At 42.3% G+C, this 71,733-nt stretch overlaps 2 protein-coding genes and 1 long non-coding RNA gene across 10 annotated transcripts in view; 2 read left to right on the top strand and 1 right to left on the bottom strand.

The window, feature by feature from the left end:
- Nucleotides 1–4,584: 4,584 nt before the first annotated feature.
- Nucleotides 4,585–9,290, bottom strand: LOC102905977 (uncharacterized). Its single transcript, XM_076558937.1, has 4 exons — nt 9,249–9,290; nt 8,344–8,470; nt 5,689–7,040; nt 4,585–4,614 (listed from the first exon to the last, which is right to left on the bottom strand). Exons 1-4 carry the CDS (start codon nt 9,288–9,290, stop codon nt 4,585–4,587), a joined length of 1,551 nt encoding a protein of 516 aa, XP_076415052.1.
- Nucleotides 9,291–18,289: 8,999 nt separating this feature from the next.
- On the top strand, nt 18,290–25,524 carry LOC143270322 (uncharacterized). The gene is made up of 3 exons (XR_013047467.1): nt 18,290–18,413; nt 21,167–21,349; nt 24,165–25,524. It is a non-coding gene; the product is annotated as an uncharacterized LOC143270322 (long non-coding RNA).
- A 22,216-nt stretch (nt 25,525–47,740) lies between these two features.
- The window catches only part of LOC102904100 (uncharacterized), a 28,037-nt gene continuing 4,044 nt past the window's right edge, over nt 47,741–71,733 (top strand). For 2 of the 8 annotated variants that reach the window (XM_076559916.1, XM_076559919.1), the window contains exons 1-2: nt 61,495–61,642; nt 71,394–71,488. In XM_076559916.1, the coding sequence (XP_076416031.1) occupies nt 71,480–71,488 (9 nt within the window). In that variant the 5' untranslated portion in view covers nt 61,495–61,642; nt 71,394–71,479. Of the gene's footprint in view, nt 48,005–50,424; nt 50,509–51,843; nt 51,971–53,256; nt 53,350–57,066; nt 57,160–61,494; nt 61,643–62,191; nt 62,234–62,294; nt 63,613–71,393; nt 71,489–71,733 lie in introns of those variants that run through there. The other 6 variants (XM_076559915.1, XM_006996557.4, XM_076559917.1 and 3 more) reach the window with 6 other exon arrangements.

Consider the following 71,733-nt stretch of genomic DNA (forward strand, 5'->3'; position numbering starts at 1 on the left):
CTCGTCGAAGTTCCACCATTCCTGACTATCATTCACAGTGATTGAAGTTAATATGCATGCAACAGATGAGGAAAGTAATCATCAGTATCACCCAGCTACAAACCTTTTGAACTCCACTAGCTTTGTACCTGCAATATATACTGGTGCAATTGTGTCACAGATGTTTGGGAGTAATCAACCACGTTTTTATTTGATTTCAGGCCCATTTCATGAGATGGAACCCCCAACTGATCCTGCTGGTGTGGCCAAGAACCTGAGACTAGGTAAGTAATGGGCCCAAGGGGAAAACCTCCAATTATTCTGTTAAAGGAACATAATAATAACTCCTAATGACATACTGTTATACCCAAAGATCAGTGCATCACTGAAACCTAGTCAAAAAATCTTCTGGCAGTGAATGGTAATTAACATAGGAACCCATTGTGTAAAGAATTGTGCAAAGAATCTGGAGCAATTTACTCTAAATAGGACATCATTATTAAATGCCCCACCCTTGCTCAGGAATCTATGAGAAATAGAGGCTATGAAAGTATACAAGGAGATTTTTATGACTATAACAAAAGTGCATCTTCTACACTACTTCTACAATAGTTGTTACATTTATGAAATCATGGTGACTGTCACAGCATGCATAAGGGCTGCATGTATTGAATCCAGAAAAAAAAATCCATCAGTGAGGAGGAAAGAGACATAGTCCCATTTTTGACCAATAAGCTATGTGCAATTGATACCTGGTAGGAAAGGGAAAATCAGTTTTCTCTAACACAGTCACACTGAGCTTATCAACCACACTACAGGCAGGGCCTATGCCAGGAATAGTTGATCAACACTAAGTAGGCTTTTTGCTTTGTTTTGCTATGTTGCTGTTGTTTTGTAGGTTTTTTGGTTGGTTGGCTGGTTTGATTTTTTTCCAAGAGGAAAAAAATGAAGTTCAAAGATAAGAATGTAGGAGGAAGAAATTTGGACATGAGGGAGCCAAAAGAATATGAATGCATATATTGCATGGAAAAAAAAGAGAGGGAGGGGAGCTACGGACTATTCCTTGAACAGCAGCTATCAATACTCTGCTAGGGGTGGATTTCACCCAAAACTCTTATTCTTCACAGTGGGATTTGGCCTGGCTTGGCTAGCTCGGGTCTCATGCAGGCTATTAGAACTGCTGTGCATTTAGATATAAAGATGAGCTAACAGACTTTATACATCAAATGGACTAACAAATATTTACAAAACATTTCAACCAAACACAAAAGAACATACATTCTTTTCTACACCTTGTGAAACTTTCTCCAAGATTGACCACATACTCACACAGCAAGTCTTAATACATACAAGAAAATTGAAGTAACTCCCTACATCCTATCAGACTGGATTTAAGTTTAATATCAACAACAGAAAAAGAAAGAAACAAAGAGAGAGGGGGGAGGGAAGGAGAGAGAGAACAAACTCATGGAAAGTGAACAAGTCTCTACTGAATGAAAAATGGGTTAAGACAGAAAAAAGGAAACTAAAGACTTTTTAGAATTCAATAAGAAATAAATACACACCACATTCAAACTTATAGTACACAATGAAAGCAGTATTAACAGACATGTTCATAATACTAAATGCCTACATGAAAGAACTGGAGAAACTTCACACTAGCAATTTAACAGCACACTTGAAAACTCTAGAACAAAAAGAATAACACCCAAGAGGAGTAAGTGGCAAGAAATAATCAAACAGAAGGCTGAAATCAATAAAATAGGAACAAAGAGAACAATACATATACTCAATGAAACAAAGTTGATTTTAAAAAAAAATCAACAATATAGACAAACCCTTATCACAACTGATTAAAAGATTAGAGAAAATATCCAAATTAACAAAATCAAAAGTGAAAAGAAGGACATAAAACACATACACTGAAAAATCCAGAGAATCATAAGGACATACTTTTAAAATTCCACCAAATTGGAAAATCTAAAAGAGATAGAATTTTCTATAAGTACCACTTAACAAAGATAAATCAGAATGAGGTAAGCTATTTGAAGAGAACTATAATCCCTAGTTAAATAGAAGTAGTCATTAAAAGTCTCCCAACAAAAGAAGAAAAAAGAAAAAAAAAGCCCAGGGCCAGATGATTTTACAGCAGAATTCTCTAGACTTCCAAAAAGTTAAGACCAGTACTCCTCAAATTATTCCATAAACTAGAAACATAAGGAGCATTGCTCACTTCATTTTTTGAACTACAGTTACCTGGATAACCCAAGCACATAAAGGTGCAGCAAAAAAAAGAGAATTACAGACCAATTTTACTAATGAACATAGATGCAAAAATACTCAATAAAATACTTGCAAGCCAAATCCAATAACACTTCAAAAGTATCATCCACCATGATCAAATAGGCTTCATTCCAGAGATGTGAGGATGGTTCGATATTTGAAAATCAATAAATGTAATCTACCATATAAACAAACTGAAAGAAAGCACACAATCATCTCATTAGATGCAGAAATGGCCTTTGACATACTCCAAAGCCCCTTCTTGATAATTATAGGGAGATTAAGGATACAAGTGACATAACTCAATGTAATAAAGGCAGTTTACAGCAAGCCTATAGACAACATCAACTTCAATGGGAGAAACTCAAAGCTATTCCACTAGCATCAGGAACAAGACAAGGTTGGCCTCTCCCCATACCTATTCACTAGTACTTGAAGTCTTAGCTAGAAGAATAACACAACTGAAAGAGATCATGGGGATACAGATTGTGAATGAAGTCAAAGTATTATTTGCAGATGATATGATAATATACATAAATGACCCTAAATTTTTCACCAGGAAACCCTACATCTGATAAACACTTTCAGCAAAGTGACTGGATACAAGATTAACTCAAAATAATCAGTAGCCCTCCTATCCATAAATGACAAATGGACTGAGAAAGAAATCAGAGAAACACCTGTCACAATTATATAAAACAGTATAATATATTTAGAGTGTAACTTTAACCAAGCAAGTGAAAGACTTGTATAATAAACACTTAAATGTCTTTCAAGAAAGAAATTGAAGACACTAGAAGATGTAAATCTTTCCTATGCTCATGGGTCAGTAGAACTAACATAGTAAAAATGACCATCCTACCAAAAGCAATCTACACATTCAGTGCAATCCCTACAAAAATTATCACATAATTGTTCATAGACATTGAAATGAAAATTCTCATCTCATATGGAAACACACACATACAACACAGAAAAAGAATAGCTAAACCATCCTGAACAATAAAATAACTGCTGAAGGTCTCACCATTCCTACATTCAAGTTGTACTACAGAGCTATAGTAATAAAAACTTCAAGGTATTGGCATAAAAGGGATATATTGAACAACAAAATCAAATTCAAGAGCCAGACATAAATCCACACACCTATGGACACTTAATTTTTCTAACAAAGACAGAAATACACAATAGAAAAGAAATATCACATTCAATAAATGGTGGTGGTCAAACAATGTCTGCACATAGAAGAATACAAATAGATTCCTACTTAGCATCTTGTAAAGAACTCAAGTATAAGTAGATCAAAGTCATCAACATAAAACCAGGTACACTAAATCTGATGGAAGAAAAAGTGGGGAATAGCACTGAATGCATTGGCATAGATGACTTTATGAACAGAACACTGATAGTGCAGGCACTAAGATTAACAAATGGCATTCCATGAAACTGAAAAGCTTCTGTAAAGCAAAGGATACCATCAATTGAACAAAATAACAGCTTATAGAGTAGGAAAAGATTTCCCCATCTCCAATCTGAGAGAGGTCTAATAGACCAAGCTACTTGGAAATCACTGTGTAGTGTAAATGGGCCTCAAACTCACTATTCTCTTTCCTTAGATACTGCCTGAGAAACATAGTAAAATAACAACTTAATAGTAAATGACACTTTAATGGTTGCCTCACAACAATGTCAACAGTAATAACATCTTTGTATCTCTAAACACTAAGACTAAAACTAAAACACAGTCTTGTGGCTATAACTGTTATGAGCAAATCAACTTTATCCATAAAATAAAACTAAGAAGCAAAATGTATAAGTATATTTCACTATGGTTGGAAATTGCACCAAGGTAACAACAACAACAACATCAATAACAACAAAAAACCCAAAAACAAAACTATAGTCACCTGAAATACTTTAAAAATCATTTTTATTATATTGCATGTATGTGGACATACACATGCCACAATAAATATATGGAAGTCAGAAGACAACTTTGTGAAGTCAGTTTTCTCTTTTCATGTTTAAGTGAGTTCTGGGGATCAAACTCAGGTCATCAGGATTGTTTGGTGTTAAAAATCAGTGGTGCTAGAGATGGTTCATCAATAAAGAACACTCTTTATTCATCAAGAGGACCTGATTTTGTTTGTCAGCACCGCATCACATGGATCTTAACAGCTTGCTACTGGGGTTTGAACAATACTCCTCTGACCTCTGTGGTCACCAGTAAGTGTTTGCAAACTACACACTTTAGGTTTACTTTTTATTTCCTCAACTTTCAATTTTCAGATAAGCCTACACTGGTAGCTCTGTGTAAATGTTTCACAGCTTCAATGCATTTCTTCGGGTTCTCTAAAGTGGAATTTTTAAGGTGTAATGAAGCACAAATCTGACACTTAAAAAGCTTCCTCTCTACTTTCAATTTTCTGGTGTAAAACAAGTTTGGAGGAACAATTAATGGGGTCAGCACATGTATGATAAAACTTTCCTGGGAAGATGCAACATAGAGATGCATCTACTTACACAAAAATGGGAACCAACAACAGACATAACTATGATGCCACTGAAGTCAATCTTCTTGAGCCAAGAAATTTTACTGGAGTCACTACCAGGAATGTGGGGAAAGAGTTGCTTACAAAAGTCATGAAACTCAAACCCAGCATGGGAGACAGCTTATGAACCCTGGACTTCCAGAGCATACGTGCAGGCATATTTACAGGCTGAAGAGTGTCTTTTCTTGGTGGTTCATTTCATTAGAACCTCTTTTAAAAAGCATTCCTGGTCTGAGTTTCTTCATGGGAGTTATGTATGGCTAATCCTATCAGTTTCAGGGACTTCCTGAAGTTATACAGAGGTGCTACCTTCTGTTTAATCAGCTTCTCTTCAGCACAAAATGTTTCAGTCTCCAAGGAACCACTGCACTATAGCACATTTTTCAGGTTTCTCCATTTTTGACTTGTATGTAGTATTTGAGGTTGGAAAGAAAAAAAATGTTTTAATGAAAAATTTTCTAATTGTCACATTTTCAGAATTTTTTCCCAGCATAATCTCTTGATGTTTTCTATGAGTTGGACATTACTTAAAGACTTTCTCAAGTTTCTCGTGTTCATAATGATACTCTAGTGTAGAGAATGCAAAGGTCTCTAGTGACAGCTTTGAAAAGGCATATGCCACATTATTTACTATGGAAACTTTTCTCCCCAGTACACATTTTCTGACATTTTCTTAGACCTGAGAAGGGAGTGAAGACTTTGCAATGTTCACTACATTTGAAAGGGTGCTCTCCTATATGACTTCTCTGATGTTTCTTAAAAGTTGAGAGACACGAAAAAGATTTCTCACATTCACTACATTTGTAAGGTTTCTCTCCTGTATGAATTCTCTGATGTTTTCTAAGATCTGAGGATAATATAAATGATTTCTCACATGTACTACATTGGTAAGGTTTGTGTCCTGTATTCTATTATGTATTCTAAGATATGAGCCACATGTAAAGGATTTCTCACATTCAGTACATTTGTAACATTTCTCTCCTGTATGAATTCTTTTATGCATTCTAAGATTTGAGCTGCATGTAAAGGATTTCTCACATTCACTGCATTTATAAGGTTTCTCTCCTGTATGAATTCTTTGATGTCTTCTAAGATTTGAGCCACATGTAAAGGATTTCTCACATTCACTGCATTTGTAAGGTTTTTCTCCTGTATGAATTCTCTGATGTATTCTAAGTTCTGAGCCACAAGTAAAGGATTTCTCACATGCACTACATTTGTAAGGTTTCTCTCTTCTATGAATACTCTGATGTTGTCTAAGACCCGAGCCACATGTGAAGGTTTTCTCACAAGCACTGCATTTGTATGGTTTCTCTCCTGTATGAATTCTCTGATGTATTCTATGATCTGAGCCATGTGTAAAGGATTTCTCACATTCGCTACATTTGTAAGGTTTCTCTCCTGTATGAATTCTCTGATGCTTTCTAAGTCCTGACCCACATGTAAAGAATTTCTCACATATGCTACATTTATAAGGTTTCTCTCCTGTATGAATTCTCTGATGGGTTCTTAGGTATGTCAGCTGGTTAAAGCATTTGTGACATTCACTGCATGTATATGGTTTCTCTCCTGTGTGAATATTCTGATGTTTTCTAAGATATGAGCCACTAGTAAAGGACTTCTCACAATCACTGCATTTGAAAGGTCGGTCCTCAGTATGGGTTTTATAATGGTCTTTAACCTGATATAACTGATAAAAGCCCTTGCCACATTTTTTACATTTGTAGAGTTTCTCTCTGGAATGGCTTTTTTGATGTCTACTGAGGCTTGAGTAGTCCCAGAAACATTTTCCACATTCCATGCATTGTTGTGCTTTCTCTCCACTAAGGATTTGTTTCCGCATGAGTTTATGTTTAGAGTCAAATGATTTATCATACTCTGCAGTTCTGTGTTCTTTCTTCCCAATATGCATTCTTTGATTTTGACTAATGATGGAACACAAATTTAAACATTTCCCACAGCCTTTATGTTTGCAGGGGTCTTCTCCAATGTTCCCAATTCTATGTCTGTTTAGGGTTGATGAGTCAATAGAGGCTTCCATGCTGTTTACACATCTGTACTCACTGCAGTTTTCTGTGATATCACTTATGCTGTAAGATGTACACTTGGAGGATTCATGAATCATTTTTCCAAGTTCACTACATTCATGAGACTTCTCTTGAATATTCATAAACTCGTAGACAAAGTGCTTTGAGCCTTGATCCATGACCTTCTCAAGATGTTTCCCTGGAAAATAAGCATAAATTGGACTAATAGGCATTGATTCAATAACTAATGTATCCTTAATTTCTCAAAAACAAGAAAACTAGCAATTCATAGGAACAGAGCTCTCAATAGAGGTCTTTTATGTTTCTCTATCATTAAGTGAATGCTCAAAAGAACTACCACCTTAATTTCCATCAAACTTCAAGGATCAATAGTAGTCTTTTCATTGTTATCTAAACTGCATACCTTGCAGAACGTAGTACATGATTGAGCAATAATGTACTTTGAGATAGAAATTATTTGAATAACAATATGTAGAGTGTTCCTTTGTTTTCTTGTTTATATTTATGAGAGAAAACCACACCGTAGAGCCTTGGCCAGCTAGGAACTCACTACACAGGGAACTCACCAGAGCTTCTTGCTTCAGCTTCCATAAAGGTAGGATTAAAATCATGCTGTGCTAGGAATAAATGTAGGAACCACATTTCAAAATAAATAGAAAGATTAAACAAAAACAACATGCTTACCACAACCACCTCTTTATTGTAAAACCTCTCTATTTTTTAAAAATCAGAAATAGGCAAATAGTTTAATGTAACAGTAAAATCAAAACATTTCAATTACTAAATGTACTTCAATGAATTTACTTTTTCTGAATATTCAATTTTCCCTTTGAAGGTTTCATTATAAATGAGACAAAAGGGCTGGAGAAACTGTGAAGTATACAGCATTGGTTGCTCTTGCAGAGAACAGAGAAGAAGGAAACACCATGAAAAACCTGCATTTATTACTAGAATCTCTCTTATTTCTGGTAGTCTCTAAACATTCCAGAGAGTTACATATGCACAAAGTAGGTAAATAGAAAAGATTAGTCAAGAATCCTACAATGAGCCAGGTGGCAGTGGCACACCTTTAATCCCAGCACTTGGGAGGCAGAGCCAGGCAGGTCTCTGTGAGTTCAAGGCCAGCCTGAGCTACAGAGTGAGATCCAGGAAAGGCACAAAGCTACACAGAGAAACCCTGTCTCAAAAAACAAAAAACAAACAAACAAAAAGAAAAACAAAAACAAAAAACAAAAAAAGAATCCTACAAGGAAAGTATTCTTTAAAAAAAAAAAAAGGAGCTGGGCAGTGTGTGCAGTGATGGTGCATGCCTTTAATCCCAGCACTCAGGAGGTAAAGCTAGGCAGATCTCTTTGAGTTTGAGGCTAGCCTGATGTACGGAGCAAGATCCAGGACAGGCACCAGAACTACACAAAGAAACTGTCTCAAAAGTTAAAGAGAGAGAGAGAGAGAGAGAGAGAGAGAGAGAGAGAAGTACTTACCTACAAAGACTAAATTGCTGTAATTCTCCAACATCACATCAATGTACAAATCCCTCCAAGCAGACTCCACACATTCCCACTCCTCCTGGGAGAAGTCCACAGCCACATCCCTGAATGTCAGCAGACCCTGTAAGAAAAATTACCCATTCAGCATGTGCTGCTGGACAAAATGATTTCTTTTTATGTCAATTTTAAACAAACTAAAGCCATCTGGGAGGAGAGAACCTCAATTAACTAATAGTATCCATAAAATCAGGCTGTAGGTAAGCCTGAAAGGCATTTTCTTAATGGGTGATTGATGGGGCATTGCCCAGCCCATTGTGGTTGGTGTCATCCCTGGGGCTGGTGCTCCTGGGTTCTATAGGAAAGCAGCTTGAGCAAGCCAAAGGAGCAAGCCATCAACCACCCTTCACTCCATAGCCTCTACATGAGCTCCTGTCTTCACTTTCCTGTCATTTGAATTCCTATCTTGATTCCCTTAGATGATCAAAAATGGCATGGAAGTGTGAGCAAATAAACTCTTTCCTCCACAAGTTGCTTTGGACATCATGGTTAATCACAGCAATAGTAACCCTAACTGACACTTGGCTTAGTCTGGGAGGAAGGGACTGGACCTCCCTGGACTGAGTCTACCAAGTTGATCACAGTCCTCGGGGGAGGACTTGTCCTGGAGGAGGTGGGAATGGAGGGTGGGCTGGGGGTAAGGGGAGGGCGTGGGAGGGGGGAGAATAGGGGAACCCATGGCTGATATGTAGAACTGAATGGTATTGTAAAATAAAAAATATATATCACAAAAAAAACAAAAAAAAAAACAAAAAAAAACAAAAATAAATAAATAAATAAATAAATAAATAAATAAATAAATAAATAAATAAAGTCAAAAAAAAAATAGTAACCCTAACTACATCAAGCTGGTACCAGGAGTGGGGTATTGCTGTGACCACCATGATCACGCTGCGTTTTTTTTTTTTTTTTGGTTTTTTTTTTTTTTTTTTTTTTTTTTTGGTTTTTCAAGACAGGGTGTCTCTGTGTAGCTTTGCGCCTTTCCTGGGACTCACTTGGTAGCCCAGGCTGGCCTCGAACTCACAGAGATCCGCCTGGCTCTGCCTCCTGAGTGCTGAGATTAAAGGCATGCGCCCACCACCACCCGGCTGATCATGTTGCTTTTGAAAGGATTGTAAAAGGACTTTGGAATATTAATCTAGAAAAGTCATTGAGTATTCAGAGCTCAGTGAGCTGTTTTGTAGTTACTTGAAAGATGTAAATTTTGAAAACAATATAGATGATTGAGGCCTGGCTTGTGACATTTACAAGAGAAGCAAAGATTGTTCTGGCCTTTTCTGTGAATGATCTGTTATCTTGTTAGTTGTAGTTAAAGAATCAGCTATGATTAAGAAGAGACTAGAACCACCAAAGTAAAACCTTTGCTTTGTTGGGACAATGGATGCTGGTTAGCTATGGGTAAAGAATCAGCTGTGATTAAGAGATAAGCATCACTGAGGTAGGGTCTTCTGGGAAGTGATTCCTCAGGGTCAGCACACAGAAGCTGTGTTCTAGAAGCTGCCAAGGTTATCATGCTCTTAGTTGAGTATGGTGAGGTAAAGAATCCCCTAGGTGGTACTAGTTATGAAGGCATGAGGGGTCATGGAGAGTGGCTAAGGCTTGGCACTGTGTGGCAGGTCTGGACTTCCTGAAGAGGGACCAGGGAGGCTACTGGTTAAGGTACAGCCCAGTTTCAGCAAAGGACACCAGGATTTTGGGAGGTTCTAGTATTAAGGGATGACCACCAAGAACAGCAACAGTCTTGGAGTAAAACATGCCAGAGTTTAGAAGACAAGCTGTGTGTGGTGCAGGTAGAGCCAGAAGGAGCCACACTTCTTGGAGGAACCTAGAAGATCATGAGTGAATCCCAGATTTTAGACATTAAGTTATTTATGTTGTTGGAATTTTGTTTTCCTGTGATCAAATGGCAACTCTGCACTGATTCTTCCTTCTTGAAGGAAGTATTTCACTTATTTTTGATTTTACAAGAGCCCATAGTTGAAAGACTGAATTTGTAAGAAAATTTTAGGTTTTAAAACAGATTTAGAATTGTTAAAGAGATTGAATTTTAAAGTATTTGAATTTATAGAGATCATGTGCCTTTTTAAGTTTCTAAAATGTTTTATATTTTGGTGTTGATATTAATATGTGATCTTGGGAAATATCTAACTTGGAATGCTGAATAGTTAATATTTTATCATGAAAGCCTTGAACAGCAAGAGTTGATAAAGGCACACAAAGGTTTCCTAGTGCAATTTGAGTTTGCTTTACCCAACAGAGCTGCATTGGTGGATTGTTTGACCATGTGCATGGTTTCTAGGTGATTGGAAGGGTCTACACTTGGCTGAGCCAGGGGGAGGTCTTTTGCTCCATCCCTTGGCATTCCTATACAGATCAAGCTCTGTAATAATGCAGAATTGCCGAAGTCCAGCTCCGGATGAGAGCAGGTCTAAAGATGGGTGGATGCAAAAGCAGCAACTGAGGAAGCAGACACAAGACACTTCTTAGTTTCATTCTAGGAGAGATGGACAGAGAGGAATCACATTTCATATGGCTTGTCCTTTCCTTGGCTTCCATCAGTAGATTGTGATTCAAGATACCAGTCAAATAAGGCTTTCCACTTCAAGTAGCTTTCCCTAACACAATAGTAGCCCTGAAGGAAGCCAAGGAAAGAGCTCAAACTTAGCAGAAAACACAATTGAGAAGATGAGTCCATAAGATTGGGCTGTTAGCAGGCTAGCCTGTTTTCTTAATTAGTAAAAGTAGGTGGAGGGTCCAACCCATTGTGACTGTCATCACCCCCTCCCCTGAGCTAGTGGTCTGGGTTCTACAAGAAAGTAGGTTGAGGAAGCCATGAGGGGCATGCCTGCCATGAGGAACATGCCAGTAAGCAGCACCCCTCCATGATTTCTGCATCAGCTCCTGCCTCCAGGATCTTGCCCTGCTTGAGCTCCTGACCTGAGTTCTATTGATTATGAACTGTGATATGGACATATAAGCAAAATAAACCCTTCTCCCCACCAAGGTAGTTTTGATCATGGTGTTTGATCACAGTAATAATAACCCTCCTAAGGAAAAAAAAAATGGGAGCCCGGTTTGTATGGAGTGTTGAGACAGACCTGAAAACATTCTCTGGTGGAGGATCAGAGAAAGACTTTGCAACTTTGAGCTAGAAAAGCCATTGAGTGTTGATAGCTCAGTGGCCTGTTGTATCAGAGCTTGGAAGATAATGCTCAATGTAGTGCAGCTGATGGAGGCCCAACCTGTGAAGTTTAGAGGGAAGTTTAAGGGCTCTATCAGGGCCATTTGATACCTTGAATAAAGAATCTATGGGTCTGTTCAGGTAGGGCTGAAGAATTAGCCATGACTAATGAGACGTGCACCACTGAAGTAAAATCTTTGATTTACTGGGACAATTGATGCTGGCAAGCTGGAGCTGAGAAATTAGGGGTGATTAAGGAGACACCAGCAATGCTGAGCTGAAATCCTTTAGTAAGTGTGTCCTCACACAGAAGCTGAGTTGCAGAGGTGGCTCAGTTATACCTTGTGCTGACAGCTGAACTTCATCATGTAGATTGTTCTCTCATATGCTTTAAAAAACAAAAAGGTGTCTTGACATCAGCTGAGGTTTGGGTTACTCATGCAAAATTATTTTTTCTAGCTCCATCAGTTTAACTGCAAAATTCATTTATTTTGAACAGCAGAATACTAGTCCATTGTGTAAATGTATCACATGTTCTTTATCCATTCATCTGTTGATGGATATCTAGGCTGTTTCCAATTTTTGGCTATTATGAGTAGATGAGCAATGAACATGAATGAGCAAGTGTTCCCATTGTATACAGTCCTTTTGGTATATGCTGAAGAGTGGTGTAGATGATTCTTGAGACAGGAACACCACAGTGATTTCCACAGTGGCTGTACAAGTTTTTGTACACCCACCCATGGACAAGTGTTTCCCTTACAACATATCCTTGCCATCATGGGCTGCCATTTGTTTTATTGATCTTGGCCATTCCTACTGGTGTAAGATGAAATCGCAAAGTAGTTTTGATCTGCATTTCACTGAATTTTAAGGATGTGGAACATATCTGTAAGTGTTGCTCCGCTGTTTGTGTTTCATCCTTTGAGAATTCTGTGTTTTGTTGAGTACCCCATTGTTCAGTTGGAATATTTTCTTGATGTCCATTTTTTTTAGTCCTTTATATATTTTAGACATAAGCCATCGTTAGCCACATTCAATAGAATGTGTAATTTATGAAGATCTGCTCCATTGTGTAGACAGCCACTTTGTCCAGTGATGGTGTTCATGCAGAAGCATGAACTTTTCAGTCTCATGAGGTCCAGTTTATTAACCTTCATGCCTATACTATTGTTTTCCTGTTCAATAAGTCTCTTCTTGTGCCAATGAGTTCAAGACTAGTCTTCACTTTACCTTCTGTCAGATTTAGCAGATCTAGCCTTATGTTGAGGTCCTTGATCCATTTGGAGTTACGTGTTTTTCAGGGTGATAAATAAGAATCTAATTGTATATTTATACATACAGCAATCCAGTTTGACCAGAACTATTTGTTGAAGATATTGTCTTTTTTCAGTGTGTATTTCTGGTTTCTTTATAAAAAATCAGGTGTCCACAGGTATGTCGACTTATGTCTGGAACTTCAATTCAGTTCCATTGATCTGCATGTCTGATTTTTAACCAGTGCCATACAGTTTTTATTACTACAGCTCTATAGTACAATTTGAGGCTAGAAGTGGTAATATTGCCAGCAATTCTTTTATTATTCAGGATTGTTTTAGTATCCTGGGTTTTTGTGTTACCATATAAAGCTGAAAAGTAGCCTTTCAATTTCTGTGAAAAAAAAATGTGTTGGAATTTTGATGGGGATAGTATTGAATTATAGACTGCTTTTGGTAGTGTGCTGGCTAATTTTATGTCAACTTGACACAAACTTGAGTTATGGGAGTAGAGGGAGTCTCAGTTGTAGGCAATCTTACAGAGCATTTCTTAATACGTGATTGGTGTGGGATGGCCTAGCCCATTGTGAGTGGGGCCATCACTGAACTAGCAGTCTTGGGATCTATAAGAAAGCAGGCTAAGTAAGCCAGTAAGCAGCACCCTTTCTTGGCCTCTGCATCAGCTACTGCTTCCATATTCCAACCCTGCTTAAGTTCCTGTCCTGACATCTGTCAGTGATCTACTATGTGGAAATGTAAGCCAAGTAAAACCTTATGTCCCCTACTTGCTTTTGGCCATGGCATTTCATCATAGCAATAGTAACTCTAACTAATACAGGTAGGAGGGCCAATTTTTAGCATATTAACTTGTAGATGTAACAGTCTTATTAAATAAGAAACACAGAGCCAAATGCAGAGTTAAAAGCCCAAGAGGTCAGAGCAGTAGATAAGCTGATACTAAAAAAACCTTTCTTACCCTTTGCTGCCACTGTCATCCTTCCTCTTCCCCAGAAAGAGACCTACTTCCTGTGTATCTGTCTTTTTATTGACTTTCTATTCTGCCTTCTCATTGGTTATAAACCCAACCACATGACCTCCTTGTCACTGCCCGTCTATACAGACCTCTAGGTCTTCTATGGTTGGTATTGAGATTAAAGGTGTGTCTCCATGCTGGCTGTATCCTTGATCACACAGAGATCTGCCTGTCATGTGATTGGGATTAACGGTGTCCACCATCGCCACCTGGCTTCTGCTATGGCTTGCTATCAGCTCTGACCTCCAGGCAAATAAAATCACATTTCTATGGTGATATTTTATTTGTACTAAAATGTGATTTTATTTGTATGTTAATAAATAAAGTTGCCTGGGGGTCAGAGCTGATAGCAAGCAATAGCAGAAGTCTGGCAGTGGTAGCACACACCCTTAATCCCGATCACATGACAGGCAGATCTCTGTGTGTTCAAGGACACCACCAGCAGGGAGACACACGCCTTTAATCTCAATACCAACCATAGAAGACCTGGAGGTCTGCATAGATGGGCAGTGACGAGGAGGTCATGTGGTTGGGTTTACAACCAATGAGAAGGCAGAACAGAAAGTCAATAAAAAGACAGAAAATACACAGGAAGTAGCACTCTTGCTGAGAGGAAGGATGGCAGTGGCAGCGAAGGGTAAGCTCAGCTCTCAGCTACTGCTCTGACCTCTTGGGCTTTTAACTCTGCAATTGGCTCTGTGTTTCTTATTTAATAAGACTGTTCATCTACACATTTCAGTACAAATAAAATATCACCATATTAACTCTACCAATCCATGAACATAGGAGATCTTTCCATCTTCTTATATCTCCTTCAATGTCTTAAAAGTTTTTATTTTACTAGTCTTTCACTTGTTTGATTTGTATATAGGAACAGTGTGGTGATATATCATTTATAATCCAAGAAATAAAACTTACCTGAAGATCAGAGGACAGAGTCAGCCACAGAATTTGCCACAGGGGTCAGGCAGTGGTGGTACACACCTTCAATTCTAGCACTCAGTAGGCAGAGGCAGAGATCTGTGTGATTTCTTTGAGTTCACAGCCACACTGGGTTACACAAGATTAATCCAGTCTAAAAGAGAAACAGATCTAGGCAATGGTGGCACACACCTTTAATTCCAGCATTTGGAATCACATGCCTTTAATCCCAGCAGTAGGAAGGATGAGATGGGGAAGTGATATGGCTGGATAGAGAAAGGCATATAAAGTGGGAGGAAACAGGAACTCACCCTTTTTCAGGCTGAAGAGTTGGTGAGGTAAGAGGTGGAGGCTGTGGCTTGCTCTGCTTTACCCTCATATCTGGCTCTGGGTTTTTATTAAGACCATTTAGAATTCGTGCAACATCTGGCACCCAACATGGGGCACAAATTCATGAAAAAGCCACTTGCCTATGGCTTTGCAGCCACCGGCTCAGGCTGGAGCTACATGCAGCCAGAATCTCCACCCTACCTGGGCTGGGGATTCTACCTTGCCACCTAAGTTTCTCTTGCAGCCTATCTGCAGCAAACTCCATAGGCTCTTGGGCTCCAAGAGTCACAGGAGTTAGCTGCTTTCATACGTTCCCCCGTGCAGACAGCTGGCTCTTTTGCTTCTTTCCTCTCCTGGTGGGTTGTGGCTTTCCTTGGGGCCCCTCCTTGGGCTACTGCCACACTGCCATCTGAATCATCACTGTCAATAAATAGATTTAGCATGTCAATTGGGATTTTTTAAAGGAGGAATTAAAAAGAGTTTTTTCCTACACTAAAAAACGGGAAACACGATTACAATGGAAGGAGTTTGGTCTCTGTTTGATAATATGCTAGATGGTTTAAAAGTGGAAAAATTAAATGTGAGGATAATTAACTTAGATGGGATTTATGTAATATCAATTATAAACATTATCAGTTTGATCATTCTTGTTTTATCCCTAAAAAAGTTGGTTTATATGAGTGCCAAGATACAAGTCTTAGCAAAACTTGTTAAAACAGACCATAGAGATATTCAGACCCAGACAGAGGAATCTAAAGGGGCACCAAATTCAATTTTGCATTATAAGGTAACATAGAAAAAGCCTAAGGCTTTCTGACAGCCAACCTTAATTTATCCAGTAACCTTACAGGAACTACCAAATAATAGATATCCCCTAAGACTGTGTAAGAGCTGAATGGACTCCTGTGCAAACAACCCTGAGAATTGGGTCTGGGACCAGCAGGGAGAGTAGAGAAGGCCCACCAGGCTGCCTACCTGGTGGTCTTCTGGAAGGCATGGCCTGTGGTTGAGCAGTGAGTGTCTGCCTGTGTTGGAGGCTGGGGCACAGGAGGCAGGAAGAGGAGATTAAGGACAGATAGTCTGTGGGATCCACAGGAGGCATGTCATGGCAGGGTAGAGGGGAGCTGCAGCTGATGTTCTGCCGCAGCACTAGGGGTGACCCTGAGAACTGGGTCTGGGGGAACAGAGACAGTGGAGAATATCCACAGGCAGCCTACTTGGTAATCTGGTTGCTGTGGCCTGTGGTTGAGCAGGGGTATCTGCCGGAGTTGGAGACTGAAGCACACCAACAAGGGGAAGGGAAGGCCAGAGGCCATAGTCTGTGGGATCTCCAGCAGGCATGGACACAGGGGAGGGGAAGCTGCAGCTTTGCTCTGTTGCAGCTCTGGGGATTGTTGGTTAAATGTTAGGGTGAGAAACATTACTGTGCAGCCTGCTGGGAGAGAAAAAAATCATCCGTGGTCTTAGATATAAAATTACTGAGTTATAACTATAATGTGTGAAGCTGGATTTGAGGCCTCACCACAGGAGATCATTCAGGCCTGATTGGGTAAACAGGATCAAAAGCCCCTACTGGGTAGGTCACAGGCCCTGGTTAGGAGTCTACTACTATTTTTCTGGCTAACTAAAAATTGTACTCATTTCTCTCCGAGTATTGGTGGTGTTCTCTGCATTAATAAGAGAAGCTTCTTTCTACAGGGGCTGATGAGAAATTCAGAGTCTAATAACTGGACAAATCATTGAGAATAGGTTACTGTTGGGTGCTCAGACATAAATAGGAAATCTGTGTGAATCTTTCCAATATTAAGGAAGCACTGTAAAAGAGGGGAAAAAAAGAATGTAAAAGCTTAGTTTTATGAAGGAGTGTTGAGAAATACTTTCTTCTGGACACAATGTAACTTCCAACCACATGGACTCTAAGAAGCCACAGTTAACTGCACAAGAGTATGCCATCAACATTCCTTTATGGGTTTAAAAGATCCCATACATAGGCAATTAGTGGGTTTTGGAGGAAGACAAAGTCTGTTCCTCTGTAGTGAAGCCTGTGGTTAGTTGCTCTTGCTGAAGTAAATATATTCCTCCAAAACTCTGCAAGCAACCCTAATTAAATACAAGAAAGTTGGGGGTGTTTTTGGAGAAAAAAATGGCTGATCAATATGAGGTAAGACAACAGGGTATATAAATGGTTAGCAGTCTGGATAAAATTTGAAAATATCTTCCTATGGTGGTTTGAAAAAAATGAGAGTTCCATGCAATGAGGCTAACATGAAATGATGATTGAACTTGGATTTATCCTATTGTGAGTTTGTGTTCCAGATTTTTTATGTGAACAACTTTTGCCTTACATTTAGCATTAAACTTGGTAAGGAATTGGTGTCACCAGAAATGGCAATCACATTTTCTGTTTATTCCAGGATCTTCACATTAGTTTTCTAGAATTTTGTGAAAAATGAACTCTCACTGACTGGGATCATTTCCACAGAAGTTAAGCAGACTGCATTTTTGTCCATCTCTCTCCTCAAGTCTGCTAGAATCTAAGTTCTCTTGTAGGCATCTCATGAGCAGTCCCAGCCGTATCCAGTGGAGACGAAACACCTAACAGGCAATGACAAATGATAGAGTTGTGTCTTTGGAGCCACCTGGTACAGGGAAGAAAAGTTGTCATATTGTTTCCATTCCTAAGTAATCTGTGCATTCATATATAACATAAGCTAATACTGGTTCGTGCACAAAGTTAAGTGTCTAATGTGCAACAGGGCGCTAGGCTCTCCTTCAGAAAGCCCGGACTTAAAAATATCCACAGCAAACCCCTTCTAGCTTCATTCATCCAACGTGAATGGGTGTCATGTCAATCAGTGGCCACAAGAGGGTGAGATTTCACAGTGCTGTGGGATCCTCTGTCCATGACCGGGTAGTGGCAAGCCAGGGGTGTAGGCATACATTCCTGTGTTTCTGAGATCTGGACGCCAGGGAGGCTGTGTCATCAAGTTGCCCAGGGCTGCTGCGGGGAGACCCATGGTGAGTCCAGCCGCGGAGCTGGTGAAGGAGGGAAGGTTGGCAGAATCCCGCCTCGCCTCCGTTTCCGCCTCCGCCTCCGCGGGGGGTCAGGGTAGGGCTCTTTCAAGGGAGGTTCATAGACCTTGCTGGTCTGCAGTCCTTCATCTGTCATCTTGTCAGGGAGTCTCAGCCCAGCCTCAGTAGGCAAAGGAGAGCCCCCTTTGGGGACCCCTTCCCAGATGCAGAAGGTCCTTGACCAGTGAAATTCCGGAGCTATCAGAAAGAAGAGGTCAGTGACTTTTAAAGGGTATGACTTTTAAAAATTAAGCTTTCATAACAGAGAAAGTGTTTTTTAAAAAAGTAATTCCTCATTTTAGCAATAGCCAGATTCCTAAGGAGTGATGAAGCCTGAGAAACAGCAGGAAATACAAGCAATTATCCTTTAGAACATGATGTATCTTTTTTGTTGTTGTTGTTGTTTTTTGTTTTTGTTTTTGTTTTTGTTTTTTGTTTTTCGAAACAGGGTTTCTCTGCGTAGCTTTGCACTTTTTCCTGGAACTCACTTTGGTAGCCCAGGCCAGCCTCAACTCACAGAGATCCGCCTGGCTCTGCCTCCCGAGTGCTGGGATTAAAGACATGCGCCACCCCCCCCAACCCCCCACCCCCAACCCCGGCCTTTGAAGTATCTTCCTAAGCCAATTTCTTACATGTTCATAATTCAATATTTTAGTGAAAACTTAGCTGGATTTGAAATGTTAAAGACATTTTACATTTTTGTAAATTTAAAAATTATTATTCAAGCATGGGGTATTAAAAGATATTACTCGGTACGTTCTGAGTTTGTACATCACTACACTGTGTCCTAATTTTGATCGGTGCTACAATAAGGCAGTTTTCAAGCAAGGAAACTGAGGCTCCAGATCATCAAGTTTCCTAAAGGTACATTTGCCATAGAAATGAGTCTGTATATCTCCAGCTGCGTTTTCCATGTGAACACTTCATAGAAATTATGTCCGATGAGCTTGGTGCTTCTCGACTGCAATCCTAGTCTGCTAGAGGCTTAGACAGAATGATCCCAAATCTGAGATCAGACTAGGCCACATAATGAGGCCAGCGTGAGACCCTGTCTCAAAAATCAAGCAACAAATAAATGTACACAAAACAAAAACCAAAAAGGGAAGAAATCGGTCTTGGTGGCAGAGGCCTGAGTATGATCCCAGAGCTTGAGAGGTGAGGGCCGGGGGTCTGCAATTCAAGGCTATGCTTGGCTACATGGTGAGTTTGAGGCAAGCCTGGGCTACTTGAGATGTTTTCTGAAGGAAATCAAACCGAACAGAACTAAGCACACATCATCTCACCTTGTCCTGATAGACCGCACAGTGAGAAGACAGACAAGCAGACAATTCAGGACAATCAGACAATTCAGTACAGACTGTGCAGTGAGTCTGAGAAGACAGACAATTCAGATTTGAATCCAGGTTGGGTGACAGATGGCACAGTGGTCAGCTGCCCCTCGTCATCACTAAGTGCTCGGCCCGGGGCTGGGGGGGGCGGGCAAACCTTGGTTTCTCACAGACACACCACGGGTTTGGGAAATGAGCTGAGAGGCTGTCATGTCAGTTAAGTGTGCTGCTGGCTCAAAACAGTGAAAATGACTAGAATGGAAACAACCAAGATCCCATTCAGGAAGGAGGATCCATGTTTCTTTTTGTGCAGTTTTCCTTTCCAGGCCGTGAGTGTGTGAATGTTCACACTCACATTCTGTGCAGTTGTGCAGGGCTTTCCATAAAACAACAGGTGTGATATCAATTAACACTCAGTTTTTATGTTTGTGTGCGTGTGTGTACATGTGTGTGCGCGTGTGTGTGCACGTGTGTGCGTGCGTGTGTGTGTGTGTGTGTGTGTGTGTGTGTGTGTGTGTGGTACATTTCATGTAATGCAAAGTGACCTCAAACATGCTATGTAGACAAGGCTGGCCTTGAACTCCGCAGAAATTACAGGTGTGCACCCAAACACCTGGCTTATTTTGTTATTTGATACAGAGTCTGATAGTCTAGGCTGCCCAGGAACTTGCCAACCTCCGCCTTCAGCCTCTCCTGTGCTGGATTTAACAGATGTCACCACCACCGCCAGTACTGGTCAACCCTGAGTAGATGTGTACATAGTACATGGGCCCAGTACTAGGAGCAGAATGTGTCAAACACATTTAAAAAAAAGAGCAGTCATTTGAAATACTTTTCTCATTTTTCCATGGTGATACAGTTTTTGACAAACTGGTGGTATAACTCAGCATTAGACCATAGCCTTAGCATTCTTAACGTCCTGGTTCAATCTCTGGGTTTGAAAACTGCAATTGAAAATCGTGGCTCCACCCAGTGCCTATGGTGAGACACCTTCCACAGCCTTGGTGCAGGGAGGAGGGCCGTGGACCTGCCTCAACTGAATGTACCAGGCTCTGCTGACTCCCCATGGGAGTCCTTGCCTTGCAGGAGGTGGGAATAGGGGGTGGATTGGGGAGGAAGGCTGGGGGGCGGGAGGAGGGAGGAGAGGGGCACCTGTGGTTGGTATGTAAAATGAACAGAAATTTTTTTAATAACAAAAAAAAGAAAGAAAGAAAGAGAAAAAAGGAAATCATGGCTCCAGCCACTCACAGTGGTTCACATCTGCAGTCCCAGAGCTTGTGAGGTGGAGGCGGGAGGACCAGAACTTCAAGGCTGTATGTAGAGGGGATTCAAGTCTAGATTAAGCTACAAGAAACCAGGTCTCAGGAAAAGATAAAAAAAAACTGAAATGGAAAATAAATTCATCACTCCAAAAGCAGGCCTGGCAAACAGCGAAGCACTCTCAGACTCCGATTTCCAGCTGGAGTGAGGCCCAAAGAGGGGAAGAGTGTTGTACGGGCCACACAGCCAACACTGGAGACAGAAATGACTTGAATCTTTCAGAATCCCAGGGTTCTATGTTGTGGAAATCTGAGCTCTCCCTCCTCCTGTCTCATGTGTAAGGGACTGTCACTCACTTGTCCCATCCTCATCTGCGCAGGTAACCACGGAATTATATGCTGACAGACGTGTTCCATGGAGCACGTCATGGAACACCAGAGTAAGGAAGGCTCCACCGGATGAGGTACAGAGGCAAGTCAAGTGCACAGACAGAACCTGAATGAGGCCAAACCTACTGGGACCCTGCGGCTGGCCATCTGCAGAGTCCTCACCAACCTCTCAGGTCCTTATATCTATCTGTCCTCTACCTACCTGCCTGTCTGTCTGCCTTTCTTTCTATTTTACTTTGAAACAGGGACTTGATATATAGCTTCAACTGGCCTCCAACACACAGCAGTCATCAGCGCACATCCTTTCCAGGGCTGGATTTGCAGGCACATGTCCCTGTGCCCTGCTGTCCCGGGTCGGTTTCGCACCTCCTAAAGGCCCAAGACAAGCCTGTTATTGGTACCCCTCCACCTGAGTCCTGCTTCTTCTGCTCTCCACCCTCTGACTCCCCTCGTTGCCACCTATGTGTTTGATTTCTGCATACCAAAAGATCCTTTGAGGGCACTGGAGCCCTGCCATCCCCTGGCACCGAATCCCAGGCTTGTTCCCCCAGGTCTGGGTGAGGGGCAGTAAAACAACTTGGTGCTTAAACCCATTCAGATCAAGTGTTCGGAGGGAACCTGGAACACAGCAAATCTACATCTGCCTGCTGTTGAGGCCCAGAAATGACGGCCTGGGGTCTCACCCGTTTCACAGTACTTGCTGGGAGCCCAAGGCAGACTTCCTTGTTCACAGTTTGAGGCACCCTGGCTGTCCCATAGATGGGTGTGATGTTCAGAAACTGAGTGAGGAGTGAGTGGAGAAAGTGAGCGAGCGGATGTTGGCAGCTTGGAGACCCGTGGAGGATGGTGTGGTGACTATGGTAGGATGATGTCCCTTCTTAAAATGTGAATGAGGGGACGCAGGGTGACCTTCTGCTCTCCATCCACCCCTGGAACTTCCCCTGCACTCCTACATTTCCAAGTCTCCAAACCTCTCAAGCCAGCCGTTCCTTACAGAGATCCCTTAATTCCTCTAAATCATTCCATCTCAATTCTACAGTCCCACCAAATACCCTGAATTCTTAGTCTTAAAGCCCTCTTCTGATACCTGATTTTTGTGACCCAGCATAGGACACATGTAGATTGTGACTACATCTAACAAAATGCTCAAAGCACTGGATCCCCCTTTTTTTCTGAATCTTTGGCACTGGCAGTATCTGAACCCCTGGACCTCAGGTTTTCCGTTTCCGTTTCTATGAGTCCAGACAGGGGGGCACCCAAAACTAAGTTCTAATTGCCGTGTCTCTTGATAACTTGGTTCCTCAGAATTTACTTTTCCAAGATACCCTCGATCAGTCTGGTTTGAACCTGTTCCCCATTTCTGCTGCCCCTACATATCCAGTCCAGAAATCATAGTTGAAGGGACTCTGTCTCCTCGAATGTGGCGAGCACGGCTCTGGCAGGTCTCGCTCTTCTCCATTCTCTCTGCCTTGCCAAAAACCGTTAGATTACATTCCTAAAGCTAGCCACCAAGGTCTGTTCCCTTACTGGCCACTTCCTCCTTCTGAGGCTGACTACCAAGGTCCAGCTGTCAACGCATTAAAGTCCAGCACTCAAAAGCCCCCTTTAGTTCACCTAATGAACATTTAAAATTAACGCCTCATCCTAACATGAGGTTTCCCCTATTACTTTTATAAACCACCATTTGACTATGTGTCATGTCTGTCTCCTCTCTATCCAGAGGCTGTCCTTTGTCCCTCTGGGAAAAATACCCCCTCCCCACTTCCCTTGTCCCCTTCCTCTTCTCCCTGTCCCCATCTCCTTTACCCACATCCTAGCCCATCCTAACACAGACCTCCCATTTTTCTCCTCTTAAAAATCACACCTGCAAGGTCATTTGCTGCCATTTTTCTGCCCGAGTCAGAAAGCAGCCACTTTAACTTTTCTTGCCCGCTTAATGGAGGCTCTCTCCGCGAGAACAGGAGTTTGGCTGTGGTTTGTGCCTAAGCCGGGGTCCAGGAGGGCCCTGCTGTGTGTTTGTCCTCTTCACCAGTTTCCCAAGTCAAGTTGCAGACTGTTGAGTTTTTTGCACATCTGGTTCTTTTCATATTGTAATTCCATGTTCCTGGGATACCATGGTCTTCCCAGATTCCCCATCTCACCCATATCTTGACCCCTAGAAATGTTCATCTTACTCACTGTTGACTGTACCGTTTGCCCCTTGGGCTCTGTACCCCAAGGCCCCTTGACTTAGGAGCCCTCATATTTGGGTTTTGGGTTGGTATCACCTGATGTAGAGATGATGTATAGTCCTTAGGAATTTGCTGCATTTTGTCTCCCAGTTACCCAAAACCACACAATATACAGCATTCATCCTTGCTGTCATGTGAGGGATAGGATTTTCCTGCCTTAAGACACAAGGATAAGATGGGAGAAACACAGACACAGACACACACACACACACACACACACACACACACACACACACACACACACACACCTTCTGACCATCATAAGACAGCCAGGTGGGTCAGCACCAATCAAGGCTCCCAGTGGAACTCTAATCTACTTCTTCCGTGTACGATACATCCTCATCAACCTCAAGTGCAGGGAATTCTATCAAGAATAGCGGTGCTTAGCTCCTCAGCTGCTACCCCCGTCTTCATCAATGCAAAGGCCTCGCTTGATTGCAAGGCACTAGCTGGCTTAATCATGGAACGTGGGCTGCTGAGGGAGAATTGTCACCAAAACTTCATGCTACACTATCAGTATACAAGACAAGATGTACCAGCTCATGCAATAGTGGGAATGGACTATTGTGGGTACAACCAACAACTTTCAGATTGGATTTAAGTCCCTACTGCAAAAGAGAATTCACAGCTGCTAAAGTAGGCCATGTCAGAAACTTATGGTGGGGTGATCCGAGGTGCCAGCAACTGCTATAATTTTGTTGAGTAGATGTGAGCAGTTGACGAATTTCCTTCTGAACATTTATTCTTATACCCACAGAGCACTACCTCTGCCTGCCTGAGTTGTGCAGGAGGATACCTCTTGCAGTGTACTGTGGTTGCTGATGGAGAGACATGTTAACTACTGAGAACAAGTAACTATCGCATTGGCATGGTAGTCCAGAACTCAAAAAAGAATCAAGAACACATCACTTCTTCCAAGGCTCTGGAATATAAGTTTGAAAAAAGAGAACAGAAGGTCTGAGGGTAGAATCATGGCCCGAGGAAGGAATGGGACATAATAGAAAAGAAAGGGACATTGGGACACCTGGGAAAGGATAGGAGCCCCTCACTCCAGAATCCAGGTGCAAATAACAAATTTCAATGTGTAAAGGTTGCCTACAAAGAGGTGTCACGTCCGTAGAAATTTCAAGTGAGAATGCTAATGCAGGGATGAGGAATACATGGCTTTTGAGTATGTGACTCCCTTCTCAGAGGCAACTCTGACGGGAAGAGCAGTTTCTGAACACCCCTTGGGAGGCAGAAAAAGAAGTGCCTGAGGACTTAGCACAAACAAAGGATACTCCTACCTGCAGCTGTCTTAGATGGTCCAGGATGTTCAGCTGTTCAGAAAAGTCCCAGCTCTTGTGGTGGTATATTGTGTACTCCAATAAAGCTTGCCGGATGAAAGTTAGTAGTTAGTCACCACAATCAAACTTGTAGTCATGTTAGGTATGTTTTCAATGTCTAACAGAGATATATTTTAGGTGGACAGGTCATCTTCAAATACTCAAGAGATCTACAGAATATGGCATTTAAGATGTTTTAATAACATAGATTTTTTTCTTTTTTTTATGACTATGAGACACATCTGCTCCTGATAGCACCAAACTACTTCAGAGAAAATGATGGGCATTGAAGAAATTCTGTGGTGATATTGTGTTCCCCAATATATTGTGCACCCTAATAAACTTATCTGGGGTCAGAGAACAGAACAGCCACTAGATAGACATAGAGGCCAGAAAAATTGTGGCAAACATACCTTTAATCGTATCACTTGGGAGGCAGAGATCCATCTGGATCTCTGTGAGTTCAAGACCACATTAGGAACAGAGCCAGATGTGGTGGCACACACCTTTAATCCCGGCACTTGAGATCTCATGTGTTTGCTTGGAAAAGACATATGCCTTTAATCCCAGAAAGTTATGGCAGGAAGCAGAAAGGTATATAAGGCATGAAGACCAGAAACTAGAGTCTTTTTAAGCATTTAGGCTTTTAGCAGCAGTACATCCGAGATCCATTTAGATGAGGACTCAGAGGCTTTCAGTCTGAGGAAACAAGATCAGCTGAGAAGTTGGCAAGATGAGGTTGGATGTGGCTGGTTCTGTTTCTCTGATCTTTCAGCTTTCACCCCAATACCTGGCTCTGGGTTTGTTTTTATTAATAAAACCTTCTAAGATTCATGCTACAAAATTCCATATGGAGTTCACTTTCTTTGTGGCCAAGAAAGTGCCCTTACATTGACTGCTGACAGTATGCTGTCCAAAATGGACAAGCAGGACACAAAAGAAGGACTGATAATCCTTGCCAAGAAAAGATAGGAAGACTCTTTAGAAAATCCTGCTTCAGAAATGAGTCTGTCAGATATGCTAGACTTGTAGGACAAAGATGGATGCCCCAACGTTGCAGAGAAACCTCAGGTGATTTTCCAGGCAGCCAGCTGTTTCTGTCATTTCTCACATTTTTTGGAAGTCACTTGTTTGTGCTTCCTCCTTTATTCAATATTATTTTTCCTTCTCTGGTCTCTGAGGGAGTTGAAGATTAGATAGTTATACTTAGTTTTCCTTGTTAACAAATTCAGAAAAGAAACCCACCAAAGAGGTGTAAAGTGTGTAACTTTGAAAGACATCAAAAGATAGTTTTCAGTTGATAACACAAATTAGGGTAGAAGGTGAATTATATACAATCCTTTGGATTCACAAAGATAGGATAGATTATGGAGTATTTTCTCTGAATGTGTAAAATGCAAATGGACTAGACATTGTTGATGTTATTTATTGCCTGTATTATATTGTATATAGTTATTTTACTTATTTACATAATTTTCTTATATTAGTTATAACCTTTTATTACTTTAGACAAAAAAGGGGAAATGTGGTGATATTTTATTTGTGCTCTAACAAATAAGGCTTTCCTGAAAATCAGAAGGAGCTAGCCCTAGTTAACCATAGAGGTCTGGAGGTCTAGACAGACAGACAGAAAGTGATAGAGCTGGGTGGAGAGAGGAAGTGATAAGGCAGGGTGGAGAGAGTAGCTTGCTCTCTTTGGGCAGATGATTTCACAGGGGTAAGAACTAGTGGCTTGCTGCTCTGCCTCTCTGATCTTTCAGCTTTTACCCCAATATCTGGCTCTGGGGTTTTATTATTAATGAGGCCACTTAGTAATTCATGTTACAAGCTCCCCCATAGCAGCCTCCTCTCTAGTACTGGGGAGGGAGGATGCAAAACATGACAGCCACCCTTGTCTTCCATCATGGCTTATCACCAGCTAGGTGGGGAGGACTCGTTGGCCCCTATCTATTCACACAGGCATCCCTTGGAAAAGCCCCAAAAACTTCACAAAGAAGGTCCACTAAACACCCACCCTCACAACAAGGTTGAAAAGGAGCCGAGAAGTTATGTACTCAGCTTCCCTGCTGGAAATGAAGTCCAGTATTAAGGCTCAGAGCCGCTAGCAGCTGTTTTTTTTTTTTTTACTCTCCAGGCCTCAGTTTTCTCTACTAGAGGAGAAAGTGGGGTAGAACGAAGCCCCCATTCTCATCCACCTTAATTCCTGAGCCTGCTTTGCTTCCTACCGAGGTCTCCATACAAGCCTCATCAACTAGTGTTCTGTCTGTGATTTCTAGGCAGCTAATTGACCCCACAGAGGCTCAACTCTCTTATCTATAAAGTGAAACAACGTAGGAAAACATACTAATTATTTTTCCAGACAGGAGCTCGTGTATAGTGCACACTGTCTTGGAACTAAATTATATAGCCCCAAGTGATCTCAAAATCACCATCATCCCCCAGGCTCAGCCCCCTGAGTGGTAACACTGTGAGTTTGAACCACTACACTCAGCTTAAGGAAGCTTTTTTCCTTCTTGTAGGGCCTGGTGGCAAGGCTGATGGATCTGGGTGGCACAAATTGGGAGGTAAAAGCATGGGCAGTACAAGTTCAAGATTGCATCATGATCAGTCTTGGCTACAGGAGACCATGACTCAAAACCAAAAACAACAAAATAGCTAGATGTAAGGTAGCTACTGTTAACACTGCAGGACTTGTAATGCATGCAAACACTTGCTGTTATTAACAGTTAGACTGTGAATTCAACAACAGGACACATTCATTGAGGAAACAGAAAAATAAAAACATGTTGTCCCTAGAGCCTTGCTTGCTACCTGTGAGGCTTTCAGAAGGTAGCTTTTCACTCTGACTTCAACACTAAGTATGGTAACAGGTGTCCTGGTCAGTTCTTATTGTCAACTTGCCACAGTCTAGAGTCATTCTGATAAGAGAGCCTCAATTGAGCAATGGCCAAGATCAGGTTGGCCTGTGAACATGTCTGGGGGGTGGGTATCACCTTGCTTATTTATTGACGTAGCTCACTGTGGGCAGCACCATTCCTAAGCAAGGAGGCCTAGGCTATTTAACAACTCTAGCTGATCATGAGTCAGAGAGTGAACCAGTAAGCAGAGTTCCTTCTTGGTTTCTGCTTCAGTTCCTGCCCTGACTTCCCTTAGTGATAGGCTGTGACCCAGAAGTGTAAGGCAATAAACTCTTTCCTCACCTAAGTTGCTGTTGGTCAGAGTGTTTTATCACAGTCATCGAAAGCACACTAGAGCAGTGGCTCTTTCCTCATAGGATTACTGAGTGATTTGAAACCAGTGTGAAGTGTGAATGAAGGAATGATGCCCATCTCTAGTGCTACAATGCTTGTAATCTATTATCATTGCTTTTTTTTTTTTCAGTACCAAGGACTAGAAGTCATGTATCACCCTCAACCCTATTTGTTTGTTTGTTTATTCTGTTTGAAACATAGTCTCAATTATACCTAAGCAGGCCCCAAACACATGGCAATCCTTCTGCCACAGCCTCCCGGCTGCTGGGGTTTCAGTCAAGCAATGCTATGGCTCTCAACACTGCTGCCTTGACCCCTGCTCTCAGGCTGGTGCTCACTGGCATCTTTACAATAAAAACTCTGAAACCTTAAATAAAGTTTCATGGTTGTGTGTGGGTGCTGGTGTTGCACATGGCACAGGCATTTGCACAGAGGTCAGAGGACAACTTCTGTGGAGTTGGGTTTCTCCTTTAGTCCACTCAGGAGGATTTAAAGGATCAAACTTGAGTCACTAGGCTTTTTAACTGGTGTCTTTATGCCCTAAGCCGCTTCACAGGTCCTCGTTTTGAGACAAGATGGGCTCATTCACCCTGGGCCAATCTCTGACCTGGAATTAGTCCACTTAATCCCCTCCACAACCTAAGAGGAAAAGTTAATTAAAATTCTCATTTGAAGTCACAACAAGAAACTGGGAGGCAGCACACTGTAACGCAGGTTTCTGTGGCTCTTGTTGGCTATTTGCGGAGCTCTTATTCTGAGAGGAAATGTCACAAAACACAACAGAATCCACTAACAAGAGTTTTATTAAGATAAGAGAGACAGAGGTGCACAGGCCTGTGGAAAAGACACATGAGTAAAGATGGAGCCGGGAATCATGGTGCCGGCTCATAAAGGCTGGGCCGCCTGAGCACACAGGCCCATGTGGCTATTCCACACATGTGCATAGATCACATGGTTGCACTGTGTGCTTTACACAACCATGCAAAGCCACGGGGTCCTGGTCATGTGAGACGTTTTGACCCAGAAATGACTAGGCAGAAGTGACTAGGTCCTGTTGGGTGCACGACCATGCCCAACCGTGGGGGTATGTTGTGAATCCATATCATCCCGGACTCATGGTGCATGAGTGTGTATGGAGTGTCGTTTCTCTCAAAGACTGCTTCCAGCTGAATGGTGGACGTTGGTTAGCTCTTGGGGAACGGGGAGGGTAGCTTCTGAAGTCCTGGGATGACGGTGGGGGTCCTGGGATGAAGTTCTGTCGTCCCTTGTTCTGCAGCTGTCCATCCTTTGTGGTGTGGCTGGGAACCTTTTGTCTGACAAGATACTGGTGACATAGAAAAAGCTTAGAGAGAAAAGAATCATTAGTATTTTATTTTTTGGAATTGACATTTATCTGAGGCAGATCTGGCCTGTCCAGATGGAGACATGTTAAAAAGTGGCTGTGAGAGAATTAATGATTATTATGGTGTTCCCTTCAGCTCTAGTATCCAATTTCCAGATAGCTAACATGAATAGGTGCCTTAGGCTGTGGCTTGTGAAAAGTTTCTGCACCCCAATAAACCTCTCTGCCGACACAGCAATCCAAATCAAACCGAGTTAGAAAGGCCCCGGTTTAATGGGTAAAGCGCTCCTGGATGATTTTCTGGCCCTCCAGAGAGGAGATTCTGTGGGAGTTGTGTTAAGCATCTCTGGGGGAGGAGCAGTGTTTGGGGACAGTGTTTGGGGAGAGAGATGGGGGAGGGGAGTTGAGGTGGAGCTTCCACCAGAACATTCCAAATTCTTTGGGTACGTGGGTGTCAAGGGCTGAGGTGGAGCTTCCATCAGAACAGATTAGATCTTTCTCAACTCCTTTTCCCTGGCAAAGAATGGTTTTAATGGAGTCACTGAGACATGCAAGAGTAAAGTCTTGGATCTGAGAATATCTGCAGGGACTCACACTCTGTCGTTCGGCTCTGCTGCCACCAGGACCATGGAGCAGGGAGCTGATGGAGAGATTTCCATTTCAACAGGCAAGAATGGGATTCAACCTCAGCCACTCACAGAAGGAGCACTGTCTCAGCAAGAACCAGAGGATTGTACTGACAGAGATGCTGATGAGGAGACCTTGCTCCAAATCAGGAAGCCTCCAGCTGGGTTGGACTGGCTCCACAACCTGCATTCTGCCCTGGTTCTGATTCCTTTGGACTGCCTTGCCCAGCAGGGGTGAATTCAGGACAGCTTTCCAGATCAAAGCCTGTACCTCCAGTTCTGCCAGCATGGGAGCCTTGGCAGCTGCCCACATTTCTGTCATCACACAGATAGCATCTGTTAGCACAAGCACATCTTGGGGAGGAGCTAGTTAATCTCTCCCCTTGCTTCTTGGGCTGGATCTGCACACTGGAGCTGAAGCCTAGCATTGGAACATCACTGATCCCTAGGCATGCTGGGAAACTGATACCTTGTGCCCCTCCCTAATTTCCTTGATCTTATAATGGGACAAAGCAGGAGTGTGAGCTATGGCATTTGCCCTCAGTAGGTGCTAGGTGGGGTCAGGAGTGAGATTCTTAGGAGACATAGGTTCTAGTGAAGAGATAACATCCAAGCCATATAATATGGGGTATTAGTTCCTTCATCAGTAAATGGAAGGCTCTCAGGTGGTTTGGCCTGACCTAGGCCTTATGGTAAATGAATAATGCAAGGACTGTGGAAGCCGAAATTCAGTGGGATCTTGAGTATGAGGCAAGCCTGTGCTACATGATGAGATCTTGACTTTGAATTGTAAATTCTGCCTGTGAGATCATTGGCAGATGGTTTGCCCTGTCTCTCTGAGCTATGGTTCCTGCACTTGTAAAATGCCTTCCGGTGGCATGGTTATGATCGTCAGAAGGAGACAGCATCTGTCAGCAGACTCAGCACAATATAAGCTCTGGGACAAAGCAGGCGTCGGTGGTACTTCCCTGTAGTCACAGTGCTGGGAACCAGAGGCAGAAGTTTGAGCAGCACAAGGAGACCCTGTCTCCGAAAGCAAAAGGAACTTGGTGTGGAGTTCACTAGTGGCATGCTTGCTTAGCAAGGGCCAGGCCCTGTGTTCAGCCCACATGCCAACAAAATATAAGGCAAACAAGCAAACAAACACAAAAACCACCCAAACAGGCCTGGGGAGGTGGTTCTGTGGATAGGAACATGTGCTATGTAAGCACAGGGACCTGAGATTGAATTGCCAGCCCTGGTGTCCATAGCCAGGGATGGCAGTTGCACATCTGTAACACCAGACTCGCAGAGTCAGAGGTGGGTGGGTTTGCAAACTTCACTGGCCCACAAGCCTAGCTGAAACTGAACTTCCGGTTAGGTGAGAGACCCTATCGCAAAGAATAAAGAACAATTACTCTGGCTTCTTCCTGTTCACACACAAGCACAATCTCAGGTTCATGCAACACACACACACACACACACACACACACACACACACACACACACACACATTAAATGACAACAAAGTTTTCTTAGGTGGAAGGTGACTTTTAATTAAAAATTTTAATTTTAAAAAATATTTTGTGTTTGTTGGTGGGTGCTCGTGTGGAGGTCAGATAAGAGATAGTAGCAGCTGTTAATATTCTGATCTGCCCACCCCTTGGCACTGCCTTGCATCCTGACGCAAAAGCCTCATCTTAAGAAAAAAACTCTCTCTTCTGCTTTCCTCTTGAGGTGCGCACCCCCAAACCCCACCTCCCCGCTGCTGTCCTTTCCTACCTTTCTTTTTATCCCTCATTATAATAAACCATTTCCATGCAGATGCAGCCTCTGGGTTGTGAATGTCCACCAACCACCACCGCTCCGCTCCTGAAGCATGCCAGCGTGATCCCTTGCATGAATGGGATACCACTGGGATTTTCCCATGGGTGTACAATTCCTAACATTGGTGCTAATGACTCGGCAGGGGTCCTACAGGCACATTTCTCCTGCCTGCGGGCATTCTGAGACACACTAGGAGCCTTGGAACCTTCAACTCACTTTATCCAACACCGGCATAATCAATAAGCCCCCTTCCCCTTAGGTAAGCCTAGCTTTTGGCCATATTCCCACAACTGAGGATTTGTTCGTGTGTGTGTGTGTGTGTGTGTGTGTGTGTGTGTGTGTGTGTGTCCCTCCCTCCCTCTCTCTCTCTTTCTCTCTTATGTTTTGAGACAGGGTTTCTCTGTGTAGCTTTGCCATATTCCCACAACTGAGGATTTGTTCCTCTCTGTCCCTCCCTCCCTCCCTTTCTTCCTCCCTCCCTCCTTCCTCCCCTCCCTCCCTCCCTATTTTGTTTTGAGACAGGGTTTCTCTGTGTACCTTTGCACCTTTCCTGGAACTCACTCTCTAGCCCAGGCTGGCCTCAAACTCACAGAGACCCACCTGCCTCTGCCTCCCGAGTGCTGGGATTAAAGACGTGTGCCACCACCGTCCGGCTGCTCGTCTCTCTCTTGATTGTGGTGCCAGCACCATGTGTCTTTTGGGCTCATAGCTGCTCAGCCCCATCCCTATGCTAAGACTATGCTATGAAGTCGGCTTGTGCCCTCCATGGCCCATAGCCTTTGTGATGGCCATCCATTGGCTATCTTCTGCCATTCATTCTCGCTAACTATCTGGGACACTGGAGGTCAGTCTCATTTCACTCGCTGGCACCAAGTGTCTCTTGCACCATTATATGTCATTGTGGAAAAATGTGCCTACATCCTCCCAGGTCCCTCCTTGGCGTCCCTCCCCCCATGCTCCTCCAGCCTCTGCTGAGCAATGACATCATCACCTGTTGCCAGGTTCCTTTCCATGACATGTAAAATTGCCTGCTGGACAAAGCTCGCTCTCCTTGCCTGTCCTTTGCTCCTAATTCCTCTCCTTGTCTGTAATTCTATCTCTTAAATCTTTTCTGCAACTTTGACTTTGTTGCCAGGACCTCCTGCTCCAACGGCGGGACCTTGGCACCCAGCCCCTCTCCCCTCTCATAACAGCAGCTACTTTCTATCATGTGGGTCCTAGGGATAGAACTCAGGTCATGAGGCTTGCTCTCAGATGCCATCTTGCCACTCTGGGAACATGTTACTTAAATGAATATTTGTTAGAACAGAGCAGCGGAGTGGTTTTACATAACACATTGCTCAACTCTACCTTCAGGAAAGGTATTGTGGCCTGGTTGGGAGCCATGTGGATCGATGACAGCCTCTAGGAGTAGCTAGATACACAGAATGCGCAGCTTGGAGGGGAGGCCTGGGCTGCTCTCTTCCCCATCAGTCTTCTCTGGGGAATGTGATTCTTTCAGCCATTGGTCTTCCGCCCAGTGCTGTCCCCTGTTTTTTTCCTCAGATGCTGTGCTGAGTCAGATTTTTGTCCCTGTAACAGCAAGCGTGTAATTTCCAGAGAGACGACCTTCTAACCTGGCTTGGAAGTCTCAGCTGCACCTTTTAAGTATCAATCTCATTCCTCTAAGTTTCGTCCACCGAGTCATCATCATGTAATGGCTGAGAATGGAAGTGTAAAGGCAGGGACGATGCAGTGAGCTGGCAATCGAGTTTTTGGCACAGTTTCTTGGCAGAGCAGAGCTGCCATGCAGCATCTTTATCCTCTTCTGTAAAGATCCAGGCTCTGGTGTCAGATGGAGGTGGGATTGGCCTCCATAGTTGCCTGTGCTATGAGATTCTCTGGAAGCAACTCCTCCTTTCTGAGTAGTTAGGTCAGACCCGGGGAGGGCCTGAGAAACCTGTCATGCTCCTTCCTCAGGTCACTCAGTAAGCAGCTGGTATCATGGTACCCTTGGAGTAATAGGTGAGCAAGGGTCTTCCTGGAAGAGCATGTCTGACCCCCAGGGAGTTCAGGTTGTGCTGAGGTTGGATGTTCCAAGCTAAGGACTGTGGTGAGCTTCCAAAGAAGGTTTGCTGCAGGTAGGAAGGGAAAGCTTGATCATCTAGTCAGCCAGAAAGGAGGGAAAAGGAACAAGGGAGAAGATTCTGGCCAGGCAAGATAGTGCACGGCTTTCATCCCTACAACAGGAAGCCAAGGCAAGATGATTGCCGTGAGTTTCAGACTATGTAAACTCAGTTTTATCAATTCTATTGACCTCAAATTTAATATGCAGCTTAGTCAAAGCTTAAATGTGCTGCAATTCTCCTTCTATTTGTTTGTTTGTCTGGTTTTAATTTGTTTTTAATTTTTAGATTACATGGAGATCAAACTGAGGCCATCAGGCTTGGCACCAAGCACTTCTGCCTACTGGGCCACCATCTCAGTGGCCCATGCTTCTGTTGCTTTGGTGCTGGAAATAAAGGCGCGAACCATCATGTCTGATTATTTTTGCATTTTTTATGCAAGTTATAGCCACATGTGTGGGCTTTTATGTGTCAAGTTTATTTTTTTCTGCAGGGAGATAGTTTTGACTTGCTTGTTCCCTTAAACTCACTTCTCAAAGAGGTCTGGTTTCCTGAAGTTTTGCAGATACACAGAGCATTTCTATGCACTCTTTCATGTCTCCGTTTTCCAAATTGTCCTTAGCATCCTGTGTGTATGTTTGTTACATATGACAATGGTAAAAATTAATTTTAAAAATGCACTGTTTGCCAGCCTCCATTCTGTATGTTACAGTTCATTCACTTGTCCCTTACTTTATGTACGTCTCAAGAGTTTGTTTCTAAACACATGCCACATGTCCGCCATCGCATACCTTAGACTAGTATGAAGTCTTCATGGAAGATGGGACACACCCCACTTGCTTCCTGCTCACTGCAGGGCCCAGTGTGTACCATCTGAGACACATTGCCCTGTGCCAATCATGTTCCCAATGAGACAGTTTACTGTGTTGTCTCCTTTCGTCTCCATCTGAACCTCAAACAAGTTCCCTGGTAGCCGCTGATCCTTTTCAGTGTCTCTGTGGATTTCATTTCTCACCATCTTAAACATTTGGAGGCATGTCTGCAAGTCTGATGGCTAAGGCTCATTTTCTTTCTCTGGAGAGTTCGGCTTCAGTGATAAGTAGGCATTTCTTGTTTGTTTTGTGATACGGTTAGGAAGCCTGTCAAGGTACAGGGGGAACCTCCACGCTCCCCGCAGGTCTTAGGCCGCGCGTCACTTCACACTACTCTTGTTAGGACACTTCCGTTGACTGTGCAATTCTGTGATTTACGTTACTGTCAACATCACTTATCAAGTTTCCATAGTGTAAATCATGCACAAACCTATCTGGTTGCTGAGGGAGGGCAATCAGACACATGCAGCACACATTCTCCTGGAAAAATGCGTGGAGCTCAGTGGCCAAATGGTACGAGCTTAGCATTAGTCTTAGCACTGTGAAAGACCTCCAGTCTGAAACCCAATCTACTCACTTTAAGAAAAACAGAGAAGGGGCTGGAAAATCTCTCATCAACTAAGAGCACTGATTGCTCTTGCAGAAGATGAAGGGTCAAGTCCCAGGATTCACATGGCAGCTTACAACTGTCTGTATGTCTAGTACCAGAGGGAATCTCATGCCCTTTTCTGGCCTTTAAGGGCACCAGGCATGCATTCAGTGCACAGATATACATGTAGGGATAATAGCCATATACATAAGAACAAATTACAAACAAACAAACAAAACCCCAGCTTTTTGGAAAAGCAGAGCAAAATCACACCAAATCAGCACTGTCCTATATGTGTGGGAATGACGCTTGCAGATAATTTACATTTCACTTCTCACACTTAAAGCACAGGTATCTCTGTATTTCATACAGCGAAGATGCATTTAGTGTCATTTACATGATACCTCATTCAATATGTGAATGACGTTTGAATGCTTCTAGATATTGGCACATTCTGGATGATCTGAATGAGTTTCTCTCCCTGGGTACAGCAAACAGAATAGCAAGCTATTACAAATTCTCAATCCTGGATTCAGAAGGAAATAGAGATTTTGTGACTGGACTAAGGTTGAGTAGGGGCTGGACGGAGGGGGAGAATACCAAACAAGACTACGGGGACGGGGGAGGGGGGCATTTCAAGGTCAGGTAAAAACCTGGTGCAAGAGAATCTCCCAGGAATCTGCAAGGATGACCCCAACTAAGATTCCTAGCAATAAGGAATACATAGCCTGAACTGGCCGTGTCCTGTGAGCAGATCGATGCCTAGCCCAGTTGTCATCAGAAAGACTTCATCTAGCAACTGATGGAAACAGATGGAGACCCACAGCCAAACATTAGGCTGAGTTCAGGAATCCTGCCTAAGTGGGGGAGAGAGGCTTGCAGGAGCCAGAGGAGTCAAGGACACCACAAGAAAAACTCACAGAATCAACTAGCCTGGGCTCATAGGGGCTCACAGAGACTGAACTGACAGCCAGGAAGCCTGCATGGGACTGACCTAAGCCTCCTGCATACATATCACCAAGACTCCTTGAGCCTCAGCTTGACCTCTGGAAGGCCCTTGGCTTCTTTCAGGTATTAACTTTGTCATAATCAGCTGAAATCCTACTTTGTATATTTTTGTGGCTTGCAGCAATAGTGGTTTGCTCTGCCTAGCCTTAATACATACAACTTGATATGCCATATATTGTCGATACTCATGGGAGACATGCCCTTTCCTGAACAGAAATGGGGGAGCGGGGAGTGACAATAGGGGTGGGGAGGAGGGATTGGGAAGAGAGGAGGGAGGGGAAGCTGTAGCTGGGATGTAAAATTAATTAATTAATTAAAAGAAATAAAATGAAATATAAACAAATTCTCAAGCCTACCCTCAATCCTATTTTATGGAATCTATTGCTCACTTTAACTACAGTTCTTTAGTGGAAATATAAGGATTGTTCTGCACTCATGTAGGATTTTCCCACTTCTTTACAGTATTAAAAAAGACAAGACCTAAACATGTATGCAAACATACATGAAAAATCTACCTGAGAAACTAGCTGCCAGTACTCCAGGGACAAAAAGGGGCTACATGATTTTTAAGGAATTGAATATTAAGTGCAGAGATCTTTACCTAATCTCTCTGTCTCTCTCCTTCCCATACACACTTAGACACACACACACACACACACACACACACACACACACACACACACCTCTTTTGTCATTCTAGAAATACAATGCCTATTTTATAGTCAGTGAAAACAAACATGAAGCTGAAGTAAGTTTTTTAAAAAAGAGAAGAAAATTAGTGGCAACAAAAGTAATAATTTCAATGTGTGAAACCCAAGGTTGGCAGTGTGGGCTTGCAACACAGATGTATCTTAGACTAATGTGGAATATTTGTACAAGAGGGGACATACCCCACCTGCTTCCTACTCACTGCAGAGCCCAGTGTGCACCAGCTGAGAACACGTTGGATTGTGCCAATTGTGCTCCCAAAGTGAGTTTTGCATTTTGAATTCTTGCAACATGTGGCAGCTAATCTTGACTGTCAGATTGATGGTGTTTAGAATCACCATGAAAACAAACTTCTGGTGGGATGATCCACCCTAATTGTGCGAAGTACCTGTGTCCCAAGGAGTTAAATATTTCCATTAGAATCAATCAAGAGATGACTGACTCCAGTGCCTTTGATTCCTCAGCTGGGAGGCCCCGTTGGCTGGCTTCACATGGTCCTCTGGTTTCAGGAGGTAAAACCACTAGTTCCTGTGTTGTAACAACTGAGGCTTTTGGACCTGAGCTGAGCACAATCCAGTGGGTTTGGGTTCCAAGCAATCAATGCTCACTAAAACCAACCCAGGCCAGTGACTGGGTCCTTTGTCTTGTGAACTCAGAGAACAAATTTCATGGCCAATAGGAGGGTTAATTTTAGAAAGCAGTTTTGTTATAGGATGATAGAGGAGAGCTTCCAAAACAGGAAGCAGGCAGAATTCCTCTACAGCAAGAGCAAGTCTCAGAAAGAGTTGCCACCAAGAGTCATTGCCTAGGGCCCCATAATGTTTATCAGGCTAATACAAGCTGGCCGGGTCTGGTTGTTACACAGATTACTTTCACACACCTCTTCATCCTCATAACTTGACTGCAGTTTGGGGCACTCCTCACATGTAACTTCCAAGGAGTGTGCTCACTGTTGTGTAAACAGACACGATAGTATCAAGAAACCAGACCACAGATCAGTGTTGTTACTTACATTTTTGTTGCTGGGATAAAACACTATTATCAAAACCATATATAGAAGGAAGTTTTTTTTGGCTTTTGGTTCCAGACGGATAAGAGTCTGTCATGGCAGGGAAGCATGGAAATAAGCAAACACTGTGGTTAGAGCTGGAGACTGAGAGTGAACTGGGAATAGAGCATGAATTTTAGACCTCAAAGTCTGCCACCAGTGACACACCTCCTCCAACAAAGACGTACCTCCTAAACTTACCGAAACATCACCACCAACTGGGAGCCAAGTATTCAAACATCTTAGCCTGTGAAGGATATTCTCATGCAAACCACTACTAGTGCCCCTAAGTTTTGTGTGTTTTTTTGTTTTTTGTTTTTGTTTTTTTTGGTGTTTTGTATTTTTGTTTGTTTTTGTGGCATTTGTGACTATGGCCAGGACAGAACTGTGAAGAGAACTAAGACAGAACTGGTAGTTAATGATCAGAAACAGAATTTTAGGTTTTGGACCCTAAAATGCTTGATTAACTTCCTTCTCCTGTTCTCATCACTGGGAGGAGTGTGCAAGGGACTGACACTCACTAGGTATTCCAAGAGGCATGGGTGTGGTGATGGGTCAGACCCAAAGTGGCTGTCTTGAAACACAGGACACAGAAAGGTGTGTCGAGTTGGTTGAGACACACCATCCCATCAAGTACAGAGAGAATCTCAACCCAAAGGCTCTCTGTTAGTGTTCCTTACAGTGGAAAAGAAAACTCAAAGGATTTGTTAATTCAAGTATCATGTCAGTGCATTGTTCTCTCTGCATTAATTTCTTGGGGAGAGTGATATAAATAAGGCTGGAGCATAACTCGGTGGAAAACTTGCCTCCCATGCTCTAACTTAGTCACTAGTTTGGATTCCCACTGTGAAGGCAATACAGACCCCATGTTAGGGAAGGGCCATCATCTTAGACCACCTGCTGTACTCAGTTCCAGGAAGGACATTAGGAATGTGCCATGTCAACGTGAACAGATAAAGGGCAGTATGCTCCTGCAGACATTCTGTCTGTGGTTTATGGCCCTTGAAGATATCTAGATAATCCTGCTGAGCAGTCCAGATAATCCTGTTCAGAGGGTTGTGGTTCTCCACCAAAAGTCTAACCCAATGGTTTCAAATGTGGTTTCTCACCCAAAGTTTAGACCAATAGTTTAAAAAATCACCTTGCCCCATGTCCCTTCTACCCAATCCCAAGTTACCAATTCCTGGCTTGTGGTTTTTCCCTATGAAATCTCTGTATACTTGGGCTTGTGGCCACCGCCACATTTCCCTCCATCTGCCGTGTGGTGGCCCAGGTTAAACCTGATAATAAAAGGACCCTTATGTGCTTGCATCAGAAACCGGCTCCTTGGTGGTCTCTGGGGGTTTTGCAAAATGGGTACAAGACCAGTATGATAGAAGACAAAGCAAGGCGTTATAATCTGTGTTCTACAAGCACATTTGTACCTCATTTGTCAGAAGTAATCAGCATGTACATATAGCTAATCCATAGTTCAGCACTGAACTTTAAAGGTAGATGTCACCCAACCAGAGAGCCTGCATGGAACTGACCTAGGCCTGCTGCATACATGTTACATCTGGGTAAACTCGCTCTTCATGTGAGACTCCTAACAGTGAGAGCAGGGGCTGTCTCTGACTCTCTTGCCTGCTTTGGGGACCCATTCCTCCTACCTTGCCTCATTCAGCCTTAATAGAAGAGGAGGTGCCTAGTCTCACTGCAACTTGATATAGCATGGATGGCTGATATCTGTGGGAGGCCTGCCTGTATCTGAAGAGAAACAGTGGAGGAGTAGATGGGGGTGGGTGGGAGAAGAGGGAAGAACTGGAAAGAGGGCATGAGGGGAAACTTTGATTGGGATGCAAAAACAAAAACAAACAAAAAACAGGAAAACTCAGAAAGTATTATAATTAAAAAATTAAAAGTTAAGGGAAGAAAGAAAGAGAGAGAGAGAGAGAGAGAGAGAGAGAAGAAAGAAAGAAAGAAAGAGAGAGAGAGAGAGAGAGAGAAAGAAAGAAAGAAAGAAAGAAAGAAAGAAAGAAAGAAAGAAAGAAAGAAAGAAAGAAAGAAAGAGTAGATGTGATCTGAAACCAGGAAGGAAGGATCCAGGACTGAGATTATGCAAACCCTTTCTGGCTACACAAGCAAAGACAACGATGAGGCAAAGTTTGGAGTCTCAAAGACAAGGCCTCCCACTTTGTCAGAGGGACAAGACTAACTTTCAATTGATTTCTTGCCTTTGTTTGGTCTTTTATAAAATATGGGAGAGAGAGATTTTCCTACATCTTCCCAGATTCCCTGCTCTCTGAATGAAGTGCTAAAGCTTAAAGATTTGATTCCTGGTTCTTTGTCAGTTATGATAGATACCAACACACACACACACACAAAACCCCCCAACCCCCCAACCCCCCAACCCCCCCCCACCCCCCCCACCCCCCACCCCCCCCACCCCCCGCCATAAGTCTTAAATCCCTGGATGCTGGATATCCACTGCTGATGTAATAAGCCAATCAAACCAAATTAATAAATTCAGGTTTAATGACAGAGCAAAGTAATCCTGGGTGACCCTTGGAAAGGCAGGGGAAGAGTCACATGGCAAATATGGCTACCAGGCCTTAAGTAACCTGTAGGAATGGTCTTGAACAGCCCCAGGGAGGGGTGGCTTTTGGTGGCTTTGAGGGGGAAGCTCTAGGGGGGATCTGCTGTTTGTTGGGCTTTGAGGGGGCGGGTTTGGGGAGAGATGGGCGAGGGAAGCTGAGGTGGAGCTTCCATCCAAACACCCCCTACAAAACCAGAACAGGATTTACTCCTAGAAAATAACACAAAATGGCAGTGGTGAAGGAGAGACATAGATCTATGCTGTCGCCCTCAGCAGCACTGTTTCCCTAACATTTTAGGGACCTCAACGAAAACAGGGCATCTATGACTTGGGCACATAAAAGAACTTCAGCTGTAGTCTCTGTATAGAGCAGAGTTGTAGAGTTTAATAAAGTTACTTTAACATAGGTCTGAGCACAATGTTTAAGAAGACAGATATGGGGGTGTGGGAATGCACATATCGAAGAAGAGTCATGGAGAGTAAGACATATCCATATGTAGATACAGGCTCCATAAAGGAGAGTCACATTTAATCGTCTTAATATTAGCCATATATAGCATTTTGGTGACTCTCAAGTTACATCTGAAAAGTTGCTAAGAAGCCTTTCTTTTCTTATTCATCTTTCTTCTTTCTTTCTTTTTTCTTTTTAGATTTATTTATGTATTTTATGTATATGAGCAACCTATCTGCATGTATATCTTCATGACAGAAGAGGGCATACAATCCCATTATAGATGGTTGTGAGCCACCATGTGGGTGCCAGGAATTGAAAGCAGGACCTCTGGAAGAGCAGCCAATGCTCTTAACTGTGGTGATAATGTTTTCCCCAGTATATCATGCACCCTAATAAACTTATCTGGGGTCAGAGAACAGAACAGCCACTAGATATAGAGGCAAGAAAATGGTGGCACACACGCCTTTAATCCTATCACTTGGGAGGCAGAGATCCCTCTCTGTGAGTTTAAAGCCACACTGGAAACAGCCAGGCATGGTGACTCACGCCTTTAATTCCAGGAAGTGAGCCTTTAATCCCAGGAAGTGATGGCAGAAAGCAGAAAGGTATATAAGGCATGAGGACCAGGAACTAGAGCTGGTTAAGCTTTCAGGCTTTCGAGAAGCAGTACAGCTGAGATCCATTTGGATAAGGACTCAGAGGCTTCCAAACTGAGGAAACAGGGTCAGATGAGGAACTGGCAAGGTGAGGTGGCTGTGGCTTGTTCTGTTTCTCTGATCCTCCAGCATTCACCCCAATACCTGGCTTCAGGTTTGTTTTATTAATAAGACCCGTTAAGATTCGTGCTACACTTAACCGATGAGCCATCTCTCCAGCCAGTCTTTTTTCCCCTTAACATGTGATTTTATAGAGTAGTTCTCAAAATGCCATATGAAGAACCATAATAGGTTAAGGTACATCCTTGCTGTGGCCATGGCATAGACCCTAGTGCCGAGCCAGGTTGGGAACTCCCTTCTAAGAGCCTCAGGGAAAAGTGTGCATTTCATACACAGTATAGTTAATAATAATAATGTGGATAAGAGAAGCAAAGTGGAGGTTTGCAAACATCAGGAAAGGCCACCACTCAGGGATTTGTTGTCTTCCTGAGAAGAGAGGGTGGACAAAGGCAGAAGGCACTTCTGGTATTGTTCTACCTGTTTCTTGAAACCCCCAGAGACCACCAAGGAGCCAGCTTCTGATGCAAGCACATAAGGGTCCTTTTATTATCAGGTTCAACCTGGGCCACCACCATGCAGATGGAGGGAAATGTGGCAGTGGCCTAGAGCCCAGGTGTACAGAAGATTTATAGGGAAAAATTGTAAGCTGGGAATTACATGCTTTGGCAACTTAGGATTGGGTAGAAGAGATATGAGGCAAGGTGATTTTTTGAAACTATTGGTTTAGACTTTGGGTGAGAAACCACATTTGAAACCATTGGGTTAGACTTTTTGACTGGGAACCACAACTTGCAGAGCAGGACTATCTGGGCTGCTCAGCAGGATTATCTAGATATCTTCAAGGGCCATAAACCACAGACAGAATGTCTGCAGGAACATACTGCCCTGTATCTGTTCACGTTGTCATGGCACATTCCTAATGTCCTTCTTGGAACTGAGTACAACAGGTGGTCTAAGATGATGGCCTTTCCCTAACATGGGGTCTGTATTGCCTTCACAATATAACTTCCTGTAAAACTGTACTCCACTGAAGAGAAGGGAGACAGTGGGGGTACCAGGGACCCCAGCTTCTTTCACGTGCTAGCCTCATAAGGACTCTGGAGCTCCAATGACTGTCCCCTTTCAGCATAGTTTGGGGAGACAGGCTGGTCTGGACTCCTGGGCAGAAAAGGAACTGAACTGAAGGCATCAGAACCACATTGCAGGGCGGAGAGGAGTTTCTGACTCGGGCGGCTCTGAGAGACCCAAGAGACTACAGCATTCCACAGCCCTAGCCTGTGCCTCCGCCTCTGTCCCAGGCACCATTCCAAGCTGTGGGCTGTCACGGTAAGTGAATGTTACAGCTCTGGAGGGAAACTATCCTGACTTACTGGGAAGCTGGGGGATACCTAGAGCCGCAATCGCACAGCTCAGCCCCGAAGGGAAAGGTATCCTGACTTGTTGGGAAGCTGGGATGCGGTAGGGGATAGTCTTCCTGAGAGATATAGCAATCCTGCTCCTCTCCTAGGAGAAAGCCATTACAGCAGAACTTTGTTTGGCTTCCCCGACAAGAGGGCTTTCCCCCAGAGCTAGGCTTCTCTACCAAGATGTTGTTCACTCTGCTACACTGGAAACCCTCTGCTGAAATGTAGCAATCTCCTCCAGCTCCTGAGAAAAGTTGTTACTTTTTTCCACTCCGCCTTGCTCAGCCCCACAAACAGAAGCTTTCGGCAAGGTTTTTTTTCTCCCAGTCTCCTAATGGATGTCTCAGCAAGTTTCTTCTGTTCTCCTGGTGTTTTCTGCTCTCTTTTGCAAAGACCCCTTAAGGGAACGTCTCTGCAATTTTTTTTTTTCTGCTCAGTCCCCTAAGGGATATCTCAGCAAGGTTCTTCTGTTCTGCACCAGCGAATGAAGATTTTTCACCCAAGACTCTTTTGAGAAACAGATTTATTTGAGAAGGAGGAGTCCAGGAGAGCAGTCCGAGCTGCCTCTGCCACGGTGGGAAAGGAGAGCCAACTACTGAACAGGCAGAGGGCCTTATATAGGGCTTCTTAGGGATGGAGTTTCTCCAGGGAGAAGATTTTCTGCTCAGGGATTGGTTAATTTTGTTGGTCAGGACCAGAGTTGGCTCTGATTTTAGGCCCACGCTGTGTTTCTTTCACTGGCCCTTTTTAGCTTTTTGACTCTAATTCTACAGCCAGGCATTTATTTCTTTCACTGGCTCTGATTCTTGGGACAAAGTGTGTTTCTTTGGCACTGATTTCCAGGTCAGGGCAGGTTTCTTGGGTTCTGGGTTCAGGACTAAAATGTCTCCTCTACTGGCTGAGGTCTCGGATCTAGGGTGTGTTTCTTTCACTAGCTCTGGTTTCAGGGCCAGGGTGGGTTTCTTTGGCTGGCTCCCTTTACCCTACAGTCACATTGCCTTCCTCCACAGTCTCCTGTGTGCATCGCAATCAGACAGGTGACATAAACACTCACGAAGATCTTAGATTAGAAAGTGCTCGAAACTCACAATGCTCAATGTAGGGAAACAAATGTGTGCTGATCCTGTTCCCTCGCAGATGGCACACTACGCCAGAGGAAGGTGCCGAGCCAGGCCAGACTGGAAGAGCGGCCACTGTTGTCCTCCAATGATGACCATAAACCCTTTGCCTCCTTTGGATTTCTATGGTTTACATCACCAGCATTAAGGATGACTTCATCTTGCTAACACAGTCTGTCTTCATTTTGTCTGGAGGCAAGTTTGACCACAACAGCCTTACACTGATTACAGAGACTCCGTGTGATCCAGAAAAACCTGTGTGACCTACAAAGTCCCCAGATATGAGGTTCCTTCCCTCCTCTACCCCACTGCTTCACGTGTTTCTTCCCACCTCCCCTCCCTTCACTCCTTTCCCCCTTTTCTCTCTACTCTTCTGCCCCCACTCGTACCTCCTTCCTTACCCCCCTCTCTCTTTACCTCCGTCTCTCCATGCCCCCTCCTTGCTCCATCTTTCATACTCTCTCTTATTCTTTCACTTCTGGACCTATACTCAAGGGACTGTATAAGCCGGGCAATTGTTCTGCTACTGAAATATGCACCCAGCCAGCACTGAAAGGAACTTTATTATTGGTAATTTCTAAAATAACTTTTTAGGGAACTTTGAAATGTACTTCAGCAAATGGGTTCTTATTTCAAAGGTATAAGAAAAAAAACAAAAAACCAGTAGGGGCTGCAGACATGGCTCAGTGATTAAGCACACTTCCACCCATACAGAGCATCAGAATTCTGTTCCCAGCACCCATAACCACTTGAGATCCACAAAAGATCCAAAAATCTCTTCTGGCCTCCTCAGGCACCCTCACACATGAGCACACACACAAAAATAAAAAATTAACAAAAGGAAAAAAATTGGATGTAATTTAAAACTATTAATGTGTTGAAAAGATTCATGAAAATTGCTAAAAAAAAAAAAAAAGGTTCTGCAGGATCCTGCTTACTAGGACAGGATGCAGATACCATCTAGGGTTCTCATTTAGCCCGTGCAAGGCCACGATTTTAGTGAATTCACTTACGTTTGCAGGGATCATCTCTGAAATCAAAGCAACATAAAATCATAATTAGCTGTGGCTTCACTCACTTTCTGTGTCCTCACTCCAGACCTTAGACAAACAACAATCCAATTTTGTTATACATAGATGTTCCTCTTCTGAACTTTCTAGGAAAGAGACTCTAGACCATTTGGGGTCTCAATGACTGGTCTTACTCACAGAGCATGGTAGTCTCTGGGGATATCTATGTTGGAGCAGGGATCAATACTTCACTGTTTTTCATGATGGCATGTCACAAGTTTAGTGTCCTCCTTTGGGTATTGTGAATTAAATTCAGTCTCTGTCTTAAACAAAAAAGGAAGGGAACTCTTATTAAAAACAGACACGAGGCACTTTGATTCTATAGGAATAAAAAAAAGCTTGGAAAGGAGCACACGAGAATATTCTAGAGAGGATGAAAATATTATATACTTATGTTCCTCAGCATCTTAGAATAACAGCAGTATTCTGTCTAGTTTCACAGTGGGACATACGTGTGTGGCACTGCGCTATTTTTGGAACTCAGGGTGGTGCAGGGAATATTGTGAGTTTAAGACTAGTCTTAGTTGTGATGTGGTTTTAGGTCAGTGCCTGTCTTAAAAACAGAAAGGAAAGAATAACTAAATAAGTTGCTTTGACTTTTATCCTTACAGTTAACTTTTATCCTTATAGAATGGATTTTAATACTTTGGGTCAGTTGTTAATACTTTAACACTGCAGGTATTTTTGTCGACTTTTGCTTTAATTTAGTGAATGGCATGCTTTTCTTTCAAAGTTTGTCTGTCTTTCTTTCTTTCTTTCTTTCTTTCTTTCTTCCTTCCTTCCTTCCTTCCTTCCTTTCCTTTCTTCCTTCCTTCTTTCCTTCCTTCCTTCCTTCCTTCCTTCCTTTCCTTTCTTCCTTCCTTCTTTCCTTCCTTCCTTCCTTCCTTCCTTCCTTTCCTTTCTTCCTTCCTTCTTTCCTTCCTTCCTTCCTTCCTTCCTTCCTTCCTTCCTTCGTTTCTTTCTTTCACCAAAATGTTCACTCTTAAATGTTCATCCCATAAATATTTTTATTATGTTAGGGCGCTTGGCAGAGTTCCATGTACACATAGTAGGACACTTGTAAACTGTGTTTAATCCAGAACAAAATGAGTAACAGAGGTTGAGATGAACAAATGATAGTAATTGGTTAATGAACAAGAGTGAAAGGCCACAACTCATCAACAAACACTTTCATATTTAATTTGAGAAACCATTTGCAAGTAGCTGGACGCAGTGGATTCTTGCACACAATGGTTTGGGAATGGCCTCACACTATGTTTACCAGGAGAGTTCCAAACACTGTCCATGCCAGGATCCTACTGCCCTGATTCTGATTTCATTGTAACTGAAGTTTGGAAGGTTTAAAAAAGTCCTAGGGGGTTATAATGTGCAGCCAGCAGTCAGATCCATGAGTTCCAGGGTCTTGGATGAATTAGCTGTGCATGACACCTATGTACACTACATGGCTTTGCCCACCACCACAGAGCTCATTTCCAGGTGTAAAAAACTGCTTTGCCCAGCTAAAATAAAATTCAAGACACACTCCTTATATGACAACGTTTTTGCAAAACAAAATGCATTCTCAGTGGATGGCACATCTCTCTTAATGTCATTTGCTTTCCTCCTAGATTTTTCAAAAGTTTTGAAATTGTTTGATCATAAATAGCACACAAATACAAAGGGGATGGAAATAATTTGCATGCATGTGGAGGTCCGTTATACAATGTTTAAAACTTTTTACCTATAACAAGACATAAATTATGCCATTAATCTTTGATATTGTTGCTATTACAGTCAATTTTACCTGTTTAGATTAAAAACAAAACAAACAAACAAACAAAAAACCTGACACTTCTCAGAATACATGTGAGCTAAAGGGGAGACACGGGAGAGAATACAGAACAGGCAATCATGAGAACAAAGTATAACAACGCTCATTGGAAGACGTTACTATGTATGCATAATAACCTAAATAATTAAAGGTTTTTAAAAAGTCTGCCTGCCACGTTGCTTGTGTGGGACACTGCCGCCTTACAGGACTGTTTTCCATTTCAAAGCTCAGAGTTGGTAAAAACAAAGGTTAAAACCGTCACTATGTGATTTCCACTTGTGAATAAGATGGATGCATGTATTTCAGGCGTGAATCTGTAAATCCTTCCTCTCTAGGTCAAGTGCAATCATTCAGTACTGGGCTCTGTTCTCTTACGGGCTGGGGGAGGGGAGGAGGAGCCCTGCCTGGCAACACCTGTGAGCCAGAATTTGCTTTTTATTTATTTATTTATTTATTTATTTATTTATTTATTTCTTCTTGCTTGACTCACTCACTAATTGGTGCCGTCTACTGTCGCTCCTTGCCAAGCCCGAAGTCCTGTCCAATCGGATACAAGAGGCTGAGAACGGACCAATCACATATGGAGACTGATGGCGGCGGGCAGGCCTTCGCTGCTCCGCTGTGGCCTTTGTCTGTCCCCGGCCATCTTGGATCTGTAGCCTCGTCCTGTAAGCGATCCCGAGGTCTGGGGACGGCGCTGCGGCCTCTGTCTCCCGTGACAGCCGCTGCGGGGAGGCCCGCGGAGGACGTGGGATGTCACAGCCCGCCATGGTGAGTGCGGGCGTCCCGCGGGTGTGAAGCCGTCTGCATCCTCCGCCGCGGTCCCCACCCCCCTCGGCCCGCCCCTCCTGAGTGCGTGTGTGTGTGTGTGTGTGTGTGTGTGTGTGTGTGTGTGTGTATGTGTGTGTGTGTGTGTGCGTGCGCGTGTGCGCGTGTGTGTGCGCGTGTGTGTGTGTGTGTGTGCGTGCTGTAGTCTGCAGATTGCTTGTGTGTGCGTGTGCGTGTGTGGGTGCGTGCGCTATAGTCTGCAGATTGCTCGCGAGGGCCGTGTGTGTGTATGTGTGTGTGTGTGTGTGTGTGTGTGTGTGTGTGTGTGTGTGTGTGTGTGCGTGCGCGCGTTTGCGTGTGCGTTGTAGTCTGCAGATTGCTCATGAGGACCTGGAGGGCGATGTAGAGAACTCTTCTCTGCCTTGGGGGTTAGGTTACTTCAAGAGAGGAGCTGGGTCGTGGAGTCTGTAGTCCCTCATCCGTCAGGGGGTCGCAGCCCGGAGTGGCGGCTAGTGAGCAAAGGAGAACCCAGTTCCGGGACTTCCCACTCAGCTGAAGCTTTGAGCCCAGAAGACACAAAATTAATTTATTAAGCGAGGATAGATTGAAGTCCGTGCTTTTAGAGAGAGTAAGATGCCCTTAGGGCTTCACAGTGGTTGTCTGTGTCATCTTGTGAATTTCTCAGTTAAGGTTCCCTGTACATTGATGTCACTTACATCAAAGTAAGGTACTTAAGCAAATTTTAAGAGTTAAGTAAAATTTAAAAACTTAGGTAAATGGCTTGTTACTCATTTCTCTAGTCTGTAGAAAACACATCTCTCACCTCAACCGGATTAGGAGAGAGTTTATTCTGGGACAAATATGAGTCACCATGTTCAGAAGCATGTATTTAAGTTGCCCTAAATGACATGTTCCAACGTGGATGTGGTTACATGAGCTTTTATAGTGCAGAACAAAAGAAAGTCATAAATCAAGGGATTTACCAAAGACACTAGCGGGCACATCAGGTTAGGTAGGTTACAGCCGAACAGTGGAAACTGCTACAGATCTGAGGTATTACCTGATGACAATCTTGACTTTTGGCTTGGTGGGAGCTAGTGGTCTGCTCTATGGGTACGTTCCCAAGTTTTAAGCCGATAGTTGATGTTAGGTCACATAGAGAAGATGAATACTCAATGGCCGTTTAGGGAACTAACTATAACAAAGAATTCAGACTCTGCACTTGCAGTTTTTCAACTCTCCAGAATCATAAGTTCTAACCAGGCAAGAAGCCTTATAAAGTCTTTAAAACACATTTGGAGCTTTTTTCCAGGGGGAAGAAGAGACTTGAGTTTCCACTCTTAAGAATTTTCTGGCTGGGGAGATGGCTCTGTGGGTAAAGGCTCATGCTATCAAACCTGACAGTGTGAGTTCCAGCCCTGGGACTCACATGGTGGGTGGGAAGAACTGATTCCTACAAGTTGGCCTCTCCACTGACGTGTTGAGGAGAGATGATAGAAAAGCCGTAAAGGTCTTTGTTTTCACAGTTAAGCCACCAGGCTTCTGTAAGAGCAGAAAACTATAGTGAAAGTACTACAGTCTAACATTGTGGTCTCAAGTCAGAACCAAGGTGTCTCTGTTGGAATGGCATGATGTGATGGCATGTGTGACCAGAAGGAAGGTGACAGTGAAGGGACCAGATGTAGCACGCGTGAGTGAGGCCAGAAACACCTGGATGCATTATGTATTTGATTTTGAAGTAACTTCAAGTCATTGGGTATTGCTGTTGCCCATTATTTTCTGACACTTATATTCAGTGGCTTTATAAGGAATAGAATGCTTCTGTGGTTTCTGGGAATTGGACCCATGCTGTTGCTCCATCTAGACCTGCACCACCAGCCACACTGCCTTTTCACAGATCTGGTTATTCTTTACAGTTCATGTTACCTTTATATGGTTGAGTTTATGCATGCTTTTCTCCCACTATTGACACAAACATTGTATACATATGTATTGTTTGTGTACTGACTCATTTTTCTGAAGTATCTCTTGACTGCAAAGAGACTGGACATTTGTTGGACTGTGGTGATATATTATGTACCCTAATAAACTTATCTGGGGATCAGAGGACAGACCAGCCACTAGATTAGACGTAGACAGTGGTGGCACACACCTTTAATCCTATCTGTCACTCAGGAGGCAGGGATCTGTCTGAATCTCTGTAAGTCCAAGGCTACACTGGGAACAGAACCAGGCGTGGTGGCACATGCCTTTAATCCCAGCACTTGAGATCTCATGTCTTTGCTTGGGATTGAAGTCCGTGCTTTTAGAGAGAGTAAGATGCCCTTAGGGCTTCATAGTGGTTGTCTGTGTCAACTTGTGAATTTCTCAGTTAAGGTTCCCTGTAAATTGATGTCACTTACATCACACACCTTTAATCCCAGGAAGAAATATGGCAGGACACAGAAAGGTACACAAGGCACGAGGAAACAGGAACTCGCTCTCTTTAGGCTGGGGATTTTGTAGAGGTAAGAAGGTGGCTAGCTTGTTCTGTTTCTCTGATGCTGTGGGATGTTCTGTATGTTAAATGTGTTGCTCTGATTGGTTAATAAATAAAACACTGATTGGCCAGTAGCCAGGCAGGAAGTATAGGCAGGACAAGGAGAGAGGAGAATTCTGGGAACTGGAAGGCTGAGGGGAGAGACGCTGTTAGCCGCTTCTATGAGAAGCAGATGTTAAGATACCGGGAAGCCATGAGCCACATGGCAACTTATAGATTAATAGAAATGGGTTAATTTAAGATAGAAGGACAGTTAGCACGCAGCCTACCACAGCCATACAGTTTGTAAGCAATATAAGTCTCTGTGTATTTACTTGGTTGGGTCTGAGCAGCTGTGGGACTGGCGGGTGAGAGAGATTTGTCCTGACTGTGGGCAAGGCAGGAAAACTCTAGCTACACTCTGATCTTTCAGCTTTCACCCCAATATCTGGCTCTGAGATTTTTATTAATAAGACATTTTAAGATTCGTGATACATTCGACTTGGTAGTATTAATAATATACTTTGAGAAAATTTAAGACATGTACATCCTGCTGTATTGTCATTGAGGCTGTTTGAGTTTAATGTGCCTCTAAGAAAACAATCTTCCTAAGCCTTGGATTTCCTATTCAGTCAGCTTTTACCATCTAAACCGAGAGCATAGTTTTAATCTTAAATTATGAACTCTTCCATGCCCCTGACCTAGAGGAATATGTGTTTCTTGTGGCAGTTATTTGCTGAAGACACCCAAGAGGTTAAAAGTAACCTTATACAACAAATATTCACCCAAAATATTTGAAGTAACATGTGGCTATGGTTTGATAACATCTGTTTGTGGTTATGTTTGCTATTCTGGTCAGCCAGGAACAGTAAAGCAATGTCTTCCTCTTAAACTTTTCTATAAAGAAACCCTCTTTCCTTTCCCATACCATGTTTTCTGTGCTGGTCAGTAAATACACAGTGAAACCCTTTGTTGGGGGCAGAAGGACAACACAGGGAAAGAAATGAAGACTTAAAATTTGTGCTATCTTTTGGTCAACAACACAAGAGGGAGTCTGTTTTCCTTCCATAGTGCATTATTGATACACTGTAGATTGTTTCTATTGTAATTCCTTGGAAAACTTTTGACTCGTATTTTTGTGATTCCACATTAACTCACAAGGATGATATTTGTTTTGACTTTGCTCTCTACGGTGATAAGGAATACACATCAAGCTGCAGCTTATTTAAGACACTGTCAAGTCACTCCTACACAGAGAAAAAGGGACCCAGTCCTTGTTCCCCAGTCTGAGGGTTCGGTCTGAAAAGAAATGTTGTCATTCCAGGAGTTGGTGTCCTTTGAGGACATAGCTGTGTACTTCACCTGGCAGGAGTGGCAGGACCTGGACATTGCTCAGAAGCTGCTCTACAGGGATGTGATGCTGGAGAACTACAGCAGCCTGGTGTCCTTGGGTGAGTGTCACTCCCTGGAATCCTCATAGCATTTGTCTTCTGTGCAGGGGTAACTGATGCATGATAACGGCACACATTTCTGGAGGACAGTGTGGCTTTACAATACACTTACACAAAATGTAATGATCAGATGATGGTAAGTCACCGCTCAGGCATATACCACTTGTTTGTAATGGGAGAGATTAAATCTCTCAGATATTTTGAAATACTCAATTTGTTTTTTGCCCACCATATATTTACTTGCATATTGTAGACCATAAGTTACTCAGTCCTTCCCACATCTACCTCAGTAAATATTATACACCCTCTCCTCCAGACTCCCATGCCTTTTCCACACTTTTTATTTCCCCATCATTTCTTTGACATTACCTTTAGCCTTCATGTGTAACTAGAACACACAGCATTTTTCTTTTTCTGACATAGCTCACTTATGTATTACACTTTCCTAGGCAGATGCAGAAGATCTGTTTACTCTGGATACAGGGGAAATCAGGGACCAAAGAAATGCCCTATAACTTCCAGATTTGCAAAGAAATAAGTTTAGTGGAGTTAAAGAACATGGCTGGGGAAATGGGTTGTCCAGAAACTTCCTTTCGTGCAAGTGTGCAGACCTGAGTTTGTTCTTCAAGCTCGCGTATATTGTTATTTTATTGTTATTTTTGTTGTTGCTGTCATAAAATACCCTGGCCAAACAGCTTAAGGAAGGGAGTAATTATTTGAACTTACAGTTCCAGGGTATAGTCCATTATGGCAAGGAGGTCATGACGTCAGGAGCCTGAGGCAGCTGGTCACATTGTCTGCCTGATAAGGACGCCCCCTGGAGTGATGAATGCTCCTGCTCAGCTAATTTCTCTGCCCTGGGAGCCATAGATCTGACCCCTCTCCACCACGCCATCTTCCCAGCCCCCCCCCCCCCCCCCCCCCGTGTCCTCCTCCTAATTTTATTTCTAGCTGTTTCTTTTTTAATTGAAACTTAATTTAACTTCTTGCTCTTTTTTTCAATTTATTCTGAAGTGTCCTCCATCGGTTTTCCAGTTTTGTTGTGTTTGCTTTCTTATTCTCTTCTGTTTACTTCCGTATTCATGTTGTTTGGGGTTATGTGTCATATAGTCCAATGTCACGTAAGGGTAGTAGTCTAGTCTGCGAAGGGGGTGAGTGTAAACACTTTCTGACAAAAGTTCTGAACTGATTTACCCACTGGAGCACAATTTCTCTCATCGAAGGGTGTCTCCTCAGGGAACCTGACTACATATTGGCAGACACTGAACATTATTTCTCATTTACAGGCTGCTGCATGGTCAAGCCTGAGTTGATCCTCACGTTGGAACATGAATTTGGGCTATGGAGGGTAGCAGATACCTCAGTCTGGAACCTTCCAGGTTAGTCAGTGTGTACCGGTAAGAGAAAAGGTCATCAAATACCTGTCATGGTGAGCTAATTTTGCCAAATTTTACCCAGATTCAGTCTTGAATGTGGTTGGCCTTATGGATCAAACAGTCTGAAGAGGTTTCTCCACTTTAACCCATCTCCCTGTTTTGTTGCTCAAGTATATTTTGTAGAGATTTAGTCTCTTATTTGAGGTCAAGTTTACCTAGCAGATGTAATGACAACATGCACCATTTTATGTTGTTTTTCCTAATAGGTTTTTTTTTTTTTCATGTCTTAGTACGTTCCTAGGGAGTTGAAAAGAAATATCTCTTTGCCTTGTCTTAGTTAGAGTTTCTATTGCTATGATAAAACACCATGACCAAAAGCAACTTCTAAAAGAAAGCGTTTGAATTTAGGATTTCAGAGGTCAGAGTACATGATGGGGGAGCAAAGGCATGACAGCAGGAACAGCTAAGAACTCCGGTCTCAAACGCCAAGTGGGTGACAGAGAGCCACACTGGGAATGGCACCAGGTGTTTGAAACCTCAGAGTCGGCCTCCGGTGACACACCTCTTCCAACAAGGCCAGACCTCCTAATCCTTCCCAAACATTTATACCAAATGTGCAGTACCTCACTAGCCCACAGAAAGATCCCATTCATCCCAATTGGTAAATATATTACTTAGAATACAGAAATAGCTTTGAGACAGTTGTGTCACCTCCGAATCTCAGCCCTAGTTAGTTCTTACCTCTTTATGTCACATGAAGTTGGGCAGAGGGAGTCCTCAGTGAAACCTCAGTTGACTGTTACACTGGTAAACTCCCAGTGGCTATGATTGCCTACACAAAATCTTCACAAGGTAAGTCAGTCAGCATTCTAACATAGGTTTTGGGGACGAATCTGATAAGAAACTATTGACAGTTGATGGATGTTGAGGAGGTAGTGTCAGTTTTCATTAGGGGTGTGGCTCCTGATAGGTTGACCATGCTGTAGTAGATGGTCCCACAAACACCCGTGGGTATATAGGCAGCACACATTACAGTTTTTAAGGGGGAGGGGAGGGGTGGACATGAAGTTAGCAGTGAGCTGGTGGATGTAGAGGACTTAAGGGGAGGAACTGCAATGAATATGGTCAAAATGCGTGCGCGCGCACACACACACACACACACACACACATGTATATATATATTATAAAATTCTCAAAAAAATTAATACAAATATTTTTAAAAATCCCATTTGAGGGGCTCATATCAGCCTTTTGAGAGAATGTAAAAGCCACATTACCGTTACCATGGACTTAGATATCTGTGATATATTTTTCTTTCTTTCATTGCCGTGACTGAAGCTGTTTCGTTTTTGAGATGGTGATGCACATTTCAAACACAGAGGAAATAGCTAATGCTACTCTTTTTTTTCCCAGAGCTGAGGATCGAACCCAGGGCCTTGAGCTTGCTAGGCAAGCGCTCTACCACTGAGCTAAACCCCCAACCCCAATTATTTTGTCTTTTTTTTTTTTTTTGCTACTCCTAACATAGTGCCCTTCACTCCTGCCCAAGTCATTGTTTTATTGGATGAATATTCAAGTGTTGATATGGGCCATCTTTCCTTTGTCTTTGCCTCTGTTGATCGACATCTACATTGATGACATATGTTGACTTTTAAGCAGGGGCTGCAGTAAACAGGTGTGCAACTTTCTCACCTAAGCCTGATTTCATTTTCTTTACCTCCATTTGGCCAGCAGTGAGATCATGATGTGACGTGACGTGCCAGCTCTGCACGTGGCTTTTTGAGCAGCATCGTATTTCATATTAGGTTATGAGGCTTTTGAGCGTTTGTTATTTTGTGTCTTACATAAGAACCTTTGTGACTGTGGTGCAGGGATGCTCTTCCTTGTGGGTTTGATACGCATCTTCCTCAGGACTCGGGTAGTGTACATTTGTTCGTTGATCTATGAGATCTTTGTTTTACATGTTGAAGTGTCTCATTTAGGCCATTTACACAGATTTCATCATCAGGTCACTTGCTTTTCTGCTGCTTAGGTGTTTTGGGTTTTTACATATTCTGAATCTCTTGCTTGATAAACAGTTTGCCAGTATTTTCTCATTCTTGAGGTTGAGCCTTCATCCTGTTGATTGCCTGCTTTTCTTTATAGTCAGTTTTCAATTTAATGAAATCCCATTTGTTGTTCTTTTGTTTGTGTTGACTGTTTTTGATGTATTTAAAAATACTCTGTTTGCGTTGTCCCAAATGTCCTTGCATATTCTAGAAGCGTCACAGTTTCTGTATAAGTGAGTAGTTCATTGCTGGGATGATTCACACATGATCACTGTAATCATTTTATGTGCCCTTATACCTTTCTACTTTTATTGAGGATTTTTAAGCCTATGTTCATTAGAAATATTGCTTGTATGGTTTGTTGGATCCGTGTCTAGTTTAAAAATCATTGTAACACTAGTGTATGAAGTGACAGCCAAGAACTTGGATATTGTGTGTGTGTTTCTAATCTATTTTTTGAGAATTTCATACCTGTATACAATGTATTTTAATCATATTAACATTCAGCTCCTCCCAGACCTCCTTCCATATCTTCCTCTCAACTTAATGTCCTCTTTTCATAGCCCACCAAATCCAGTCAGAGCCATACTTATGTGAATGGGTGCAGGGCCATCTACTGGAAAATGGGCACCCAGTCGGGGGCTGCTTCACTGAAGAACACTGGCTTTCCTCCCCCAGCAGACTTCAACTGTCAATACTCCTCAGCTAGGAGTGGGGATTTATGAGTTCCTCTCTCTTAATGATGGCACTTTAGCTCCCTTGATCTCGTGCAGGTCCTGTGTAAGTAATTCCAGCTACTGTGGGTTCCTGAGTCCGCTTAGTACTGCCAGTGGACACCTGTGTGAGGTACCATGTCCTGGTCCATAGGCAGTCTTTCGATGGTCTCATCTCCAAAGACAGACTATCACTTCCCCAGAAGGCATTCATTGCCAGTCACCACTCAGCTAGGGGTGGGACTTTATGACCACCCACCCCCTCCACAGTGGGATTTTGTCAGTTTTGATTTTGGACCAATTGTGTGCATGCTGTCACAGTCTCTGAGTTCATATTTTTGGTTTTTTTAGAGGTAGTGCTTATGAATCAAAGCACTTTTTATTTCTTTTTTCCCAACTTTTAATAAACATATGATTGTATTTATTTTATTTGAATGAGTATTTGCTTGGATGTATATATGTATATCAGGCATGTTTCCTCCCCCATCCACCCCAGGTTTTTAACGTGCCTAGGTTATTTGAAAATAGCCTGTCTTTGTGCACAGCTTTTTCTTCTTTTTTTCTCAGCCTGGTCCATTTTCTATGAAGTCTTTTTGCATTTTAGTTACTTCATTAGTTGAGTTACTTCTCCTACAAGTTTTCTTGGTGTTTGTTTCTTTGTTTTCTGTTATTGTTGTTTTTATGACCTCATCTTATTCAATTGTCATAAATATGTGTAGTTTTTCAATTTCATTGTGTTATCTTTTATTTTTCTGTTCTGTTTACTTATGTTTAAGAACAGTCATTATTTTAGGCTATCATGCATCTTAATGTGATTTGGGGGTAATATTCCGCTCAGTAAAGAATGTGAGTTTCAGACCCACACATTTTAAGCAGAGTTCCTGACGTGGATCTACTGTCTCTCATCATTGGTCCTGACTTGGCACATCTTGATGAACTATCTCATTTCCTCTTTACAGGGTACTGTGTGACCAGACCAGGGTTGAACATCAAGTTGCAGCATGGATTTGAGCCATGGAGTGCCTCCCAAGCCTCACTCTGGAGCCTCCCAGGTCAGTTGGAAGATGCTGTCCTAGGGAGGGCCGCAGGAGGAGAGCTCAGCAGATACTGGTTGTGTTGATTGATCTCTTTGCATCCACTTTCACCAAACCTAGCCCAAGGAGCTCATGGATCTCACAGACACTTTATGCAGTGTCCAAAAAAGTTCCTCATGGCTGCCCAAAGGATTGATTCAAAGAAGAACTGACATCAACACTCTAAGTTATTCAGCAAAATAGAAACTCACTGAATATTTCCAAATTTCTCTCACAAAACCACTATTAAATTGATACCAAAGGACCCAACAAAAAAGAAAAATTGAGCCAGGCGATGGTGGCGCACGCCTTCAATCCCAGCACTTGGGAGGCAGAGGCAGGCGGATCTCTGTGAGCTCGAGGCCAGCCTACTTTACACAGTGAATTCCAGGACAGGCTCCAAAGCTACACAGAGAAACCCTGTCTTGAAAAACCAAAAAAAAAAAAAAAAAGGAAATCATAAACTAATATGACCCTTGTGAAGATAGATGCAAAAATTCTCAATAACATACTTTGCAAACCACACTCAAGAACACATCAAAATGATTATCCAGCACAGTCAAGTCTGTTTGACCCCAGAGATGCAGGGCTGGGTCAACATTTGTAAATCAATAAATGTAATCCACATAAATAGACGAAAGGACACATGATCATCTCATTAGATATAAAAAGGGCCTTTGACAAAATGCAAAATATCCCTTCATGATGAAAGTCCTGGAGAGACTAGAGATAATAAAGAAAATTACAGCAAGCCTATAGCCAGCATCAGTCTAAATGGAGAGAAACTCAAAACATTTCCCCTAAACCAGGAACAAGAAAGGCTGTCCTGTCTCTCTATAGCTGTTCAATGTAGAAGTCTTAGCTAGAACAATATGACAACTGAAATAAATCAAGGTGATACAAATAGAAAAGAAGCCAGAGTATCTTTATTTTCATAGGTAGGGTTTTATCCATCACGCCCCCCCCCCCTTTTTTTCTATGTTGAGGTGTGTTTTCTTAAATTTTTTTTCTAGTACATATATAGGTCTTTTAAGACATTTTTGTTGGTTAGTTGCTTTACCTAACTGCTTATTTGTTTCTTTCTTTTTTTAAATCACAGTGGTTTTTGTTTGTTGGTTGTTTAGATTTTGTTGAGACACTGTTTTACTATTTTTTCTTTGATTACTTTGTAGACAATTTTCTCTGTTATGGGAGAACCAATAACAATAGAAAACATTTTCTTTAAAGGACTTAAGTTCAGTGAGAAAAAACTGAAGGCCAGGTATATGTACTGTGGTCAGATAACTACAAAGAACGTTTAACCTGGTAGAAAGGAACAAAACATGCTTTTTTTCATTTGTTTTCTTTCTAGTCTTAGAGAAGATACTAAAGTGACCTAAATTTTAAGGAATTATTCATTGCTTTTATTTGAACTTTGAGATGACAGTTTTCTTTTTTTTCTTTTATTGAAAATAGATTTTTTTTCCTCACATAATATATCCTGATTACAGTTTCCACTCCCTCTACTCCTCCCAGTTTCTGGCCACCTCCTTTCCCATCCATATCTACTCCCTTTTTGTCTCTCATTAGAAAACAAACAGACTTCTAAGGGATAATTAAAATAAAATAAAACAAAAGCTAACACATTGGAGTTGGACAAGAAAAAGAACCAGAAGGAAAAGTCACCAAGAAAAGGCATAAGAATCAGAGAATCACTTGTTCACACACTCAATCCCATAAAAACATTAAAGTGGAATCCATAATATATATACAGACCTGGTGCTGATCCATGCACGTCCTGTGCATGCCACCTTAGTCTCTGAGTACAGATGAGCTTTGATCATGTTGGTTTAGAGGGCCTGGTTCTTCTGGTGTCCTCTCTCCCCTCGGGCTCTTAACACTCTTTCCACCTACCTCTCCTTGGGTTTCCCTGAATTTTGAGGACAGGGTTTGATGGAGATATCCTATTTAGAGCTGTTCAAGGTCTCTTATTTTCTGCATATGGAGTAATCCCATTTAGAGCTGTTCAAGATTTCTCATTCTCTGCATAATGTGTAATTCTTGCAGTGGATCCCTTTATTTGCTCCCATCTGCTGCAGGAAGAAGCTTCTCTGGAGATGGTTGAGTATAGCAGAATGTCAGTAGTCAGTAGGAATCATTTGATTGTCTTTTTTTCCTTTTTTCTGTTTTTAAAAAGAAGAGTAATATTTGGTCTTCCTGTAGGTCTCAGGACTATCTAGCCCTTGGTTCTGGTCACCCAAGCAGTGTCTGGTATGGGTTCCATCTCGTGGAGTCAGACTTAGGTCAAATCCTCTGTTGGTTGGTTACTTCCAAGAGCTTTGTGCCACCATTGCCCTAGCATATCTTCCAGGCAATGATACTATTTTAAATCAAAGAATTTGTGACTGGCTTGGAGTTTACTTTTCTCTTTTGGTAGTATAGTGTATGGAATATCTTTCTGTACAAAATATGCTAAAACATATGGGTAAAGGTTATTAGTTATGTAGGTATTGTCTTCAGCAATGGGGCCTTGCTCTCAGTTTAGGGAGAGCATCCTATAGTCTTGACAACAGCCCGAGTTGTTTGGGGATTTTCCATGGGACCCCTTTGGCCAGTGTCGGGCCTGCCGACAGTCAGCTGGGTCGTTGGGTAGAGTTGTGCGGATTGAAGAGACAATGAAGAAGACAGAAAAGAGTCAGTGTTAGGGTCAGGGTCAGGGTTGGTGTTGGGGTTAGGGTTAGGTCATTGCCGGACAGCCCCGAGTTTATTTCACAGCCAGCTTATATACAGTTTTGAAGGACAGAGATAGAACAATGCACAGCACAGGCATTCGACCACTATCTGTCCTGCTTTCAATCAAGGAGCAGGCAGCTTCATTTTCTATCTCAGTGTACCTCTGGCTGGCATCAGCAGCCTGCATCTAGCTAGACAGTGTGTTCCTTCTTGTGGGCTAATCTGAACTTTCTCACAGCCCTTCAAGGAGGCTCTGTGGGCTAATCAGAACTTTCTCACAGCCTTTGAGCAAACAAGCTTGAACTCTATTGACTCAGAATAGACTTCAGATTCAAACTGGGAAACTGAGTCAGTTGTGGGCTCCCACAGGCCAGCAACCCAATTAGATATGACCCAAACCTGGTACTCGAAACTTCAATTTTGTCACACCATTTCTCTGATTATTTGGCAATTTCAGTTAGATCACCTCCATATATGCATATATTTTAGAAGCTTCTGTATGGCCATGAATTTTACACGATTCTTCCTGTATTCCATCCCTTGTCCCCTTCATACCTCCCCAATACCACTTGATATTTCATTCCAGCCCCTTCCATCCATTTATAACTATCAATTCTGTTTCTCTTTCCTAATGAAATCTGTGTTCCCTCGTCCCTTTCTCTATTCCTAACATCTGGTTCCACAGATTGCAGCTTGATGGTCATTGACATAACAGCTAATATCCACATAGAAGCAAACATAAACCATGTATCTTTCTGGGTCTGGGTTACCTCACTCAGGATAATTTTTTTCTAGTTCCATCTATTTGCCTGCAAATTTCATGGTTTCCTTTTTTAACAGCTGATTAATACTCTATTGTGTAAATGTACATTTTCTTTATTCATTCTTCTGTTGGGGGACATCTTGATTGTTTACAATTTTTAGTTATTGTGAATAGAACAGCAATGAACATGGTTGAACAGGTATCTGTGTGGTAGGATGAAGGATCTTTTGAGTATATGTCCAAGAGTGGTATAGCTGATTCTTATGGTAGACCAATTCCTATCTTCTTGTCAGCCACCACACTGATTTCCATCGTGGCTGTACAAGTTTGCACTCCCACCAGCAATGGAGGAGAATTCCCCTTGCTCTACATCCTTGCCAGCATGAGCTGTCACTTGTATTATTGATCTTAGCCATTCTGACAGGGATGAGATGAAATCTCAAAGTCATTTTGATTTGCATTTCCCTAAGGACTAAGGATAATGAACGGTTATTTGTTTCCCAGCCATTTTAGTCTCCTCTATCGAGAGTTCTTTGTTTAGATCTGTACCCCCATTTTTAATTCGGTTATTTGTTTTCTTGATATCTTGTTTTTTGAGTTCTTTATATATTTTGACTATTAGCTCTCTATAAGGTAGTTGCTGAAAATCTTTTCCCATTCTGCAGGCTGCCACTTTGTCCAAATGATAATGAAGCTTTTCAGTTTCACGAGGTCCCATTAATTGTTGATCTTAGTGCCTGGGCTAAAGGTGTTATGTTCAGAAAGTCTTTTCCCATGCCGACAAGTTCAAGGCTATTTACCACTTTCTCTTCTATCAGGTTGCATGTATCTGGTTTTATGTTGAAGGCTTTGATCCACAGTGTGATAATATGGATGTGTTTGGATTCTTCTACATGCATTCATCCAGTTTGACCAGCACCATTCGCTGAAGATGCTTTCTGAACAAAAAGAAATAAAAAAGAGAGGAAAGGACGTGACTGCTCCTAGGTACGGTGGAAAAGAGTTTATTTGAGATAAAAAGGAGAGTGTAGCCAGAGGCAGGGACATCTGGGAGAGGCCAGAGTAAACATGACCAGGCTGAGCTGGGCCAGATGGAGTGAAGGGGAGGGGAAAGAAAGGAGAGAGAGAAGTGGGAGCAGGGTGCAGTAGCCAGGAGGCCAAAAGTACAAAGGGGTGGGCAACCAAAATGTCTGGTTTATATAGAGAAGAGCCTTTGGGGCAAGGGCAGCCCAGCCTGTGGGCTGGAGAGTTCAGGGTAGATGGTGGAATATGCCAGCCATACCCAGAAACAGGTAGGACTGAGAGATGCAAGGACAACCTGGAGGCCATGGTTTGACATATTTGACATGTTAAATATGTTGAAAATTGAGACCTCTGCAGTCTGTTTCTGGCTTGAAACTTAATACTTCCAGTATGTATTTCTGGCCTAGGTATCAAAAATCAGGTATCCGTAGGTCCAGGATTTCTCTCTAGGTTTTTAAATGATGCCTCAGCAGTCTGTTTCTGGTTTGAAATTTAACATTTTCTTTCTTCCAGTGTGTATTTCTGGCCTTTTAATCAAAAATCAAGTGTCAATAGGTATGTAGATTTCTTTCTAGGTTTTCAGTTTGATTCCATTGATCAACATTTCTGTTTATGAACCAATAAAATGCAGTTTTTATAACTATATCTCTGTAGTGCAACTTGAAATTGGCAATGGTGATACCTCCTGCAGTTCTTTTATTATTCAGGATTGTTTTAGCAATTGTGGGTTTTTTGTGTTTCCATATGAAGCTGAAAATTGTCCTTTTAAGATCTGTGAAGAATTTTGGACTTTTGAGGGGGGTTGCGTTGAATCTGTAGATTTCTTTTAGTAGGATGGCCATTTTTACTACACTAATCCTACCTACTCATGAGCATGGGAGATCTTCCAGTCTTCTGATATCTTCTTCGGTTTCTTTGTTCAATGTCTTGAGGTTTTTGTTATATAAGTTTTCACTTGTTTGATTTGAGTTATTGCAAGATGGTTTATATTATTTGAGGCTGTGGTGAAAGGTGTTGTTTCCCTGATTTCTTTCTCAGTTTGTTTGTCATTTATATATAGGGGGCCACTGAGTTTTGTTAGTTAATTTTGTATCCAACTACTTTGCAGAAAGAGTTCTTCTCCTATTGGACTCTCCTGGGGTAATATTTAAGGTCACGTGTATACTATCATATCATCTGCAAGTTAAGATACTTAGACTTTTCCATTCACATTTCTTTTTCCCTGATCTCCTTCAGTTGTCTTATTGTTCTAGCTAAGACTTCAAGTACTATATTGAATAGGTATGTAGAATGTAGGCAACCTTATCTTGTTCCTGATGTTAGTAGAATTGCTTTGAGTTTCTTTTCTTTTCTTTTTTTCCCTTTTATTTTTTTTTACAATACCATTCAGTTCTACATATCAGCCATGGATTCTCTTGTTCTCACCTCTCCTAGCCCCCTCCTCTTTCCCCCAGCCCACCCCCCATTCTCACCTCTTCCAGGGCAAAGCCTCCCCCTGGGGACTGAGATTGACCTGGTAGACTCAGTCCAGGCAGGTCCAGTCCCCTCCTCCCAGCCTGAGCCAAGCGTCCCTGCATAAGTCCCAGTTTTCAAACAGCCAACTCATGCAGTGAGCACAGGACCCGGTCCCACTGCCTAGTTGCCTCCCAAACAGATCAGGCCAATCAACTGTCTCACCTATTCAGAGGGCCTGATCCAGTTGGGGGCCCCTCAGCCTTTGGTTCATAGTTCATGTGCTTCCATTCGTTTGGCTGTTTGTCCCTGTGCTTTATCCAACCTTGGTTTCAACAATTCTCGCTCATATAAACCCTCCTCTTTCTCGCTAATTAGACTCCTGGCGCTCTGGCCGTGGATGTCTCCATCCAGATTCCTCAGTCCTTGGATGGAGTTTCTGGCATGACTATTAGGGTGTTTGGCCATCCCATCCAGAGTAGGTCAGTTCTGGCTGTCTCTTGACCATTTCCAGCAGTCTATTGTGGGGGTATCTTTGTGGATTTCTGTGGGCCTCTCTAGCACTTTGTTTCTTCCTTTTCTGAGTTTCTTTTCATTTAAGTTAATGTTGGACAAAAGTTGCTGTAAACTGCCTTTATTATATTAAGGTATGTCCTTTATATCCCTGATCTATCCAGATCTTAATCATGAATGGGTTTTGGATTTGTCAAAGGTCTTTTCTGCCTCTAATGAGATAATCATATGCTTTTTATCCTTTCAGTTTATTTATATGGTGGATTCCATTTATTGATTGTTGAACCATCTCTGCATCTCTGGGATGAAGCCTCCTTGATCAGTGTGGATAAACTTTTTGATGTGTTTTTAGATTCATTTGCAAATATTTTATTGGGAATTTCCCATCTATGTTCATAAGGGAAATTGCTTTGTAATTATCTTTCTTTTGGGGGACTTTATGTGGTTTGGCTTGCAGGGTATCTGTGGCTTTGTTTTTTCTTATAAAAGTGCAGGAGAGGGACAATGTTCCTTTTGTTTGCATTTTGTACAACAATTTGAGGACTATTGACATTAAGTCTTTGAAATGCTGGTAGAATTCTGTGCTAAAACTCTCTGGCCCTGGGCTTCTTTTTGGTTGGCAAACTTAACTGTTTAGATTTCACTGGGGGTTATAGTTCTCTTTAAATTGCTTATCTGATCTTCATTTAACTTTGGGAAGTGGTTTATATCAAGAAAATTACGGATTTCTTTTTGATTTTTAAAAAATGTGGTAGAGTAATATTTTTTAAGGTATGTCTTTATGATTCTCTGAATTTCCTCGGTGTCTTTTGTTATATCTCTATGATTTTTATCAAAGAAGTAACTGTTTCATTGATTCTTTGTATTGTTTTCTTTCTTTTTGTTTCTATTTTATTGATTTCAGCCTTTAGTTTTATTATTTCTTGCCATCTACTCATTTGGGTGACTTTTTTTCCCCTCTCTCTTTGTTCTAGAGCTTTCAGGTGTGCTGATAAATTACTAGTATAAGATCTTTTCATTTTTTTTTTTTTATGTAGGCATTTAATGCTATGAACTTGCCTTTTAGAATCACCTTCATTGTGTTCCATAAGTTTTGGTAAATTGTGTTTTCATTTTCATTCAGTTCTAGAAAATCTTTGATTTCTATCTTGACTCATTTTTTATTAGTAATGAGTTGTGCTGGGCGGTGGTGGCGCACGCCTTTAATCCCAGCACTCGGGAGGCAGAGCCAGGCGGATCTCTGTGAGTTCGAGGCCAGCCTGGGCTACCAAGTGAGCTCCAGGAAAGGCGCAAAGCTACACAGAGAAACCCTGTCTCGAAAAACCAAAAAAAAAAAAAAAAAAAAAAAAAAGTAATGAGTTGTTCAGTTTTCACGAGTTTGAAAACTTTCTGTTGTTTCTGTTGCTGTTGTTGATATCCAGCTAGAATCCATGGTGGTCAGATAGGATGCAGGATGCTATTTCAATTTTCTGTTTTCTGTTGAGACTTGCTTTGTGTCCAAGTATTTGTTAATTTTGTCGAAAGTTCCATGAGGCCTAAGAATAAGGTGTATTCTTTTGTGTTTGAGTGAAATGTTCTGTAAATATCTGTTAGGTACGTTTGGTTTATCATGTCAATTAGCTCCAGCATTGCTCCATTTAGTTTTTGTATGGATGACCTGCCTCCAATATCAATGTGTCTTTCAGTATGTGATTCAAGATATAGTAGTGTTTCTTTTATGAACTTTGGTGCGCTTGTATTTGGTATGTAGTTATTAAGAATTCCAACATTAGCCGGGCGGTGGTGGCGCACGCTCCCAGCACTCGGGAGGCAGAGCCAGGCGGATCTCCGTGAGTTCGAGGCCAGCCTGGGCTACCAAGTGAGTTCCAGGAAAGGCGCAAAAGCTACACAGAGAAACCCTGTCTCGAAAAACCAAAACAAACAAACAAACAAAAAAAAAAAAAAAGAATTCCAACATTGTCTTTCTAGTGGATTTTTCCTTTGATGCATATGTAATATCCTTTCCTATTTCTTTTTAGTTTTGGTGTGAAGTTTATTTTGTCAGACATTAAAATGGCTACACCAAATTGCTTCTTAGATCCATTTGCTTGGGATGTCTTTTTCTAATGCTTTTACCCTGAGGTGATGTCTATCCTTGATGTTAAGGTGTGTTTCTTAGATGCAGCAGATTGATCTTGTTTTCAAATATAATATGTTAGTTTTCATATTTTTTTGGAGAATTGAGGCCTCTGATGTTATCAATGAGCAGTGATTGTAGATTTCTGTTACATTGTTGTAGTTGTAGTTGTTGTTGTTGGTGGTGGTGTGTGTGTCCATGTCCCTTCTTTTGACTCCGCTGGTCTGAGACTATTCCCTGTGCTTTCTTGTGTGTAGTTTATTTCTTCAGGTTGGAATTTTCCTACTAGAACCTTCAATATTACTTAGTTTGTAGATACTGCTTAAATTTGGTTTTATCATGGATTGTTTAATTTTCTCCATGTATGGTGATTGAAAAGTTTGCTGGGTATAGTAGTCTGGGTTGGCATCTGTGGTCTGTTAGAGTTTTCAGCACATCTGTCTAAGCCCTTATGGCTTTTAGAATATCCATGGGGAAGTCAGGTGTGTTTCTAATAGTTCTTCCTTTATATGTTACTCCATTTTTTCCTTGCAGCTTTTAATATTCTTTCTTTGTTCTGTACATTTATTGTTTTGATTATTATGTGCCATGGGGACTTCTTTTCTGGTCCAATTTCTTTGATTTTCTGTATGCTTCTTGTATTTTGATCAGCATCTCTTTCCTTAAGTTAGGGAAATATCTTGTATGATTTTGTTGAAAATATTATCTGTGCCTTTGACTTGTTTTTCTTCTTCTTCCTCTATTCTTATTGTTCTTAGGTTTGGTTTTTTTATAGTGTCCCAAATTTCCTGGATTTTTGTGCCAAAAGCTTGTTTAGATTTAACATTTTCTTTGATCATGGTATCCATTCTTCTGTTGTGTGTTCAATGCCTGAGATTTTCTTTTCTATCTATTGTATTCTGTTGGTGAGGCTTGTCTCTAAGGTTCCTGTTCAAGAACCAAAATTTTAATTTCCAGATTTCCCCCAGTTTTGATTTTTTTTAATTGATTCTATTTCCACTTTCAAGTTTTAGATTGTTTTATTTATCTCCTTCTACTTTTTTTTCAATACATTTTTTAATGGTGTGTAAAGATACTTTTTAAAGACCTCTGTTATATTCACAAAGCCTATTTTAAGGTCTTCTTATTCTTCAGCTATTTTGGAATACTCAGGGCCTGCCTGAGTAGGGTTGCTGGGCTATAATGGAAAAATATAGTCCTGTTTGTTATTGATTATTATGTTTGCCCTGTCATCTTGGCTTCTGGTATTGGGAAGATTCTAGATGCTGATAACTAGCCCTGTCTTTGTTGGGTGGGTGTATTGTTCCTTGGTTTCTGTTGCCTTTTCTGGGTCACAGGGGAGGGAGTGTGTTGCCTGATAGGAAATTCTGCTGGGATTCTGATGGTTGTGGCCAGTCTGGGTTTTAGGTAAAATGTACTTCTCAGCATTGACAGCTGACACTTAGGAATGGAGATGGGTGTGGGAGGGGCTGAGGGGTCCACAGGAGGGAGGAAAACAGGGTATCCCACTAGTATCTCCTTGGTTCTCTGGGAATTGGGGTAGAGACTGAGAAGAGGCCACAGCAGGTTTGCTACAGAGCTGGGGATGAAGCTGAGGCATTAGACTTGGAGAAATGGAGGGAGAAGTAAAGATCTGCATTTAGCCTGCTTGCTTTCCTGGTCCATGACCTGTGGGTTCCCAGGGAGCACCTGCTGGAGTTGGGGGAGGAAGATTAGGAAGAGAAGTATGATTCTCTGGAGATAGGAGCAGGGGTGCGAGGTGGCAGCAGCTAGTAGTCTGCTGCAGAGCTGGGGATGAGCCTGGGGATTTGGATTTGGGATTTGAGGGAGAGGTGGAGATATACCTACTAGTTATTCTACCTACTTCTCTGGCTGGAGAGATGACAGTTTTCAAAAATTGGTAGATGATAAATTATCTAATATAAATTAAACATTTGATGGTGATCATGAATAGAATATAAATTTGAAAGTCAGCAGCCCGAACATAGCTTGTTTTTAAATTTCTTTGTATTCTCAAGAACTTCCTATATGTATTCAATGAAATATGATCTACTCCATTTTCTCCTTCAGGTCTCCTTATGGTCCCACAACAGTCCTTGCCCCACCGACTTCATATCATATATTTTTTTTTATGTTTTGGTTTTTATAATCCACTAAGTCCAGTTAGAACTGTGTATAACAAGCATGGGTGTGAGGCTATCCACTGGAGCATGGGAAAGCTATCAGAACCATATCCTCAAAACAGAACGATGCCTTATCCTGAACAGCTATCCAATGTCAGTAGCTTCTCAGTAGAGAGTGGGGCCTGTAGATCATCTGTCTCATATAAGACTAGATTTCCCCTGGCTTTCTGGACCTTGTGCTTGTCCCATACAAGTAAACACAGCTACTGTGAGTTCATCAGGGGGATGTTCAGAAGACAGCATCCGAGCACTCTTTCCCGTCTTTTGGCTCTTACGTTCTTTCTGCTTCTGTTATAAGATTTTTTTTGAGCCTTGGTGGTGCTGGGGTTGATACAGATGTCCTGTTTGAGCCTGAGCACCCAGACTCTTGTTCTCAGCCCCGCGACCAGTTATCCTCCTCTCTGCTGGCTGCTATCCACTGAGAAAAGAAGAGCCAACTCTGGCCAAAGTTGAGAATAGCCCAGCTCTGTGGGTATAAACAGAAATATTTAGAACGCAGTTTGACATTGTGGCCATTCAGCCCAATAACACCAGCAGCTTCTTCCCAAGGTAGCAGTTTGCTCTACCCTGCCATGGGCTTTTTGACCAGGATTATAGTGCTGGGGATTAAACAGTTTTAATGTAGTTACTAGTGCATTTTCCTGTGGGACTTCTAAGAGAATGAGACAGGAACATCTGAGTTTTCAGGATACGATGGCAGATTAGAAGTTTTCTTCATGGTATTATGGGAATGGGGAAAATATCAACAACAAAGGAGAGATTGTATTCAAGGTGGAGAGAGGGAAATGTGCTGGGGATCAAGAAAAATGTGTCAGGACAGTTATAAAGGAGAAAAGCAGATAGGCAAAGCAGAAAGGAAGCAGGAAACAGTTCATACCCCGAGCTCCCAAAGCCAGAACTGTAAAGTAAGGCCAACTGTAAGGTAAGTATGAAGAGCTCTGTGTCCAATAGACCAGCATTTTTGAACACAGTACACACCTCTTTCTGTAATGTGTTAAATGCACCGCTCTGGTGTATCTCACACTGACTGCCTGGCAGCTTAGGCTTGGAGAAGAAGTCGATGGCATTTATCTTGGAGTGCCTTCTAGGCTTGGGACTTGAAAATGAGGAACAGTCACAAAGCAGGGAGACTGGGGCCACATTGACACTATGACAGATGGCTGCATGAGGCAGTTGTGGAAACTGCTGGTCCAGATGCCAAACCACTGAGTAACTTAAGCCACAGGGAGAACCTTTGACGGGCAATACTTGGGAGTCACAAACTGTGTGAGAAGTGAGCCCCAGTCCTTTGTTGTAGTTCACTTCAAAGAGCAGGAAAGGGAGACCGTTATTAGCAGATTGTTTGGCCTCCAGACCCTCCTCCCAGCTGTGTATGCTTGACTAGCATAATCAGACCAAGAACCCTGAACTTAGGTCTAGCAGATCTAGTTTTCAGTCCTCTTTCTATAATGTGATTTACTAGTGGTTGGTCCTGAAAACATCAAGACCACCCATGTCCCAGGTTCCTCTGATCTTCCATAGTCCAAAATCTTTGGCTTAGACTTCCCCTTTTGCACAAAAAATGGGGCCTTTGGGAATTATTCTACTCAATCCACAAAGTAGAGCTTGTAGATGTCAGAAGTGGTTCCTTTTGTGTAAACAGTGAGGTTTCTTCACTGAATGCAGCCCGGGTGCTCACAAAAGAGTGAGCTGAGAATTAAAAAAAAAAAAAAAAGTTAAACTTAACTTGATCCTAAGTAGCCTAGTAATAGAGAACACAGATAAAATGTTTCTCTGATAATTTGTTTACTTTCCTTTTTTTTAACGTATTTTTACTATATTGCTAGTGTTTTCTCTCTAGAAAAAAAATACCTATTTTAAAATAGTTGACAAGAAGTTGATGGAAGCAAAAAAGTATTATTGTTTTAAGAAGCCCATGTAAGCCGGGCGGTGGTGGCGCACGCCTTTAATCCCAGCACTTGGGAGGCAGAGCCAGGTGGATCTCTGTGAGTTCGAGGCCAGCCTGGACTACCAAGTGAGTCCCAGGAAAGGCGCAAAGCTACACAGAGAAACCCTGTCTCGAAAAACCAAAAAAAAAAAAAAAAAAAAAAAGAAGCCCATGTAAATCCAGCAAATGAAAAAGATGAACAAAACTTAAGATAGACTAAATGAAGAATTTGAAGAAAGTTGCTTTCTTGTTTTTGTTTTTTTTCAGGTAGAAAATTTGCATAAGTAAATAATTAGTTGTGTCTCAGGACAAAGTAGATTAATTGAATTACATGTGCATAGAAATCCTTTCCTTAACCTTTATTCTTGCGTATTCAACTATGCTTACACCCTTAAAGAACTGATACAGATAACCATTAGTTCACATACAAAAGAGGTTCAGTGTAGAATAGCACTACAAGCCCAGATAACATATTAGAGAAACGGAAAGGACAAATGTCAGGTCAAAACTGATGTGTGGAAATCTGCAGCCAGGAAGTAGACGGATGCTTTACCTACTTGTTTGAGCCAAGCACAGCAAAGCCTCAAAGAAAACTGACTAAGCCCTGGAATTCCGATTCTTCTTTTTTAAATTTAAAAAGTTTTTTTTTCATTATGCATACCAATCCCAGTTCTCTCTCCTGCCTCCCCCAAACCCCACCTCTCCATCCCATCCCCTATCCACTCCTCAGAGAGGGTAAGGCCTCCCTTGGGGAATCAACAAAGTCTGGCATACTAAGTTGAAGCAGGACCAAGCCCCTCCCCTGTGTCAAGGCTGAGCAAAGTTTCCCACCTTAGGGAATGTGTGCCAAAAAGCCATTTCCTGCACTCGGATAAGTCCTGGACCTACTGCCAGGGGCTCCCCAAGCAGATTTAGCCACATAACTGTCACCCACATTCAGAGGGCCTAGTTTGGTTCCATGCAGGCTCCCCAGCTGATAGGCCAGAGCCCATGTGCTCCCACCAGCTTGGGTCAGCGGTCTCCATGATTTTCCCCATCATGGTCTTGACCTCACTTGCTCCTGCAAACCCTCCTCCCTCTCTTCAGCTGAAGTCTAGGAGTTCAGCCCAGTGCTTGGTTGTGGTTCACTGTATCTGCTTCCATCAGTTACTGAATGTAGGCTCTGTGATGACAATTAGGGTAGTCACTAATCTGATTATAGGGGAAGGTAAGTTCAGGTACCCTCTCTAATATTGCTAAGAGTCTTAGCTGGTCTCATCCTTGTGGATTCCTGGGGATTTCCCCGGCACTAGGTTGTAATACCTAGTCTTGCAATTGTTGCATTAACTCATTGAAGACATATATATATGTGTGTGTGTGAATGTGTGTGTGTGTGTGTGTATATATATATATATATATATATATATATATATATCATAAGTGAATATTTTAAAACTTATTCCTTAAAGATATAAAGACACTATTTGAATTGCCTAAAAATTCTTTGTATGATTCATAGACTTTGTTTGTTTAATGTCATTTTAGATGTGCGTAATTTAAGTGGCCTGGGAAATCAAGAGACAAACTTGTGGCAAGTTGAAGTCACCAACGGCATTACATCATATGAACAGATGGTTGAAGTAGGTACAATTTTTTGTATATGCTAAACCACACTTAAAGTATAAATATTCAATAGTGCTCTACTTACTCAGGAACTTAATCCATAGCATACTATACTAACTCTCCACAATGAGCCTGATAAGATGGAGGCTGGAAAAGGACCTGATAATTTTAATATAACTGAGACTCATGGAGCATCTTAGTCTCTGCTGTTAGAACCAAACTTTGCAGTATATACATACTATTTGGAGCCATTGAAACTCTT

The sequence above is a fragment of the Peromyscus maniculatus genome, chromosome 22 (genome assembly GCF_049852395.1).
Source record: "Peromyscus maniculatus bairdii isolate BWxNUB_F1_BW_parent chromosome 22, HU_Pman_BW_mat_3.1, whole genome shotgun sequence".
Taxonomy (NCBI): domain Eukaryota; kingdom Metazoa; phylum Chordata; class Mammalia; order Rodentia; family Cricetidae; genus Peromyscus; species Peromyscus maniculatus.

Coding starts and splice junctions, on each gene's coding strand:
- LOC102905977 (XM_076558937.1), bottom strand. CDS start 9,290: ATGGTGGTCACAGCAATACCCCACTCCTGGTACCAGCTTGAT. Junction 8,471..9,248: donor ACTCCTGGTACCAGCTTGAT/GTAGTTAGGGTT, acceptor TTTTTCTTACAG/GGTCTGCTGACATTCAGGGA. Junction 4,615..5,688: donor ACCTTACCAATGTAGTACAT/GTGAGAAATCAT, acceptor ATTCCACTTTAG/AGAACCCGAAGAAATGCATT.